General features: G+C 44.6%; 2 protein-coding genes across 5 annotated transcripts in view; one reads left to right on the top strand and one right to left on the bottom strand.

The window, feature by feature from the left end:
* Nucleotides 1-1176: 1176 nt before the first annotated feature.
* On the bottom strand, nucleotides 1177-52829 carry LOC118212882 (AP2-associated protein kinase 1-like). Of its 3 annotated transcripts, XM_035391322.1 has the most exons (21): nucleotides 51630-52828; nucleotides 45235-45353; nucleotides 38892-39000; nucleotides 32585-32727; nucleotides 30313-30434; nucleotides 28672-28753; nucleotides 28093-28225; nucleotides 26950-27053; nucleotides 26430-26509; nucleotides 26031-26188; nucleotides 21174-21379; nucleotides 14379-15386; nucleotides 13926-14050; nucleotides 13502-13692; nucleotides 11695-11811; nucleotides 11131-11220; nucleotides 6356-6460; nucleotides 5326-5418; nucleotides 4663-4815; nucleotides 3549-3656; nucleotides 1177-1779 (listed from the first exon to the last, which is right to left on the bottom strand). In XM_035391322.1, the coding sequence occupies exons 1-21, from the start codon at nucleotides 51796-51798 to the stop codon at nucleotides 1685-1687; spliced, it is 3510 nt and encodes a 1169-aa protein (XP_035247213.1). In that variant the 5' UTR covers nucleotides 51799-52828; the 3' UTR covers nucleotides 1177-1684. The 3 variants fall into 3 exon arrangements, 2 of the variants coding, with proteins under 2 accessions (XP_035247213.1, XP_035247214.1); XM_035391323.1 differs by lacking the exon at nucleotides 4663-4815 and having other exon boundaries at nucleotides 1178-1779; XR_004762328.1 differs by lacking the exons at nucleotides 1177-1779; nucleotides 3549-3656; nucleotides 4663-4815 and adding an exon at nucleotides 10905-10966 and having other exon boundaries at nucleotides 5376-5418; nucleotides 51630-52829.
* A 6600-nt stretch (nucleotides 52830-59429) lies between these two features.
* The window catches only part of anxa4 (annexin A4), a 21191-nt gene continuing 19672 nt past the window's right edge, over nucleotides 59430-60948 (top strand). Inside the window, exon 1 of one of the 2 annotated variants that reach the window (XM_035391744.1) lies at nucleotides 59430-59477. The gene's annotated coding sequence lies outside the window, so the exon portion shown is untranslated. Of the gene's footprint in view, nucleotides 59478-59631; nucleotides 59789-60948 lie in introns of those variants that run through there. The other variant, XM_035391742.1, reaches the window with a different exon arrangement.

The raw sequence follows: 60948 nt of genomic DNA, 5'->3' as shown, positions 1-60948 counted from the left end.
GGAAATTCATGCCATACTTGAATTGCCACACTTCAGATGTTAGCTGGACGGCATTTCTAACAAGTTCTGGGCAATATGGCCTAAAATGTATATCACATTTTCTTTTGCTTAAAAAAAAAACCCTTTTCATGGTAGGAAAAACCCTAGAAGTCCTTAACAACCTGGATGACAACAAGACAACCACTGGGTGATCTGGAACACATTTAATTTTGTAGTTGGACCATGGTAACTTTTTTCTTCCTGTGGAAAAGTTACTGAGAATCTTGAGAGTATACTGAGAGTACAGCACCCAGAGTTTATATAACGTCATTCCAGTGTTATAAAAAATGAAACACATGAGCTCCATTAAATTAACATTTATCACAATTCCGAAAGTACCAGAAACAAAACACTGGATGATCAGAGATGGCAACATCTTGTAAGGGCAACCAAACAGACGCAGTCAGAGGATGACAGGCTGAAAAGCACTATGGGTGTTGTAGGCATGGACCTGTGTGGGAACTGTGCCTTGACTGCAGACTGCAATCAGGAAAAGCGCAATCACTTGGGAAAACAGCCTGTTCTGTGCCTCCACAAAGGACAGAAAAAAGTCAAACAACAGAAAAAATCTCAAACCGAAATGTGCTCACAGGACAGAGGAAGGAGCTCACAGATGAAGGAACTGACAGGGGAAGGAGCTCACAGATGAAGGAGCTGACAGGTGAAAGCTCACAGAGGAAGGAGCTCACAGGGGAAGGAGCTGACAGGTGAAGGAGCTGACAGGTGAAGGAGCTGACAGGTGAAGGAATTCACAGGGGGAGGAGCTCACAGGTGAAGGAGCTCACAGAGGAAGGAGCTGACAGGTGAAGGAGCTCACAGATGAAGGAGCTGACAGGGGAAGGAGCTGACAGGGGAAGGAGCTCACAGGTGAAGGAGCTCACAGAGGAAGGAGCTCACAGGGGAAGGAGCTCAAAGGGGGAGGAGCTCACAGGGGAAGGAGCTCACAGGGGAAGGAGTTCACAGGGGGAGGAGCTGACAGGAGGAGGAGCTGACAGAGGAAGGAGCTCACAGGAGGAGGAGCTGACAGAGGAAGGAGCTCACAGGGGAAGGAGCTCACAGGGGAAGGAGCTCAAAGGGGGAGGAGCTCACAGGGGAAGGAGCTCACAGGGGAAGGAGTTCACAGGGGGAGGAGCTGACAGGGGAAGGAGCTCACAGGGGAAGGAGTTCACAGGGGGAGGAGCTGACAGGGGAAGGAGCTGACAGGGGAAGGAGTTCACAGGGGGAGGAGCTGACAGGGGAAGGAGCTCACAATATAGAGGAAGGAGCTGACGGGAAAGAGCTCATAGGAGGATGAGCTGACAGAGGAAGGAGCTCACAGGAGGAGGAGCTGACAGAGGAAGGAGCTCACAGGGGAAGGAGCTCAAAGGGGGAGGAGCTTACAGGGGAAGGAGCTCACATGGGGAGCTGGAGATGGATAGATGGAGCTTGATGAAAGAGAGAGGATAAAGGGAATGAGAGAGAGATAGTGAAGATGCCATGGTTAAAGACAAGACAAAATACAACATGATGGAATTTTTATAAGCCAATAGGACTTAGGGGAGCTAATGATGTAAAGGTCAGGTGATTGGGAAAGATTGACCACTGGTTAAGAGTCTGAAAGTGGGCCGCCCGGAGAGGGGGAGGGACTGGGGCACAATCCCGCCCCCTACAAATCGATAAGCTGGTCCACCAGGAGGAGAGATCGTGCCAGATTAGGGAGGCTGGAGTCCGAGCTGCCACTGTTACTGCGCGAGTGTCCACCTGTGAACAGAGAGAGAGAAAGGTGGAGAAGGCTGCCAATCCTTTATGGTGTTGGGCACTAGATTGCAAAAAGCAAGCAGGGTTTTGCATGTTCCCATCATAAATGCCCACCCACTCTTTTTATTTGTGTGTTTTTATTTCTCAAATGGCTGATTTAAGACAATAAATGACCACTGAATATTGAAAGGGACATATCCACGTGTAAAACCAAGATTGTATATTTATTCCATATTTAGTCACAGATATTGATAGTAGAATGACGTAAATGGTAAATGGACTGCATTTATATAGCGCTTTTATCCAAAGCGCTTTACAATTGATGCCTCTCATTCGCCAGAGCAGTTAGAGGTTAGGGGTTAGGTGTCTTGCTCAAGGACACTTCGACATGCCCAGGGTGGGGTTTGAACCGGCAACCCTCCGACTGCCAGACAATCGGTCTTACCTCCTGAGCTATATCGCCCCTTGTGTGTTATAATTCCACATAAATCCCCCTTTTTTATTTCACAATTCAGTGAGCAGCGTATTTTCACTGCTGTATTGGCATACCTTTGGACCGTTGTTGGTTTTATCTAGTTGCTATGACACAATATGAATTTTTGTTGGTTAAATAACATTTTCATGAACTCCCAAATAGATGCTATTGTCCAATTTGTCATGCTTGGGGGGGTACAGTTGCAGATGAGACTGAAGGAAGGGGGTGCTTGTTAAATGGACAAACTACACATGGTGGCACTAAGTTATAAACCCTATGTTTGGGATAGTTTTTGTTTAGTAGATGATAAATGAGGATTGATGATGTAACTGCAGGTAGCACCAGCAGAACGAATGTACAGAAACATCTAATTCTAATCCCCAAACCCATTGGACGGCACTTCATCTGACAGTAAGACAATGGTTAGAAAAATACTGCTAAAGCAACAAAGGAATTTTGACTGGCTAAGTTATTCACCAAAATTGAGTTAAATATGCTGAAGAGAAAACTTAAGGCAACTAGCCCCTGAAACAAGCAAGAGCTGAAGATGGCTGCAGTACAGGCCTGGCAGAGCATCACCAGAAAAGATACTCAGCACCTGGTGATGTCTATGGGTCACCGACTTCAAGCAGTCACTGCATGCAAAGAATATGCAACATGACTACTGTCCCTTACATATTAATATGTCCCAAATATTATGGTGCCCTGAAATGGGGGCTTTATATAAAAAGTGCTGTACTTTCTAAATGGTGAAACAAAAATTAAAAAAAAAATACCCTTTAATAAAAGCTGAAAATCTGCACTTTAACCACATGCAAATTGTATGATTACAAATTTAAGGAGTGGAGTAGAGCATAACGGAAAATCAAGAAAAAATATGTATTTGTTCCAAAGATTATAAGGGCACTGTATCGCTGGGTCTACAGCTTCCTGGCATCTCTTGCTGGCTCCGCTAGCTGTTTTTCATTACACAGCAATTCTGAATCAAATCGACTAGAGCGTAGACAGTGTCATGTTTCAGAGACCACATGGTATAAAAGAACCAATCCCAGCCAAGATTACAAGATGAAGATGATCACTCACTAAATCACGCACACGCGCTTCGATCGGTCTGTTTGTACGTGTCATATCAAACATGGCTGCGTTCACGTGGAAGATCATTCTGACTGAATTTGACATTTTACAAGGGCGTTTTAGCGCCAGAACAAAACAACATAATACATTTTCGGCAAAATAATTTAATTTGGTTAAAAGCAAAGACTTTAATCACTGAGTTTCAGAGTCAGTGAGGCCTCACCTTGTGCTGGGCCTCTGGAGCTGAGCACAGGGATGGGGTCAAACTCATCCTCTGCACCCGTCCCCAAGCTCTCCGGCGGGTCCAGCTCCGACAGGAGGAGGGAGCAGTCTGAGGCGCAGTGAAGGAGAGACGGAGGACGGAGGGAGGAAGAGGAAGAGAGGTAATGAGAGGGGGAGGGAGAATACAGCACAAAGGAGGAGGAACAAACAGGAATGAGAGTGGAGGATGGGTTGGGTGAAAGGAGAGAGAAAGTTAGTGAAGTCTAGCCCAGAGCAGATCAGATAAATGGAGGTGAATAGCACACCATTCCAATGCAGATGAGCTGTGGGTGTGTCTGCTTTATACCACAACCAGAAATAACCACACTCCTGTACCTGAGCTGACTGCCATGAACAAATCAAACAATGGCTCTGCCATCTTGGGGAAAAGTGTGCAACTCTAAAACTTCATCAACCATCATGTGCAGTAACACAGGTGTGGATTACAGACCATGTGACACTGGTAATACTGGTCTGTGAAGATGTGACAGGGGTACATGAATCTGACCATGTGACAGGGGTGCATGACTCTGACCATGTGACAGCGGTGCATGACTCTGACTGTTTGACAGGGGTGCATGACTCTGACCATGTGACAGGGGTGCATGACTCTGACCATGTGACAGGTGTGCATGACTCTGACCATTTGACAGGGGTGCATGACTCTGACCATGTGACAGGGGTGCATGACTCTGACCATGTGACAGCGGTGCATGACTCTGACCATGTGACAGGGGTGCATGACTCTGACCATTTGACAGGGGTGCATGACCCTGACCATGTGACAGGTGTGCATGACTCTGACCATTTGACAGGGGTGCATGACTCTGACCATGTGACAGGGGTGCATGACTCTGACCATGTGACAGGTGTGCATGACTCTGACCATTTGACAGGGGTGCATGACTCTGACCATGTGACAGGGGTGCATGACTCTGACCATGTGACAGGGGTGCATGACTCTGACCATGTGACAAGGGTGCATGACTCTGACCGTTTGACAGGGGTGCATGACTCTGACCATGTGACATGGACATGTATGATGTGATGCAGGTGTGTGGCAGCGGTGGCCTTACCTGTGAGGGGCTGTGCGGGGGCAAACTCATCCAGAAAGGAGGCAGAGACCGCAGACGCAGAGGAGGGAGGGGAGGAGAGGGAGGACACGGGCGGGGTGGGGGGGTTAGAGAGCAGGGAGCAGCCCAGCAGAGTGTCACCCCCAGCCAGGGCGTCTGCAGGAGCCGGACAACCCGTGGGGAGGGCAGAGGGTAAGGGGTCAAAGGTTAAGAGGTAGAAAGGAGAAAAAACATTGAAAAGGGCAGTAAGCTGAAGTAAGCCGAGAAAGGAGCTGGAGATTTAACACTCGGGCAATGCACAGCGTTTAGAGAGAGAGGGGAAAAAAAAAAAAAAAAAAAAAAAAATTTTTTGGTTCAGACTATCTTGTTTCTCCTTAATGTATGCTACCATAGTAAAGGCTTTTTATCTGCATTTTGTTCAATGGACTTAAGTGGACTTGATCCTGAGTTTGGTTACACTGTTGTAAGTCGCTCTGGATAAGAGCGTCAGCTAAATGCCTATAATGTAATGTAATGTAATGGGAAGTCTGAGGAGCTCTTTTCTCGTTAGGCACCCAGGGCATCCAGCTAGTTGGCTGCCTCCAAAATCACATACTACATCTTAAATAGTATGTGAAATAGAATGCAGAGCAGTGTTTGGGGGGAGAGGGGAGGGCAGTCACTGACCTAGCAACCGAGCAGAGCTGGGTTCGGGAGGGGTCACATGCTGTTGAGGATGGGGGGCGTCTAACCCAGGGAGCAAGGAGTCCACGAAGACCACTACACAGAGACAAAGAGCTTCCATTTAGAGCACATAGCCTTCAGAGCACAGACAGCAGGGCTGTCCCCTACAGCACACACAGCTGAGGCTGAACCTGCAGACAAGCACAGCTGAGCCAGACTGAAAATGAGCACAGGTTTGGCTTCCTCTATGCAAAACACTGAATAACATCTGCAGTGGCTTTACAGGAAGCCTTCTTGGTCTTCCTTTCACTACGTCACAGGTACTCAGACCAACACAAAACCATTAGAGTGCGACACCATGCAGCAGACAGACAGACAGGCAGGCAGGCAGGCAGACAGGCAGGCAGACAGACAGACAGACAGACAGACAGACAGACGAGACAGACAGGCAGGCAGACAGAGAGACAGTCACCATTGCTGGAGCCAGCTGTAGACAGACAGACAGGCAGGCAGGCAGGCAGGCAGACAGGCAGACAGACAGACAGACAGACAGGCAGGCAGGCAGACAGACAGACAGACAGACAGATGGGACAGGCAGGCAGGCAGGCAGACAGACAGACAGGCAGAGAGACAGACGAGACAGACAGGCAGGCAGGCAGGCAGAGAGGCACACAGACAGACAGACAGACAGGCAGGCAGGCAGAGAGACAGACAGACAGACGGGACAGGCAGGCAGGCAGGCAGGCAGAGAGGCAGACAGACAGACAGACAGACAGGCAGGCAGGCAGAGAGACAGACAGACAGACAGACAGACAGGCAGGCAGGCAGGCAGGCAGAGAGGCAGACAGACAGACAGACAGACAGGCAGGCAGGCAGAGAGACAGACAGACAGACGGGACAGGCAGGCAGGCAGGCAGGCAGAGAGGCAGGCAGACAGACAGACAGACAGACAGGCAGGCAGGCAGAGAGACAGACAGACAGACAGACAGACAGACAGGCAGGCAGGCAGGCAGGCAGGCAGAGAGACAGTCACCATTGCTGGAGCCAGCTGTAGAGCCACCAAAGGGGTCGGCCAGGGATAACAGATCAGGGAGCAGGAGGGATGTCTCTGGAGACTTCAGACCCTCAATTAGTTTCTCTGTCAAAGGGAGAGAGGAAAGGAGGGAGACAGGGAGAGAGACAGAGGGAGAGGGAGGGAGGGAGACAGAGAGATAGAGAGGGAGGGAGAGAGAGACAGAGAGGGAGGGGGGAGAGAGAGGGAGAGAGGGAGAGGGAAAGAGAGGACAGGGAGGGAGGGGGAGAGAGGGAAAGAGAGAGAGAGAGAGGGACCAAAACCTCTCTTAAGACTTAAAATCGCAATAGGCAAAAACTTCTAGAGAACGCAGATTGTGCAGTCATTTCCTGATGCGGTAGACTGACAGATAGAAACATACAAATTCATTACACACTACAAGTACATTTCTCCCATCAATAACATGGACGGGACATTACATTGTCTGGTTGGGACCACAAATAATGTACAAATTATTTGAAAACCGGACATTCTGGTCGAAAACCGGACACCTGGAAACCCTATTACCCCCATCAATTGTAATTAAAACATGCATTTCAAAATGTTCAATTCCATTGCAATGGAAATGGTACATATTCTAGCAAATATCTCATACCTAATACCACTTACCATGGAATGTGTCTTTCTAGTAACCACATTACCTTATATTAAAATTCTGTTCGGTTTTAAGTCAAAATGGTCTCACACAAAATGTTTGTTATCACAGATAGTTAGCTAGTGAACTACTGAATTATATTCAAAACAGAGGCTGAACTATAACGTAGTCAAGCTGTCACTAGACTATCTCCCCTCTATTCAGTCATTCACGGACATCAAGCTGACCCTCGCAAGTATGATATTGTATTTGGCTTGCTTGCTCTTACAAATTTACATTTAATTTATCAAGTCATTAATGCAACGTGCATTAATTTGGAACGGTGATTGAACTTTTGCAGGTGCTACTTCATAGCATATATTGAAAAATAATGCACAAGTCCCAGTCAATCAGAATTGAGAATTCAGCCTAGCCATTGTATATTGGTTTTGTGGATGTGCAACATTTGTGAGTTGAGAATAAAATTTAAAAATAATGTTAGCTGGAAAAACAGGATGGCCAGGTTACAGTTTATAAAGAAGTATCTAAAAGAGCCTTCTGAGTTCTGTAAGAAGGTCTTGTGGACAGATGAGACCAAGATTCACTTTAGAGCGATGGCAAGAGCAAAGTGTGAAGGCCAAAAGGAACTACCCTAGATCCGAAGCTCCAACTCTCAGCTGAAAAACATGGTGGGGGTGTTACAGTTTGGGCATGCATGGCTGCCACAGGTACTGGCTCACTTGTCTTCATTGATGGTGTAACTGCTCATAGCAGCAGTAGAATGAATAATGAAGTGTACAGAAGCACTTTATCAGCTCAAGTTCAACCAAATTCTGATCTGAGATCAATTGAATGTGCGTTTCATACGCTGAATAGAAAACTTACGACAACTAGCTCCCGAAACAAGCAGGAGCTGAAGATGGCTGCTGTACAGGCCTGGAAGACCATCACCAGAGAAGATACTCAGCACCTGGTGATGTCTATAGGTCACAGACTTCAAGCAGTCATTGCATGCAAAGGATATGCGAAAAAAGTACTAAACAGGACTACAGCATTAATTTGTCCCAAACATTATGGTGCCCTGAAATGGGGGCAATGTATAAAACGTGCTGCAATTCCTACATGGCGAAGCCAAAATGTATAGAAATACCCTTTAATAAAAGTTCAGAATATGCACTTTAACCCCACATGAATTCCTTGACTACTACTCTAAAATTATGGAAAACAGAGGCAACTTGAGAGAGAGAGAGATTGGATTTTGAAATCTGACACACTGAATGCCTGGAATATGTTGCAAAATCCCCTAAATTTGGGGCTTTCAGATATGTGCATTATCTCCTTCTTCTTTTTCCTTCCCATTGGAGATTTAGCTACACCAGCCAATCAAAACATTACATAAACACAGTTTCTACTGTTTACCAATTTTTTAAATATAGGCTACTGTAGCTAAAGTCACTTACAAACGCCTCGTTAGCAAGTCATTCTCAACCGACATATAAACAATTACTACATCTGCCGTGCCTACAACACCCCATTAAAAACACTCCAATTTAAAAACATGACAAACACTTTAATATCTAGTAGTAGTCTACGTGAAAGAAGCACCTGTGCGCACAAGTTATTAAATTGAAGTTCAAACGCTTGTTTATATTCAGAAGTCTTTCGGTACCGTGTGTTATATTTCGTTCAATTAGTAATCCCGGTCACTGGTAAGAGTGCTTACTTTGTACAATAGCCTGTGATCATATCAAACTTAATATACATGCCCATTCTGTAGAAAACATATTGTTTAAACTATTCCATTTAATTCCATTTAATTAAATTTGTGGTCATTTCTTTGGTACTACTTTTATTTTCTGATATGCAAAGACTGCTGGGAAATATGTACAGTGTACACCGTAAGATCAGCCAGCTAGCTGAGGAAGACAGCAAAGAGGAGTCATTGCTGCAACTAAAGGGTATGCCTTATAAACCTCATAAACACAAAACGTGGATATCAGAACACGGAGCAGAAGAAAAGGCTACCCAAGTTGCGAGCTCGGGAGCTGAAATCGAAGGACATTGCTGATAATTCTGTAAATGAAGGGTTGTTGGTTGCCTGTCGAACCAGTGAGTGTATACAGTGCTTTCCCCAGGAGATTTCCGTTTGGTTCCTGATGGTGCCGGCCTGTTATACTTTCAAATGTGCCATTGTGCCGTTTGTCTCAGCAATTGTTTTGTACAGTATATGTAGCATAGTGCCAGTGCCAAACGGTAGACGTTGATCAGATTGCCAAAGTTCACATAAACATAACTGTAATCCACAAGCATTTCTAAAAGGGTTAGTTCAGAATTTTACACCCGGGTCCGCTACGCTTCTCGTCACAAATTCTGTGATTAAGTTGGCCCCCCAAAATCTCTGTCTGCCCTCCAATCACAGCAGTCTACATCCGGGACTGCCTACGATGTATAACGTTCGCATGCATGTGCATGCACACCTCTCAAACTCTACATTTATATGCATTACTGTTCTCAGTATCTCTTAACAAGTGCAAAAAGAAATAATATTTTCAACGGACAAAAATGCCAAGTTACTCACACATACGAAGCACTATAACTCATTAAGACTTGCAAAATCTGCCATTAAAAGTACTGATATCAAAATTAGGCCAAGTTACAATACACAATATTGCCTCTTACCTAACACTAATTACACATGCTGTATTCCAAAGTCATGCTGCTACCCAGTGTTTCCTAAATTATTTCAACTAACTTGGCCCTGTGCTTTGTATGTGTGAGTAACTTGGCATTTTTGTACGTTGAAAACATGTTTTTTTACAGATCTGACGTGACAACGAAAGAATCAGGTTTTCTGTTTAATGAATTTTCTGGCTATGGTCATGCTTTTACTGAAATCATTCCTTTATGTCTCTTTCAGCAAAAACATTTTTTTGATTATAAGCTCTTTGCATAACGACTCTACTGAGTATGAAAACAAGTAAAAAATGGACAAATTCACAAGCCAAGAGAAAATCACAAAAATATTCAATTGCAAGTATGTCAAATCAATGACCTGCTGGGTGCAGACAGAGCGTGAACCAGAGAGAAAGCAAGGCTGAATCAATGAGCAGTTCAATCAGGTGAGTCTGTCCATGAAGTTAGTCAGCTTTCTGCAAACACACTGGGACTTCACTTGCTTTAGAATGCTATAGTGTTTTAATTAACCATTTGCAGTGCATGCAGTCTGTAGGTATTCTATGACCCACACCATTTAATGAGTCAGACTCGGAACCCAAAGACAGACAGCTGTATCTTAATGTCTGAAGTTTTCCACAGTGCATTCTGCTGATCGGCCACCAGGTGTCTCCACGGCCTGCGCATTTGGTAGCAATTAAACACTACCGTGCAACTGCCCAAGTTATTAATAATGAATCTGACACCCTGACCCTCGAGCTGTGATTAGGTAACCTAAAAACAGACACACTCTGTTAAGATAAGGAGGCTAAGGGGTGTCTTACCTGATACTAGATAGGTGTACCAAATGTTCACTATTTTTTGTTAGTGAATTTCTTTCACACAAATTCATGTGTTCCATTCATTTAAAGAGATACTTCAGAATCTAGTTAATCACATTATTAGAATCAAAAAGCAAGTCAAGTTTTCTTGATCAGCACCATGCAGGTGGAGGACGAAAGAGCAGAAAAAAATAGACAAAAATCTGGCACACCCTGCACACACTTCCTGTTCCAGATTAGGTTAATAATTTAGTCAATACTATGTCCTAAACATTAAACTGCATGTGCGAACATGGCCTCACACATGCACACTCACACCTTGATGTTATACCAGGGATGAACCCGCAACCAGAGAACCTGAACACTCTAAACAGCATGAGTTGCTCCAGGCCAGGCGTATGCGTGCGGGCATCCTAAACGCAGTCTCTCCACCCATACTTACAGTCCAGGTAGCAGGAGGGGCAGTGACCAGACAGCTTGCAGACCTCAGGCATCTCCATGCCCCTTTTGTTTTGAGGGGGAAGAAAGGTTAAAGGTCAAATATGAGAAATTAGTCCTGTGTGGAAGCTTTCACCAGCGACTACGCTTCCCCCTACAGTCCGGATGACTACAAGACAATGTGCCAACGTTCACCTTTGCAAGCAGACGACAGATTACTGAAGCGTTACCTGGGGCGCTGGAGAGGCTCAGGGGCTGGAGAGCTCCGGGCACACTGAGCAGAGCACCGTCAGAGTCCAGACTCATGATGTCAGCAGGCCCTTTGGCGAGGCAGGAAGCCCAAGGAGACAGAGAGACAAATAATTTTTGGAAATTCAGGCTCAGTCTTACCTAATTTTTCCCCATTTCCTGTTTTTTCTGTAAAGCGACTGTGACAGTGTCTCTGTAAAAAGTGCTGAACTGAGCTGAACGGCTGAACGGAAACAAAGAGACGGTGAACGGCAGCCATAACCCGAGGGACGCGAGCACTAGAGAGCTTCCACTGAACGCCTGTGGAGATCCCTGTCCTACCGTTCAGCTTCCCCCAGGGGGCTGAAAACCACAGACAGATAAACAGTGGCGGGGGGGGGGGGGGGGGGGTACAGAGAGCGGGAAAAGGACAGAGAAAGAACGGGAAGAGGACAGAGAAAGAGCGGGAAGAGGACAGAGAGAAAGAGCGGGAAGATGACAGAGCAAATGGGGGGCTATAGGATGGATGAAAGGGTAAAGTGACCCTGACCGTAGAATAACTGTACCTGCAATATGGCACGAACCACTGGAAGCTGGGGCGGCTGGAGCAGCTGGGGCAGCCAGAGAAGCCGGAGCAGCTGGGGCAGCCGGGGAAGCCGGAGCAGCTGGGGCAGGCTGGAGACCTGGAACGAGACTCTCAGTGAAACCGTCGTCTGTCCCCTTAGCCTTGCCTGACAGACATAGATTGATGGATGAAGACTGAGGCCACAGAGTGATGCCATCCCTCAAGTACACATTCAGGCTTACTATATCTCATATCCCTCTAGTACAGAATCAGGCTTACTGTGACTCACATCCCTCTAGTACAGAATCAGGCTTACTGAGACTCACATCCCTCTAGTACAGAATCAGACTTACTGTGACTCACATCCCTCTAGTACAGAATCAGGCTTACTGTGACTCACATCCCTCTAGTACAGAATCAGGCTTACTGTGACTCACATCCCTCTAGTACAGAATCAGGCTTACTGTGACTCACATCCCTCTAGTACAGAATCAGGCTTACTGTGACTCACATCCCTCTAGTACAGAATCAGGCTTACTGTGACCCATATTCCTCTAGTACAGAATCAGGCTTACTGTGACTCACATCCCTGTAGTACAGAATCAGGCTTACTGTGACTCACATCCCTCTAGTACAGAATCAGGGTTACTGTGACTCACATCCCTCTAGTACAGAATCAGGCGTACTGTGACTCACATTCCTCTAGTACAGAAGCAGGCTTACGGTGACTCACATTCCTCTAGTACAAAATCAGGCTTACTGTGACCCACATTCCTCTAGTACAGAATCAGGCTTACTGTGACTCACACATCCCTCTAGTACAGAATCAGGCTTACTGTGACTCACATCCCTCTAGTACAGAATCAGGCTTACTGTGACTCACATCCCTCTAGTATAGAATCAGGCTTACTGTGACTCACATCCCTGTAGTACAGAATCAGGCTTACTGTGACTCACATCCCTCTAGTACAGAATCAGGCTTACTGTGACTCACATCCCTCTAGTACAGAATCAGGCTTACTGTGACTCACATTCCTCTAGTACAGAAGCAGGCTTACTGTGACTCACATTCCTCTAGTACAGAATCAGACTTACTGTGACTCATATTACTCTAGTACAGAAGTAGGCTTACTGTGACTCATATCGCTCTAGTACAGAATCAGGCGTACTGTGACTCATATTCCTCTAGTACAGAAGTAGGATTACTGTGACTCATACCCCTCTAGTACAGAATCAGGCTTACTGTGACTCATATTGCTCTAGTACAGAAGCAGGCTTACTGTGACCCACATTCCTCTAGTACAGAAGTAGGATTACTGTGACTCATATCCCTCTAGTACAGAATCAGGCTTACTGTGACTCACACATCCCTCTAGTACAGAATCAGGCTTACTGTGACTCATATCCCTCTAGTACAGAATTAGGCTTACTGTGACTCACACATCCCTCTAGTACAGAATCAGGCTTACTGTGACTGACACATCCCTCTAGTACAGAATCAGGCTTACTGTGACTCGTATTGCTCTAGTCCAGAATCAGGCTTACTGTGACTCACACATCCCTCTAGTACAGAATCAGGCTTACTGTGACTCACACATCCCTCTAGTACAGAATCAGGCTTACTGTGACTCGTATTGCTCTAGTACAGAATCAGGCTTACTGTGACTCATATCCCTCTAGTACAGAATTAGGCTTAATGTGACTCATAATGCTCTAGTACAGAATCAGGCTTACTGTGACTCGTATTGCTCTAGTCCAGAATCAGGCTTACTGTGACTCATATTGCTCTAGTACAGAAGCAGGCTTACTGTCTTCCATTTTGCCAAAGTTCTTGTTGAGCAGCTCTTCAGCACTCAGTGTGGAGAAGTTGTCATCACCAAAAGGGTTTTCATCACCAAAGGGGTTCCAGGTGGACTGTTTGGTGGGGCTGCATGGCCTCGCTGGGGGGGCTGAGGGTGCTGGGGTAATGGTGCTGCTGGTCTTGGCCGGAGGGTGCACACTGTGTGACATGGTGGGGTTGTATACATGTGCACACACACACACACACACACAAGCACACACCACAGAAAGACAAGATTGAGCATCCTTTCCAGAGCTGACCATTTAGATAACAGAGAAAAGCCAAAAAACCAGACTCTTTACTTCTGAACCACACAATACTGACAGCTTAGCCTTGTTTGCATGGAATACATTATGCGCCAATATGTCTGCAACACCCCCCCCCACCCTCACCAAGACATGAGGTGGGTCTCTGCATCCTGGGTAAGTTCACTCAGGCCCCTCTGCTGGGCAAAGTCGGGGGAGGAGCCAGGAGTCACAGACTCCGCCCCCTGAGATCCCTCGTCAGAGGACATGGACTGAGAGAGAGAGATTTTAAAATATTACTTTTTTAAAAATGCATTTAAAAGCAACTGAAAGAGATAATCAGCAGATGAAAGACTGCAAACAGCTGAGCCTAACAAATTAATGTTTAACCACCACCATCATGGGCTATGGTGCACATCTCTTCCTTTAAATACTTTTGATTAAAACAGATGTGAAAGTGGGCTATCTTTCATTCCAGAGATCTATCCTGATTCACATATTTCATATAAGCATTAAAACCTGAGGATCAGGCACTATCTGATGGACTTAGCAACCAAGCCTCACGGGGCTGATGGGAATTCCCCATCTGCACAGATTTACCGTCTGCACAGGCCCAACTGCAGGGGGCGCCACAGGTATTTCAGCTGAGACAGGGGCAGGGACAGGTACTGCAGGTGCGCCTCCTGCTGCAGGCGTGCAGGCTTCAGGTGGGACGCCAGTAGAAATGGGTACAAGGATAGGCCCCCCCGCCGAGATGGGGGCAGTACCTGCCACAGGTGCTGCGCGAGCTGCAGATGCTGCAGGTGAGGGTTGGGCTGCAGGTTGAGCTGCAGGTGAGGGTTTAGCTGCAGGTGAGGGTTGGGCTGCAGGTGAGGGTAGGGCTGCAGGTGAAGGTTGGGCTGCAGGTGAGGGTTGGGCTGCAGGTTGAGCTGCAGGTGAGGGTAGGGCTGCAGGTGAGGGTTGGGCTGCAGGTGAGGGTTGGGCTGCAGGTGAGGGTAGGGCTGCAGGTGAGGGTTGGGCTGCAGGTGAGGGTAGGGCTGCAGGTGAGGGTCGGGCTGCAGGTGAGGGTCGGGCTCCAGGTGAGGGTAGGGCTGCAGGTGAGGGTAGGGCTGCCGGTTGAGCTGCAGGTGAGGGTTGGGCTGCAGGTGAGGGTTGGGCTGCAGGTGAGGGTAGGGCTGCAGGTGAGGGTAGGGCTGCAGGTGAGGGTCGGGCTGCAGGTGAGGGTTGGGCTGCAGGTGAGGGTAGGGCTGCAGGTGAGGGTAGGGCTGCAGGTGAGGGTTGGGCTGCAGGTGAGGGTAGGGCTGCAGGTGAGGGTAGGGCTGCAGGTGAGGGTTTAGCCGCAGGAGAAGCGAGGCTGGCCTGCCTACGCCGGGAGCTCCTGGCAGGGGCGACGGGTGGGGTCGAGCCTGGCTGAGGTTTCTGAAGGGCCGAAGCTGTCAGGGAGGCAACAGGAGCAGCAGCTGCAACCCGCATGCCTGCGGACCCCGCGGACACTGCCCCGGCTGCTGGCTGCGCTGGCTGCGCTGCTCGTGTGGACACTGTCGGCTGCGCCGGCTGCGCTGCTCGTGTGGACACTGTCGGCTGCACCGGTGGTGGCTTGGCCTGTGGCTGTTGGCACATGGAGAGGGGAGACAGAGAGATTAGAGAGACGGCCATCCAGCACCACGGCAGGGAGGGGGGAGAGAGCTCCCACACAAAGGCCAGTGGGAATCACTCATTCTGGCCAAATGAGCAAAACAAAATCATCAAGAGAACCGCAATAACATGACATACTTCAATTAAGTAGCGCTGCCTGCTTACATAACATTTTTTTAAATGAAAAATAAAGTCCAAATACAACACATAACTTAAATAGAAACGGTCAAACTATCCCATTTTGAAGAGCAAACTCTTAATGAGCTGAAAGGTACCTGCTCTTGCCTGACTGTTCATGTAGTGCTTGTACTTTGGCATGACAGCCCTGTGCTAGGCCCCTTGTTGTTCGTGGTGTATATAAATGACATGAAATGGGCATGTAAATGTAACCTGTTCCTATACGCAGACGACTCAGCTCTGGAGGTTGCTGACAAAAACTTGGTTCAGCTCCAGGAAAGGCTTCGCGAACAGCTGACTAACATCAGTGTATGGCTCTCTGATAATAAACTCTCCTTACACCTTGGGAAAACAGAATCAATTCTGTTTGGCTCCAAACCCAGATTAAACAAAGCTAAGGATTTCAAAATACATTTTAAAGGGAATGACATCTCCGTTAAAACATCCGTCAATTACTTGGGCTGTACACTCGACGGCAATGCAGGGGTTGCAGGTATGGCCCTGAAAGTGATAGGGAAAGTGAACGCCAGAACTAAGTTCTTGGCCAGAAAGTCAGTGTTCCTGGACATGGAAAGTCAGAAACTCGTGGCATCCAGCTTAATCCAATGTGACTTTGATTATGCTAGCACATCCTGGTACTGTAATCTGCCCAAGCTGCGGAAGACAAAACTTCAGGTCTCCCAAAATAAACTGATTAGAGTGGTCTTAGGTCTCGGTCCACGAGAACACATAGGGAGGAACCAGTTCATGCAGCTAAACTGGCTCCCTGTGGAGTCCAGAGCGACACAGTTAAAACTCTGACAGGTTCACAAAATCGTAAATGGTGTAGCCCCAAATTACTTATTAAACTTCTTCCTGCAGGTCAGAGAGGCTCACAGGCACAACACCAGGTCTAGTGTAGCAAATCTGAGGCTGGTAAGGATTAGTAGCCAGATGGGTAAAAGTTCTTTCAGATTCTCGGGTGCCCAGGATTGGAATAAGGTTCCTAATATCATCAAACAGACTACAAACCCAGCCACATTTAAGGCTAAACTGAAACACTGGCTTTTAGATAATGTACCCCTGTAAAGACAGTTGTGTAGGCAGGGTTGTATATAGCTCACTCTATGGACCTTTTTTTAGTATAATAGGAAGTGTGTACTTTAACCTTTTGTCAAAACAAGGCCTGTTAATGCCCAATGTAAATGTTCACTGTATATTGATATTTTTGTGCTTTTATATGCCGCACTCCACCATCTCGTACACGCACACACACACCTCCATGACATCTAGCTACAGCAAGGACCACAATGGAAATCATTTGCATGTTATCCTTGATGCTCTTTTAATCGTGCATGTACATTGGTGTTTGCAACCATGTAATTGTCCTTTTAAAGTGAATCGTCAAATAAATAAACTAAACTAAACTAAAGTAGGGCAGTCCAGATGTGCACTGGCTCACTTCCTTCCACCACACCTTTTGCACAAGCAGCGTCAGAGCTGGGTACTCTGTCATGTGACCCAGTGTAAGTGCTCTGTCAGCGTGCTCTGCACTGTCGGCGACCCCCTATTTCCAGTCCTGTGGCCGTTGTAATGCACCCGTTCCTTAATGGATACAACGCTATCACATGATTGTGTACTTTGAAAGTTTGGCACTCGCGGTAGCCACACTAGCCTGTGAGCCAGTAGCCAAGATTACCTAACTAGCTAGCGGCTAGCAGTTATGTATTACACAGAAAGCAAACATTGCTAAGTCGTCTACCTAAATAGCTAGTAGATGTGTATTACATAGATAGCAAATGTTAGCTAGTAGGTGGATAAATGTATAAACCTAGTGGTTTTTCATGAAACCGCAAAAGCAAGCTAGAACACAAGCTATTAGTTAGCTTGCTATAAAGCTAAAGCCTCATTTGCTATTTCAACATCCATTCAGCTTTAGCTAAGTACTTAGCTTGCAGTGCTATAACTTTAGCCAGCAGGCCAGTAACAGCAATCACCTACGCAATCCTGTGACAGCGTTGTACCCAATAAGGGGTGGACACGACATAAAATGCAAAACTTTCTTCAGTTCAGAAGATAGCCAGGAAACATCTGCTGCTGTAGACATTTCAGTACCAGTATCTGCTGCTGCCATCTGAGGAATCTGAACCTTGCATCTGGGCCTAGTGTTTCTTGGTGTTAGGTGTGTAGCAGTGTTAATTTTGTTAACGAAAATGTTGACGAAAAATATGCGTCAACAACCTTTTTCCCATGACTAAGACGAGACCTTGATGAGACGAAAATGGATCTTTGAAAAATAAAACTGTGACTAAATTTATTTTCATTTTTGTTAACGAGACGAGACGAGACTAAAACGTTAGTGGTGAACTAACGGACATTGAAATTGCATTCATTCTTTTTTACAATCGTGCATGCATCTACCGGTATCTTGCAAGATTTAAACAAAGCAGTGCATCCTTGTCATTGGTTGAATGCTGCCCGGGTACAACCCCTCCCCCACAGATGATACACACATACTCCTTTTCCACCAATGCGAACCTAGTTCTGGTTCTGGGCTGGTGCTAGTGCCGGTTCGCAGTTGGTTCAACTTGCGAACCTTCTAAGAACCGGTTTGCTTTTCCACGGGCTAGCAAGCCCGTGGGTGCTGTTGGATGTTGTCACCCAGGGGGGGAGCATTTATAGTCAGAGTATTTTCCTTACAGAATGCTTAATAGCCAAAAAAAATCACTTTCTATCCCTATTTTTCATAAAATGTTTTCGTTTCGATTTTACGACACACAATTTAGTTTCAAAGAAAGTGTTTCATGCGGCCATTTCATTTCACTACATTTCCCAAAATGGGTTGTTTTAGCCCTAGATGCGGATTTCTTTACCGTGAATTGTCCTAACGTCTGTTTGAAAAAGAAAGTGCTGATATACGTTGGCTAAGTAGATCACGTTTTCTCATAAAATGAAGTCGATAAAATAGTAGCCTTGGCTAGCCTACTTTGAGACATGTTAAAAAAAGTCTTATTTCATTGAAATTCCATACTGTACCCACTCTCCTCCCCAGAGACTCCTTGCTCCTTGCATTCGCTACAGCAAGAGGAACGAACAAACGAGTGTTGTGTCGTTCGCGAACAATTCGCGCAAGTGTACTGTTCATTCGCGAACGATGCGGGCAACTGTACTGTTGTGTCGTTTGCGAACAATTCGGGCGTAGTACGTTCACTGAACGAATCACTGAACTGATTCGTTCACGGAGTCTGCGAATGATAGTCAGTCAGTGAACGACCAGTTCACATCCGCAAACGAATCGTTTCACGAAGTGATTCAGTACACTTCGTTCACCCAAAAGATTCGTTCTTTTGAATGCTACTTGCCATATGATTAGTCTGATCGTTGGCACGCATGATAATAAAGGAAAATTAATGAAAACAGACTCGAGGTGGTTAATGCTGCTACTGATGTCATACTGTATCTGTTACTTGCTTTGAGACTGTGCCCCTTCTGATTGTTAAAGCACTCTATCACTTTTTGTTTTTCATTTACACTATGACCTCACTCATGGTCGTCAAAATAGAGCAAGGCTCATTTTAGAGAGAAGCACTTTCCTCAAATGTATTATGGAGATCAGTAGTAGCCTAATTCTGTCTACTTGAGGTGGTTAATGCCGCTGCTGCTGATATCATACTGTATCTGTTGCTGAGACTTTGATTGTTAAAGCACCACTTTTTGTTTTTCATTTACACAGTAACTTAAACCAAATCAACACAGTGTAAATCAAACTTGAAAATCTGTTAAAATTGATCAAATCTGTTAAAAGTGATAGTTAAAGACATTGGCGACATAGCTCAGGAGGTAAGACCGATTGTCTGGCAGTCGGAGGGTTGCCGGTTCAAACCCCGCCCTGGGCGTGTCGAAGTGTCCTTGAGCAATACACCTAACCCCTAACTGCTCTGGTGAATGAGAGGCATCAATTGTAAAGCGCTTTGGATAAAAGCGCTATATAAATGCAGTCCATTTACATTGTATATTGTATAGCAAGTGTCTGGAAAAACACTACCTAAGTTGGTTTTTACTATGAGAGAGAAATACATATCTCTTTTGGACCCAAGTTGATTTTCTTATGAGAGAGAAATACATACCTCTTTTGGTTTTATGTGAAGTTTCAGAAAATAAATATAACCACAATAGTCATAGAAAGAATGTTTTGTTTCTTGACTTCGAGTAAAGCAACATTCCACACTTCTATCTGTGCAATATCCTTAGCTTAGTAGTAGCGAGGACAGCACAGCAGCATCACATCAATGGGAGAGAGAGGCTAGGGTACAGATATCCAGCTAAGGTAAGGATATTACACAAATAAATGTCTTTCCCAAAGTCACTTTAGTCACTGCTCCTATTGAAACACTAGCCAGTTGGGCAGTCTTAGTGACTGAAGCTCTTGCCATCCATTCCCCAGCAATGAACCCTCTTTAAAAATCACTTGATCTTTTCCTCTTGCCATCTTGATCGAAAATAGAGGTCAACTGGGCCTGCTCAGCATTTTTATACATACCACTGAGCATGATAGGATGTTAATTGCTTAATTGTATCATGCATTGCACCTGCATTTGTTATGTATCTCTACTTATTTGTTCAGGTTTTTCCTTTAATTTGTCACCTATCTGTATTTTATAGGCTGGATAAGTTCTAGGCTAACTGTTGATATGCCTGTGTTCGATATTCAGAGTGCCAAACGTTAAACGAGGGTGTTAGCAATTAAAACAGCTGGATTCAAAACGTAAACATATGAGAGAAGGTATTAATCTTAAGCAATCTGCCCAATGGGGAGCATGTTGTTTGAAGTACAGTAGACATACAGTAAACAGGGCTGCAGCACAGTCAGGCATCTCCACTGCAGCACAGTCAGTTAGGCATCTTCGATTGCCATTCACAGAAACTTTTCTCCCCAAATTTCATTTTGCTGATTGTACATTAATGCAAATTATGTGAGTATCAGGAATGACTTTGCTCATTTGATTATGCATTAGAGTATGTGTAGTTTCTGGCTAAAAGCGCGTTATTGGTTTATATTTATGCTTATTCGATATCAATACGCAATTTTCCTATCCCAATTTTTTTTGCTAGTTTCGTACTGCCAGAATTTCTCTTGTAATAGAGAATCACTTTGGTGTAATTTCAATGGCATTTATGCATCATTGTCATTATCGCAATGCGTACACATGAAAGATTATTCCGATGCTCGCCATTACATTTGTGTTGTCTTTAAATGCTGTATTTAAAGCACTCCTGCTATGTCCGCATCTGTAAACGCCTTCCTAAGAAGTCAAACTCAATCTCATATGTCACCGTCAATTTCTCAGCAGAAGTCCATCGATCTGTAAGTTTCTGTCATCTTTTCTGCAAAGCAGTGTTATTCTTTCTGCGGTTACTGCCATTTGAGAATGTGCCACTGATGTTAGCATGCATGCTTTTAAAACAGAGTTGCAAATTACGTTTTAAAGTAGAGCACACACACCCACATGCGCGCACACACACCCACACGCGCGCGCACACGCACACACACGTGCACACATGTGCACACACACGCACAGCAAACAGCCCTTGAAGCGTCCTTACCTGCTGCTTCAGGAAATCCTGTGTGGGCATGGCCTGAGCTGAAGGGGGAGGGGCCTGTGTGGGCGGAGCCTGAGATTGTACCACTGTAGTTTTATGTTGGGAAGCTGGAGACCGAGCAGCCTGCAGCTTCTGCGATTGGACGGTGGTGGCCAGGGCCTTCTGTGATTGGATGGTGGCAGCCAGCTGTGCAGTGCCTAAGCTCACACCTGTGGTGAAATCATCATTTAATCAGCGGCATCATTTATGAACCCCTTGCAGAAACAAATGACCCTAAACCATGTCAAAGAGCCAAATGACTCTAAACCATGTCAAAGAGCCAAATGACTCTAAATCATGTCAAAGAGCCAAATGACTCTAAACCATGTCAAAGAGCCAAATGACTCTAAACCATATCAAAGAGCCAAATGACCCTAAACCATGTCAAAGAGCCAAATGACTCTAAACCATATCAAAGAGCCAAATGACCCTAAACCATATCAAAGAGCCAAATGACCCTAAACCATGTCAAAGAGCCAAATGACTCTAAACCATATCAAAGAGCCAAATGACTCTAAACCATGTCAAAGAGCCAAATGACTCTAAACCATGTCAAAGAGCCAAATGACCCTAAACCATATCAAAGAGCCAAATGACCCTAAACCATATCAAAGAGCCAAATGACTCTAAACCATATCAAAGAGCCAAATGACTCTAAACCATATCAAAGAGCCAAATGACCCTAAACCATGTCAAAGAGCCAAATGACTCTAAACCATGTCAAAGAGCTAAATGACTCTAAACCATGTCAAAGAGCCAAATGACTCTAAACCATATCAAAGAGCCAAATGACCCTAAACCATGTCAAAGAGCCAAATGACCCTAAACCATATCAAAGAGCCAAATGACCCTAAACCATGTCAAAGAGCCAAATGACCCTAAACCATGTCAAAGAGCCAAATGACTCTAAACCATATCAAAGAGCCAAATGACTCTAAACCATGTCAAAGAGCCAAATGACTCTAAACCATGTCAAAGAGCCAAATGACTCTAAACCATGTCAAAGAGCCAAATGACCCTAAACCATGTCAAAGAGCCAAATGACTCTAAACCATGTCAAAGAGCCAAATGACTCTAAACCATGTCAAAGAGCCAAATGACTCTAAACCATATCAAAGAGCCAAATGACCCTAAACCATGTCAAAGAGCCAAATGACCCTAAACTATGTCAAAGAGCCAAATGACCCTAAACCATGTCAAAGAGCCAAATGACCCTAAACCATATCAAAGAGCCATATTCTGAGGCAGGAATAAAACTGAATAAAAGCGGAAAGGATTACAAGGTAGGTGTGCTAATCCATGGGGACATGTTAAGCGGCTTTGTTTTGGGGGAGATTTAAAGCTTGTGTTTGTCTATAGAGGGTATGCATTGACGTCACTTTCCCACCGGAATACGCCCCCTCAGTCGGGACTGAGTGGCAAAACATGCTGCCACATGGCTGCTTTTAGTAGAGGAAACCGCAAAACCGGGAGTAAAACAAACGATTATCTGCTTAAATTAAAGGCAGTTGGACTCGACAGTGATCCTTACAACTTACCAAAGAACCATGTCAATGGACATTCAACAAGAAATCGGAGCTGTCTTTTCTCAGACTGCAGAAAGCTGCTCAGTGGGTCTGGACGGTTTCGTGCTTGTTTTCTCTCCATATTTCCCAACCTCATAATGGCTTCCTTGACTTTCATTGGCACAACTCTCGTCCTTATGTAGAGGGTATGCACATGACGTCACAGTAAGTGGAAGTCACTGCGGTTACACCTACTTCCTTTAATTTAAGCAGATAATCGTTGGTTTTACTCCCAGTTTTGCAGTTTCCTCTACTAAAGACAGCCATGTGGCAGCATGTTTTGCCACACAGTCCCAACTGAGGGGGTGTATTCCGGTGGGAAAGTGACGTCAATACATACCCTCTATAGGAAAACAGCAGGTCTGAGATCAGTGTTCTTTACCCTCATTGTGCGTAGAATGACATTCAACGCTTCCAACTATCACAAGCTAAAGTTACCTAGCAAACCACCATTTCTTATTTAGTAGGCTAACTGACCTCGTTATAAACTGCGTTATCACTTCACTCGTCGGTAAGTACATTCTTTTTACATTAACTTAAGCAGTGTGTAGGTAACGTTAAACTATTAGCGTGAATGTTCGATACATTGTAACATTACATGACTTATTAATTGGCATCAAAATAACAACTTCACTTGTTTATTAATAACGTTAGCTTGATGACATTGATGTGCACGACAATGTGGTCATTCCGCTAACTTAGCTAGCTAGCCAAACAGTCAGTAACACAGATACTTCCTTTGTGACAATTATGGATAATGTCAAAGAGGAAAGATAAAAGCCGAAAAACCTTAGACAGTTTTTTCAGATGGCCAAATAGCCTACCGGAGGTGATGGCGATGAGGAAGAGACTACTAACGTTCGCGGCTCCACCGAGTCAACAACATTACAAGTTTTTCGTAGAGTGCAAAAACTTTGATATTATTTATTTTAATTTCTTTTGTTTTTGTTGAAATGTGCCCAGCATCCCAAGGCTGTAAGAATCAGTAGCCAATCAGGACTTTTTTCAAGTTTTTTGTAGAGTGCAAACTTTGATATTATTTATTTTAATTTAATTTAATTTATTTTGTTGTTGAAAACATTACATTACAGGCATTTAGCAGACGCTCTTATCCAGAGCGACTTACACAACATTTTACATAGCATTTTTACATTGTATCCATTTATACAGCTGGATATATACTGAAGCAATTTCGGTTAAGTACCTTGCTCAAGGGTACAACGGCAGTGTCCTACCCGGGAACTGAACCTGCGACCTTTCGGTTACAAGCCCAGTTCCTTAACCACTGTGCTACACTCCGTTCCGCACAGCATTCCAAGACTGTACATTGTTGTCAGATTCTTTGTAAGACTCTGCTATGCTGTAAATAGCTGTTGATTTTTTAAAATGTGTGTTGAATAAATGACTTATTTATAACAACATTCACATTACGTAGTCATATTTTCAAATCTCTAGTCAGCTTTTAGCACTGTCTTTTTTAAATTCTCAATTCCGCGATTCCGTCCGTGATTCTGTTATCACAGAAACTATAGGGCCCTACCTTAATCCTGCCACAGTCTGTCACTGGTCCACGCCAGGCCCCCGTCAAAAAAGACACTCGGCCACCGGGCCGCCGGCCCCCGTCGAAAGATACTTGCCCCCGGGCCTAACAACTTTTCTGGGGGAAACCCTGAATTGTGCTAGCTATTTTACATGAACCTTGTACGGCGATCAATAAAGGCTAACAGCACAGTAACACTTACATCTTGTCACGTGTACCACCACTGTAATGAACTAAAAATGCCTACAAACTACCTTTTCTATGAGAAATGTGTTGTCGAGCTCACGCGCATACACTGCTGGCGACATTCTAAAGCTCCGTTTTGCCCTCCGTACTATATAGCTAGCTAGCTATGGCACATCCTCACCTCTGTAACGTTATTTGTTGTCCTCTGTGTGTCCATACATCTGTATCGGTGGCTATAGCTGTGTGTCCTTAGCTCCTACTCATGCGTGCAGGATAGCATTCGTACGCACTAACTAGGTTAACTAAAGTAGGCAAAATGCGAACATGTTAGAGTTAGCTAAAGTAACATTAGGCGATAAAGCTACTCTTAAAAATGTCGTGCCCTACCACCTGCGCATGCGTCCTACTAAAGGAAGCACCACCTGCGCATGCGTCCCACCAAATCTCCCTCAAAGGTTGTCCGTGAGCGAGTGAGTGAGTGAGTAGGTGAGTGAACACAATTTGCCACGCTTAGCCCATGGCGCCAGTTCCTGCACGCCATGGGAAAAAATACTCTCAGAGACGTAGGCCAAATCATAGGCTTGCCAAAATCAACTGTATGGAACATCATTAAGAATAAAAAGAGCACAGGTCAGCTCAGTAATCACAACGGGCCTGGTAGGCTAAGGAACAATTTGATAGTTTATGACTTAAATCTTTGAATTTAAACCCAAACGAACATGCTGTTCACTTGCTCAAATCCGAAACCCAGCAAACGCATAGCAACTGAAAGAGACAGTGCTAAAAGCTGGGCAGAGCATCTCAAAGCATCACACCATGATCCTAGGGATGTCCATGAGTCGCAGACTGCAGTCATAAAGGGTATGAAACTAAACATTTACTCTACCTTGCAAGTCATTAAATTAGTCAAATCTTACTGTGTCTCAATACTTACGTTGACTTCTAATGGGGAGACCTGACTTTTTGAATGGCATAGTTGTAATATTGTTCACCATATGCTAAACAAAAGTAATGAGATTATGAGTAATGAGACACATTCTGAATCTAGCCTCATAGTCATTGTTTGATTTGAAATACAAATATGATTAGTACAGAGGAAAACGTGCATGCGTGGGAAGTGAGTTGGCAGTCCACACCTGCAGACAAATGCACCTGGGCTGCTCAGCAGGTACGTACCTATGGGCGGGGCAGCACCAGCAGGTACATACCTATGGGCGGGGCAGCACCAGCAGGTACGTACCTATGGGCGGGGCAGCACCAGGGGGGACAGGTGCTCAGCAGGTACGTACCTATGGGCAGGGCAGCACCAGCAGGTACGTACCTATGGGCAGGGCAGCACCAGCAGGTACGTACATATGGGCGGGGCAGCACCAGGGGGGACAGGTGCTCAGCAGGTACGTACCTATGGGCGGGGCAGCACCAGCAGGTACGTACCTATGGGCGGGGCAGCACCAGCAGGTACGTACCTATGGTTGGGGCAGCACCAGCAGGTACATACCTATGGGCAGGGCAGCACCAGCAGGTACATACCTATGGGCGGGGCAGCACCAGGGGGGATGTTGGCCCTCTTTCGGGGGGTGAGGGCTGGCTGGATGGGCAGCATGCCCGAGCTGGGCTGAGGGTGTCCGGCTTTGGGGCGCTGTCGGGGGGTGATGGACGTCTCTGTGGTCGGAATGGGGTCTGTGAGCCTGGGGGAGTATTATGAGAAATTACACTCAATTCATAACAAAATCATACAAACCTGCACATACTCAGCAATCACAGATGATACTTGAGGAAAATTGCCTGGGTAATAGACATTAATCATAGTGTAATATGTCATTAAATGAACAGTGTTCATGGTTAATTGAACACTATGGGGTCTAAATGAGGGTTTATGAAGGAGAAATGAGGGGAGAATAACATGACAGCGCTGAACAGAAGGCCTACCTGGGTTTGTTATGACTCTTCTTGGCCACTGCCTCACTGGCTCTCACTGGCTCCGGAAGTTTCTCTGGGATGGTGGAATTCTAGGAATTGACATGTGAGAAAGGTTAGGGATGGACCAGACGCATTTGGTTTTAAAAATTCAGGCCAGCGAGAAACCAGACGGAATGAGAACAGCTCAATGCAAGACCCTGAAATATCTCGGAGAACGGTACTTTTTACCTTCTGTACCGCAAGCACGGCACATGCACACAGACGGTCTCAGGGGAAACCTGTCAGGTACGGCCTGAGGGCAGCTCACCTGTGTGTTCCTCAGGTACTGCCTGAGGGGAGCTCACCTGTGTGTTCCTCAGGTACTGCCTGAGGGGAGCTCACCTGTGTGTTCCTCAGGTACTGCCTGAGGGGAGCTCACCTGTGTGTTCCTCAGGTATTGCCTGAGGGGAGCTCACCTGTGTGTTTCTCAGGTACTGCCTGAGGGGAGCTCACCTGTGTGTTCCTCAGGTACTGCCTGAGGGGAGCTCACCTGTGTGTTCTGCACCGGGCAGTCTCGTCGAGCTAACATGAAGGCGAAGTGGGACACCTGGTAAATGTCAGGCCTCTGGTCAGGGTCTGGCTCCAGCATGTACCCTGAAAAACAGCCACGATAAGAGAGGGGCACCGAGAGGTAGAAACAGAGAGAGGGAGGAGTGATGGAAGGAAAGAACAATAAAGACATGCAGTAGCGTGCGTAAATCAGGAGGAGCACCGTGCGTTCCACACAGGGCTCACAGCGGCGTTGCAAGCAGGAAGACTTTAGTACAAACACACAGACCAGAAGACCACAGCAAATTTACACAGATGCACAGGAGAGGCACAACGAATCCGGCCAGAGAGGTGGAGTCGCACAGACTGACAGGCAAGGCCTGAGAGAGAAGCAGGGGAACAGCAGCACAAAGCCAGAGAGGTGGAGTCGCACAGACTGACAGGCAAGGCCTGAGAGAGAAGCAGGGGAACAGCAGCACAAAGCCAGAGAGGTGGAGTCGCACAGACTGACAGGCAAGGCCTGAGAGAGAAGCAGGGGAACAGCAGCACAAAGCCAGAGAGATGGGTTAGAATCAGAGAGAACAAGACACTGGATACAGACAGGCACTGGGACCCGACACAACCAGAAAGAAGATCAGAAGCATGCAAGCACCCAGACACACTGCCTTACAGACAGACCAGAAGGCCACAGACTGAGACACAGAAAATAGATTGGGAGATGCTTAGAGTACACAGCGAGTAACGGTCGCACAAAAACACACCAACAGACACTGTCTATAGCACAACAGCAAACAATGTCAGACTAAAATGCAGCAGCAAACACTGTCAGACAGGCTAAAACACAACAATACTATCAGACAGACTAAAAGACAACAGCAGACACTGTCAGACAGACTAAAACATAACAGCAGACACTGTCAGACAGACTAAAACACAACAACACTGTCAGACAGACTAAAACACATCAGCGCACACTGTCAGACAGACTAAAACACAACAACACTGTAAGACAGACTAAAAGATAGAGGCTCAGACAGTAAGACAGCATGACAGAGAAAGACAGAGTGAGGAGAGACTGGGGCAGATGAACACAGGCATACAGAAGTGTGGCAGGACAGATGGAAACAGAGGCTGAGAAACTCACGAATGAGGCAGTGCATATCTTGAGAGTATCGGGACGTGTCCGGGATAGTGAAGCTACCATCACAGATGGCCACCTGGCTCTCTCCAAACGGGTGTGTGAAGTAACACAGCTTGTACAGCAAGCAACCCAGGGCCTGCAGGGACACACAGCTTACTGTATACTGTACACAAACTGAGAGCTTGCTCATATACACACATGCGTGCACATACGCGCACACACATGCGTGCACATAAGCGCACACATACTGAGAGCTTGCTCATATACACACATGCATGCACATACGCGCACACACACGCACACACATGCACGTACATACACGCACACACATGCGCGCACATACATGCACATACACACACATACGTGCACATACATGCACGCGCACACACATGCGTGCACATACATGCACACACACGCACACACATGCGCGCACATACGCGCACACACACGCACACACACGCACACATGCGCGCACACATACTGAGAGCTTGCTCATACGCGCGCACACACACACCTCACACTGAACATCAGACATTGGGACTTTATGAAGTTTACTGCAGTCAGAGCTCAGATGAAACTCACCCAGATATCGGCCTTGGTGGTGATGATTTTTCCACTGTAGAGGTTGACCATTTCAGGAGCGCGGTACGACAGTGTGGTGTACCTGCAACGAGGGAAAGGGATGCCCATCAGCGATCAATAACACACACACGCACGCACACGCACACACACATACATACACACACAAACATACAGCAGCCTGTGGTGTGATCACCACACATACACACACACAGCAGCCTGAGGTGTGATCACCACACACACACACACACACACACATACAGCAGCCTGAGGTATGATAAACACACACACACACACACGCACAGAGCAGCCTGAGCTGTGATCACCACACACACACACACATACAGCAGCGTGAAGTGTGTCTGTCGCCCTGCCTGTCCCCTGCCTGACAGCGCCACCCGCTGGCTGAATCGTGTCGTTATGAATAGAGTCATCCTTGCCCGGCTTCAAGTACATATTGTCATTGACATCTATGTACTGCCGGTTTCCTGTTTATTATACGTGTATTATGTAATCAGCCTTTTTCCAGTTAACCGGTGCTAGCCAGTGGCAAATGGGCTTCCCCTCTGAGTCAGGTTCTGCTCAAGGTTTCTTCCTGTTACCAGCCTGAGAGATTTACTAGCCACTGTTGCCCCCGGCCTGCTCTGGGGGGTTCAGGCCAAAATCTCTGTGAACTTGCTTTGTGATGATGCTCTTTGTAAAAAGAGTTAAATAATTTAATTAAACTGAAATGAATTGCATTACACTTAATTTATTTGGCAGACGCTTTCATCCAAAGCAACGTACAAAAAGTGCAAACCGAAGGAGCACTGGAGCAACTACAAAACACAGGTCCAATAAGGTACAATACTCTTTTTGTACAGTTATTCATAGCCATGAGCACATTAAGTCCACCTCACACTTTAAACATTACTCTGATTTAACCTATCTTTAACCAAAAGATAATAAACATCAAGATGATGAACTGAACTGAAATGAACTGAACTGAATGTAACTGAACTGAACTGAATTGAACTGAACTGATCTGAACTAATTGAACTGAACTGAACTAATTGAACTGAACTGAATTGAACTGATTGAACTGAACTAATTGAATTGAACTGGACTGATTGAATTGAACTGAACTGATTGAACTGAACTGAACTAAATGAACTGAACTAAACTGAACTAAATGAACTGAGTTAACGGAACGGAACGGAACGGAACGGAACGGAACTGAACTGAACTGAACTGAACTAACTGAACTGAACTGATCTAACTGAACTGAACTGAAATAATTGAACTGAACTGATCTAACTGAACTGAAATAACTGAACTGAACTGATCTAACTGAACTGAAATAACTGAATTGAACTGAACTGATCTAAATTAACTGAACTGAACTGAATTGAACTGAACTGAACTAAACTAATTGAACTGAACTGAACTAACTGAACTGAAACAAACTAATTGAACTGAACTGAACTGAACTGATCTAACTGAACTGAACTGAACTAAACTAACTGAACTGAAATGAACTGATCTAAATTAACTGAACGGAACTGAACTAACTGAACTAACTGAACTGAACTGAACTGAACTGAAATAACTGAACTTAACTGAACAGAACTGAACTGAATGCTGGTGACGACAGCAGCGACTCACTTCTTGATCTCGTCCTCCACAGCAGTCGCGCCCTCACTCTGAGGGTTCTGGAACCTGTTTGTGGCACTGCCGAAATCACAGAGCACATAGTGGCCCTGGTCATGGAGCAGGACGTTCTCCACCTACAGAGAGGGGTGGAGTGGGGGGCAGTTTGAGAAACAGTACAGGGAATAAAAAGAGAAATCAACATGGGCAAGGTACTATGCAAGTGTAGGTAAAAGCAAACTTGTGTGCACACACACGCACACAGTGACACACGTGCGTATGCACAGACACATACGCACGCACACACAGACGCACATACACAGAGTCACACATGCACACACATGCACGCAAACACACACACCCACACATGCAGTCACACACGCGCATGCACAGACACAGACACACACACACATCGTCACACACTCGCGCACGTATAGACACACATGCACACACTAAGGCTGTCAAAAGTGCCATGAAATTGAGTTTGAATATTAGCTTTTCTAATTAGTTAGAGTTTGAATATATTGGAATATCAATTGCCTATAATTCACAAAAATAAGCTGCTTATTGTCGGGCGCAATATGCACGTCACGCTCCCTCTAAACTGGCCTGCGCGTTATTTTCCACAAGCGGGCAGTAGAATAGAGGACATCGGTGAACTTTCATACTAGGTTACTTCATTTGGGGCCTCATTTATAAAACGTATTTTAGATCACCTTTGTGGCGCGTACGTAGAAAATCACGTCAAAGTAGTGATTTATAAAATTTCAACATGACTCGATTTGACCATGGAAACGGTTGTGGCTCTACGTCAGGTCTTCACTTCGCGTATGCACGCAAGTTCATTTTATAAATGAGACCCCTGCAGTTTGTATAGCCTCATGCGCAAATGAATAAAGCACTTTCTCGTGGATGTAATTTGCCACAACTCAGCATTTATTAATCACAATAATAGAGAAATGATTGTTTATAGGAAATCCCTGTTTATTTCTTAACACAAAAACTATTCAAACTGCTAACTGTAGCCTAAAACAACATAAATTACTTACTCTGTATAGTTTGTTCAACTTCTTTCATCATCCAATTTTATCAAAATCTTCAGAACAGAAAGGAAACATAGCCTGCCATGGGAACATTATTTAGCCTAAATTGTTAGCTGACCAGATCTGTTGAACGAAGTGAAAAAATAGATGGCTCGCAAGGCTTGCTGACCAGTAAAGTTAGGTGTCAGCTGAAAGTATCACGGCGGTTATTGTCAAGGAAAACCAGACGACCCACTTGCTCTGGATCCAGGGCAGAACGTTTTTTGTTGACAGAGGAAGTAACATTAGCACAGGAAATGAACTTTGCGTGCATGAACATGATTCGCCGCATGAAATTAAGCCTGTATATTCATGTTAATTACAAAACGCGGGATCCAAAACTAATATTCAAATGCTCAAATTTAGGTTCGAACTTAAAAAAAAAAAAAAAGATTTTCGAATAGTTTTCAAACTTCAAATATTTTTTGACAGCCCTAGCACACACATACACACACGCACACAGACACACGTACAAACACACACTCGTGCACGCATACACACGCACGCACACACAGTCGCACATACACACAGGCACGCACACACACACAGTCACACACACCCACACACAGACACACCCACACATGCACAAAGTGACTGCGAGACCACTGGGGGGGGTTTTGGGGGCGTACCTTCAGACCACTGGGGGGGTTTTGGGGGTGTACCTTCAGACCACTGGGGGGGGGAGGGTTTTGGGGGCGTACCTTCAGACCACTGGGGGGGTTCTGGGGGCGTACCTTCAGACCACTGGGGGGGTTCTGGGGGGTGTACCTTCAGACCACTGGGGGGGTTTTGGGGGTGTACCTTCAGACCACTGGGGGGGGAGGGTTTTGGGGGCGTACCTTCAGACCACTGGGGGGGTTCTGGGGGCGTACCTTCAGACCACTGGGGGGGTTTTGGGGGCGTACCTTCAGACCACTGGGGGGGTTTTGGGGGCGTACCTTCAGACCACTGGGGGGGTTCTGGGGGTGTACCTTCAGACTATTGGGGAGGGTTCTGGGGGCGTACCTTCAGACCACTGGGGGGGTTCTGGGAGGGGGACCTTCAGACCACTGGGGAGGGTTCTGGGGGCGTACCTTCAGACCACTGGGGGGGTTCTGGGGGCGTACCTTCAGACTACTGGAGGGGTTTTGGGGGCGTACCGTCAGACCTCTGGGGGGGTTCTGGGGGCGTACCTTCAGACCTCTGGGGGGGTTCAGGGGGCGTACCTTCAGGTCACGGTGTATGATCGGAGGCCTGCACTGGTGCAGCCGTGCCACAGCTTCACAGGTGTCGCAGAAGATGCTGAGAACTTCGGGCTCGGAGAAGCCGCTCTGCAAGCGCTGGTTCATCAGGTTCACCACCTGCCCGCCTGCAGGGTGTGACCCACAACACCTCAGCACACCCGCAAATACTCCCGCACTGCTCCCAAGTCAACATCGGTTTAAACACCCATGGGAACACTCTCACAAACACATGAATGCCCAAATCACCATGAAAAAAACCCCCCATGAACACCACCTAGGGGCGACATAGCTCAGGAGGTAAGACCGATTGTCTGGCAGTCGGAGGGTTGCCGGTTCAAACCCCGCCCTGGGCATGTCGAAGTGTCCTTGAGCAAGACACCTAACCCCTAACCGCTCTGGCGAATGAGAGGCATCAATTGTAAAGCGCTTTGGATAAAAGCGCTATATAAATGCAGTCCATTTACCACCTATATAAATTAGCAGTTACACTGCATTCATAACTACCCAATTAGCAGTTATACTCCATTCCTAACTACCCGAAGAGCATTTGTACTGCATTTATAACTACCCGATTTTCAGTTTTACTACATTTATAACTACCCGATTGACAGAACTAGGCATCCAACACAGCCACAGTACCAGGCAGCAGAACCAGGCACCCGACAGCTACAGAACCAGGCATCCGACACAGTCACAGAACCAGGCATCCGACACAGCTACAGAACCAGGCATCTGACACAGCTACAGAACTAGGCATCCGACACAGTACCAGGCATCCGACACAGACACAGAACTAGCCACAGAACCAGCCAGCACCAAGGCCAAGTGACAGAGAATCACAACTCATATCAGAGCTTTGAAAAAGGGCTTTGGCAGAGACCCGCATCTCCCCGCATCTCCCCACAGGAAGACTAGTGCATCCAGGGAACAAACAGGGACTCAACTGGTAAAAACAGTGGCACTCCTCCAGAACAGGGTGACATACAGGTATCTGGAAGATGCAGGCCGTTGTAATAACGTTTGCATAGTTGGAATCTTGGAAGACTCAGAGATATGGGACATGAACGCCGTTGTATGCACATTACTGACAAAGGGATTAGGCTTGAACAGTGGCTAAGGCTTTAAGATCCAAAGACCGCACAGATGTGGACTGAAACCAAACGAAAAGGCAAGATACACCCGGGATATCCTCGTCAAATTCCTCTGATTCAGTGCCAGAGCTGGGAAGGGAAGGCAGTGTTGAGTGGCAGAAGCACTGTACCTACTTTAGACAAGATGCCACAGAAGCATTGCACCAACTTTAGACAAGATTCTTCTGTGATTCTTCTGCTTCTGTGGCCAGCTTGCCAAGTTAAAATTAACTGTGGAAATTCCTTATGACAATGAATTATTTTCCACCACGTAAGTAATTCAGTTCATGTAAACCTAACGTTGATACACACTCCTCTCTTGAGCGTCTAGCAGCAATTATAGCTAACTATCGAGTTTCTAAGAGATAAAACCTTTTTTGTACTCCACGTAGACCATAAACCCTTGAATATAAAAACGACTCATTGAAATCGGTTGAGAAATGTAAAAGTTATAGTGCTTTTTATCCAGAAAAACTGCAGCTTCCCCGTTTACTTCCATTTGTTTTCAGGCCAGTCTTGCCTGGACCAATATGGCGGCAACGGGAGTGAGCGGCCTGGGCTGTCAATCAAAAGTGAATGCATAAATAATTAGGACAGAACTGACACGCCCAGCCAGTCTTGAGTCTGCTATATTAAGAAATTCAGGTTTTACATCAAAGCAGGTTTTTTATCTTTTCAAAGGATAATAAGTAGAAAAAATACATATACATTGTAATTTAGTAACTAAAGGAACAATTTAAATGTAAGAAAAGGGAGGCTGCACAGGGACTTTAAATTTTATTCTATAAATGCTATGGTTTAGCTGGTACAGTATCAGCTTATACCAATATGAGTGATACTGTAACACAAGATCACCACGATCTACTCAATAAATTATATCAGTTAGGCTTCATTTATTGACATTAAAATGAACCGATGAAACATTATCTGGCGGTCATATTTTTCACATGGTTTTTGTAGCTCAGTACTGACTGGTTTTCATTTATTTACATGTACAATATTCTTCTTGTGAATGCGAAGGGGCAGGGAGATATTATTTAAATTATTCTCAGATACACTATTAACAGGCCATCGCATCAACCACATTCTATTTTACTGGAATCCGAGATTGGAATGCTCTTCCTGACCCCATCAAAACGGCCAGTTCTCTGAATGTACTTAAATATCGTTTAAAGCGCTTTCTCCTTGCCCAGTGACCCTTGTTGACTGTTGCTGTTGATGCTCTGTGTGTGTGTGCGCGTGCGCATGCGTGTCTTTTTACTGTAGACATTTTTAAATGTAGAGATCCAGATTTGTATATTTGTTGTATATTTAGTTATTTTAATAGTCCAGTCTCGGACCCCATTGAAAATGAGCTGGCTTAATGGGTAATCTTTGCACTCAATATTTTACAAATTGTTTCTCATTTTAACATCTCACTTTTTACAACAGTCCACTTTGTATTGTTTTAAGTAAGTGTATTTGTTCTATTTCGTCATTTTTATATGATGACTGCAAATAAATCAAACCAAATCAAATCAAAGGAAGCACAGTAGCACTATTTTATACGGAAGTGAGCATTCTGAAGGGAAGACTAAATGAAAGCATGTGGTACTACAATCTCAACACAACACTTTTCATATCATTTCATTTTTAGTGTTACGGATGGCAAAAATAGCTTAAAATTAATTTTGTATAAAATATCTGTGACAGGCTAACAATGCAGTATTGCACTACTGGCCTATAATGCTACTACTAGTTGCCGAGCACCACGGGGGGTGGGTTTGATTATTGGCTTTAAAGGCTTGCAAGGCTCTCACCCAATCAGTATTCTTAGTTGACTGCATTATTCGCCTAGGTTTATTTCGAGGTGCTGTACCAATTTATTTCATTTTTGGCCATTTGATGTAATCCTGTGAATGACACAAAACAGGCATGGCATTGGACTTCACTAATGTAAACGTTCTGATATGCCATACTATTAGGGTAGCACGTACAACCCAGACAGGGGGTGGAGGGTGTTCAGCAGTCACACACGTAAGTCTGACGGATCTATTATGGCTGGTTGTTGTTTGGAGGTGAGAACAGCAGCAGATCAGTACCGCTTGGGTGGTTTGATGCATCATGTTTTGGCCATTTCAGTTCTCTTTTATATGTTCTTTTTTCTTTCTTTGTTTGCTGTAGCATAGCACATTCCTGTTTATTGAGTTATATGACAGCACAGCACGTAACACTTTTATGCACTGATTATAGTCCAGAGACGGCTGTGTGTTTACCCAAAAGTTGGGTCTTTCATTGGTAGGAAAGGCAAACACTTTAAGGATGATTGCAGTTCCTCAAACTAACTACATAACTTACATGCTGCCTCTGCAGTTTCCTCCTGCCTTTCTTGCTAGATTTAACAGAGCTAGGAATGGCTTCCTGTGGACAGACAAGAAACCCTTTTTAAATAAAAAGAAATCACACGTCAGTTAAAAAGCGTGGTCGGGTTTGTCCAAGAATAGACTGGTGCCATTATGCATTCTCCATCAGCCAGCTATCTAAACTAAACTACAGTTCGGTTTAGTTTAGTTCAGTTTAGTTTAGTGAACTAAACTAACCTAAACTAACCTGAACTGAACTGAACTGAACTAAACTTTCTGGGTAGCAATGGAGATAAGGAACACACACAGCATAGACCCCTATTCTACCAGAGGGTCAACCATATGGTACAATAACACATTGAAAATTCACAAAAAATCTGTTATGTGGGAAATGAGCTGAGAGCAGGAATAATGTTAAAAGATTTCTTGTTTGAGGGCAACATTTGCTGTCTTTTGAACCACTTGAGTCTAAATACAACATACCAAGGGAAGATTTCTGGAAGTTCATTCAACTTGTATTTGAGTTGTATTGAGGAGTTGTATTATGACAAAGGATAGAAAAAAAAGAAAGAAAAAAAACATTGCCCCTGCTACTTGCATTCATGTGATGTGGCGAGCAAGTTGGCAGTTTACAGAGGGGAGGTTTTATAACCTGCTAAGAAAATACCAATCCCCTAACTACGAGGGTATTATGGTCACATGGGAAAAAGGAGCACCTATTCATAGAAAAGAATGGAGGAAGAACGTTCCACCTAGAATGTCTGATGTATCTACATGAAACCTGCATCAATTTGTATGGTCCTCAAAAAGGTATCATAAAGAAAGCTGATACTCCAAAAAACCCGACTGAAGTAAGCCAATAAAAATATAGCAGGGGCTAATCGCAGAAATGTTAATAACTCCCAAACGGTTTGACAAAAAATGATGAAATTGGGCAGTTATATTGGGACTCACAACCCGCGGCCAGTATTGGCCCAATTCAGTCAGATGGTGACGCTATATAACACAATATGTTTTTATTTCATAAATTCATTAAATATACTTTCAGATGTTTAAAACTTGCTGTGTTGATCAATTCGTTCATCTGGAACATATATCTGTACTTTATTTGTTGTTACCATCTTGGATTTTCACCATTTTGAAAATGCTATTCACCATTACTCTCTGTCCCCAGTTTTTGCCGAACCACATGGCTGAGATCAATGAAACTTTGGCACATTAGTAGAGGGTTCGTCCCTATGGCCAATGACGGATTTTGGCACTGACTGGCCACTTTGTGGTGCTATAACTGTCTACTGAATTTCAAATATTGAGTTAGAGACTTGAATCTTGCCTCCTAAGATGGCTCGCCTCATGTACAGCTCATGTTCCGCCATTTCGAATTTGTTGAAAAATCTTTAGAAGACATCTCCTCCTAGACCATTTGACATACAAACATAGAACTTGCATGATTTTGTTCAGTAGACGGTGTTTCTAAAAAGTTACAATAGCGAAAGCTGATACTCCAAACTGCCTTAAAAATGGCTGCAGTAAGGCAATAAAAATGGATGTGGGCGTGGCTTATCACAAAAATGCTAATGGTTTGTCAGAAATTGATTAAATCCAGCAGCTACTTTGGCACTCTACTCTACTTGGTACTGTTCCAAGTGAGTCGCATGGTGAACACTATAGAGCGCAACATTTCTTTTAAAAGACTCTTTCAGTCGCAATTCGCAGAAACAACTGGAATCCAGGCACCGAAACGTGGATTTGCGGTTGTCATTTTGTGTCAGGTAGGCTATGTTGGATTTCTTGTTGAATGTCCACGGACCACTGGTTCTTTGGTAAGTTGTAAGGATCACTGTAGAGTCCAACTGCCTTTAATTTAAGCAGACAAACGGACCACTGGTTCTTTGGTAAGTTGTAAGGATCACTGTCGAGTCCAACTGCCTTTAATTTAAGCAGATAATTGTTTGTTTTTCTCCCGGTTTTGCTGTTTCCTATACTAAAGACAGCCATGTCGCAGCATGTTTTGCCACTCAGTCCCGACTGAGGGGGCGTGTTCCGGTGGGAAAGTGACGTCAATGCATACCCTCTATTAGTGAATTTCCCTGTTTCTAGCTTTTCCCCAGACAGTTCACTGCAGCAAAAGTAAACAAGCAAATGGTGGCACAGGAGGTCTCAGGAGTGCATTTGTTTAATTCTTGCTAATTTTCTGACCAATGATCTGTTGTTAAGACCACTAAAAGCTTAATATTTTGCCATTTTGTGCTTGGCCCATTTTTTTGCCCAGGAGTGTATATCTGCACCTTATCTGTCGTTTCCATCTTGTATTGCAGCCATTTTGGAAATGCTATTAGCCAGATTCCTTCGTCCAATGTTTTGGCCAAACCGCATGAGTGAGACCAATGGTGCACTGGTACATCCCTTTTGTCACTGTGTTATTTTGCCACTGATTGGCTGAGTGGCATAATATTGGCTGGGTGTGCTTGGACCCCGTGTATCGCTGCTTGCAGCTATATTTGATATTTTTTACTGTCTAATCAGAGGTGAAGCTCAAGAACGCTGCAGTGTCGCCAGTTGCAGCTTAACGCACCATGAATATGGTGTGAACTGGCCTATAAACACTCACAATCAATCATCACCATACCCACACCCAGATAAACACCCTTACAAAGTAATCACCTTCACTAGTAACCACAAAGACACCAAGACCAAGAAGAAAAAACAACGAACTTGTGAGAGCATTGAAAGTAACAATGCAAACACATTTACACAACCACGGTGCCTAACTGCCTGGACAAATGGACATAAAAGCAGAGAGACAGACACACTCACCGCGACAGAAGTCCATGAGGATGAGCACCTCCCACACGTCCCCCCCGCCCACTTGCATGACGCTGGAGTCCAGGAATCCCACAATGTTCCTGTGGCCCGCCAGGTCCCTCTGCACAAACGCAGCATAACACACACCACATTAAATACCATACACACACGCCACATTATTTACCTCACACACTCTAACACACCGCATTAAATACCATACACACACCACATTAAATACCATACACACACACTGCATTATATCACACACACTCTAACACACCACATTAAATACCATACACACACGCCACATTATTTACCTCACACACTCTAACATACCGCATTAAATACCATTGTCATGGTTCTGGGGTGTAGTGGCCTTGTGCTGCCACTAGAAGGCACCCGGCCTTTGAGAATTTCTTAATTTGTTCCAGGTGTCTGATTCCCAATTATTTTCACCTGGGGAGGTGCCTTTATAAGCACTGACAGAACAGCCATCAGCGCTTCTGTGTAAAACCGCGTTATCACAAAGCCGGTACGGTATTGGTATAGGTGCTCGTTGGACGGTTTACAGAATTGTGTTTGTGGTTGGTTCTGTGTCCTCTTTTAAGGCGATTCAGTCTCTTAGCGCAGTGAGCGCATTCTGACGCCTTAAGAGTATTTATACTTTTCTTTTGAGCTCGTGTGAGCCGGTGGGTATTGGGACGTTGTCCCTGGTAATGTATTTTGTTTGTGTTTTTCTGAGCTGTGTCTCAGGTTTTTCTTTTCGCTGAGTAAGTTTTGCTACTCAGTTGTCTATTTTCTTTTAAGACCAGTTTTGGGTTTGGTACCAGAGCTTCGCCTCTGTACCACTGGTCCTCTTCTTTTTCGCCCTGGTTTTCACGGGTCGCTTTTGGTTTCGCGAGCCAGTTTTACGGCTGGACAAGGTGGTCCTTCGGAGTGGCTTTTTACTCCGTGTTTTTTGTTGTTGTTTATGATCCTTTGTGTGCGGGAGTTGCTCTCCCAAGGATCTTATTTGTTTTGTGTTTTACTTGCGGGTGTTCCCTTTCCTTTGTCCTTCGGGACTTTGTGGCTAACGCTTCCGGTAACGTTAGCTTTTCGTTCCCCTATATTAGTCGCTTCTGGTTCTCCAACACCCCCACGCCATTATAACCATACACACACCACATTAAATACCATACACACACCACATTAAATACCATACATACACCACATTAAATACCATACACACACGCCACATTATTTACCACACACACTCTAACACACTGCATTATATCACACACACTCTAACACACCGCATTATATTACACACACACACAACATTATTTAGCACACACACTCTAACACACCGGATTAAATACCACACACACACACTGTATTATATCACACACACTCTAACACACCGCATTATATTACATACACACACCACATTAAATACCACACACACACACTGTATTATATCACACACACTCTAACACACCGCATTATATTACATACACACACCACATTAAATACCATACACACACACTGCATTATATCACACACACTCTAACACACCGCATTATATTTCACACACACACCACATTATTTACCACACACACACCACATTATTTACCACACACACTCTAACACACCACATTAAATACCATACACACACACACTGCATTATTTAGCACACACTTTAACACACCACATTATATCACACCCACAGACCGCATTATATCACACTCACACCGCATCACACACACATATGCACGCAAACACACCACGAACACACTGCATTATATCAGACACACACATACGCACGCACACATACACCGCATTATATCACACACACACACACATTATATCACACAAACACACTGCATCACACACACATATGCAAGTAAACACACCACGAACATACTGCATTATATCAGACACACACGCACGCACACACACACCGTATTATATCACACACACACACACTGCATTATATACCACACAATCACCGTGTTATACCACACACACACACACACACACCACATAATACAACACACACACACACACACCGAATTATATCACACATACACCACATTATATCACACACACACACACACACACACACCGCGTTATATACAGTACTGTGCAAAAGTCTTAGGCACCCTAGATTTTTAAATATAATATATAGTATATATTTGGTCTTTTTGTTTTCTGCATTAGTGTGTCAGTAGGAGCAAATCTGAGATTTCCAAACATGAATTTTCCCAAAAATGAAATTTTACAGATACATTTTTGTATTTTGTTAAAGTAATATTTTAAGTAATAGACTACTTTTCAGATAAAAACTTGATCAAGGGTCTCTGGGATTACCTGGAGAGCCAGAATCAAGCGAAACTGTGGCAAGTTCTCCAAAATGCTTGGAACAACCTACCCGCCGATTTCACATTACACTACATTACAGGCATTTAGCAGACGCTCTTATCCAGAGCGACTTACACAACTTTTACATAGCATTTTACATTGTATCCATTTATACAGCTGGATATATACTGAAGCAATTTCGGTTAAGTACCTTGCTCAAAGGTACAACGGCAGTGTCCTACCCGGGAATCAAACCTGCGACCTTTCGGTTACAAGTCCAGTTCCTTACCCACTGTGCTACACCCCGTCCTACCTTCGATTTTCTTATAAAACTGCAGGACAGTGTACCTAAGAGAATTGATGTAGTTTTAAAGGCGAATGGTGGTCACACCAAACATTTATTTTATTTAGTTTTTAACTATTTACTACTCTTTATATTATTTTTTCGATATTTATAACCTTTCATTTAATTATTTTTGAAAGCATCTTAGCTGTATAGCATTTTTTTTTTTTTTTTTTTACAGGTGCCTAAGACCTTTGCACAGTACTGTACCACACACACACACCGCATCATATACCACACTCACACACCACATTATATACCACACACACACACACACACATCCCATTATATATCACAAACACACACACATATTACACACACACACACTGCATTATATACCACACACATACAGACCGCATTATATACCACACACACACACACACATTATATCACACACACACACCGCATTATATCACACACACACACACACCGCATTATATCACACACACACCGCATCACACACACACACACTGCATTATATCACACACACCACCACACACACACACACACCGCATTATATCACACAAACACACACACACACACACCGAATCACACACACACACCGCATTAGATCACACACATAGGCCACAATTGGTCAAATAACAGCTTTTTGAAACAGTGCTGTGCAGAAGGGCATCTCTGAACGCACAATGCATCCAACTTGAAAGTGGATGAGCTACAGCAGCATTTCCACTCCTGCGAGCAGCGAACAGGAAGTGGATGAGCTACAGCAGGCCCTCAGCCTCCCAGAGGGGCGGTTCAGTCTCCCAGAGGGGCGGTTCAGTATCCCAGAGGGGTGGTTCAGTATCCCAGAGGGGCGGTTCAGTATCCCAGAGGGGCGGTTCAGTATCCCAGAGGGGCGGTTCAGTATCCCAGAGGGGCGGTTCAGTATCCCAGAGGGGCAGTTCAGTCTCCCAGAGGGGCAGTTCTGCTTTTTTTGGGGTTTTGTGCAGAACGCACGCACTAACCACTCCCCAGCTCTTCCTTCTCTGGATACTGCAGCGGAACAGACTGCCAGCCAGGCTAGGACCCGGGCACAGTGCCCACCCGTGCTAGGCTAGGGCCCGGGCACAGTGCCCACCCGTGCTAGGCTAGGGCCCGGGCACAGTGCCCAGCCGCGCCAGGCTAGGACCCGGGCCCAGTGCCCACCCGCGCCAGGCTAGGACCCGGGCCCAGTGCCCACCCGTGCTAGGCTAGGGCCCGGGCACAGTGCCCACCCGCGCCAGGCTAGGACCCAGGTCCAGTGCCCACCCGCGCCAGGCTAGGACCCAGGCACAGTGCCCACCCGTGCCAGGCTAGGACCCGGGCCCAGTGCCCACCCGTGCCAGGCTAGGACCCGGGCCCAGTGCCCACCCGTGCCAGGCTAGGACCCGGGCCCAGTGCCCACCCGTGCCAGGCTAGGACCCAAGCACAGTGCCCACCCGTGCCAGGCTAGGACCCGGGCACAGTGCCCACCCGTGCCAGGCTAGGACCCGGGCCCAGTGCCCACCCGTGCCAGGCTAGGACCCGGGCCCAGTGCCCACCCGTGCCAGGCTAGGACCCGGGCCCAGTGCCCACCCGTGCCAGGCTAGGACCCAAGCACAGTGCCCACCCGTGCCAGGCTAGGACCCGGGCACAGTGCCCACCCGTGCCAGGCTAGGACCCGGGCCCAGTGCCCACCCGTGCCAGGCTAGGTCCCGGGCCCAGTGCACACCCGTGCCACTGATTGTCAGTTAATGAAGCGAGATATTCCAGCAGCAAGGGCGAGGAATCAGCTGGCAGAAGAGTAGCTTCATCTGTAGCCTGGTAAGCACACGGAATGGTTTATTTGATTTTAGAAAGCCCCAAACTTTGTCCAGTAAATTTATTTGGACATTTGAAATCACCCTAATGCACTGCAATGTTTATAAAATATGTTCCCAGGGATTCACTGTGCATGACAGGTTTTTTTTTTTTTACACCTCAGTACGACTCAACAAACGAAGATTCATTCAAATTTCACCATTTAAAAATAATTTTAATGGCATTCTTTGTTCACCTTTTTTAAATTACACTGACCAGGTTTCCATACTTTAAGCATTAAAACCTTGCAGACTTCACCTGTTACTCCATAACTGAGCAAAACAATTTTAAAGGTGCAGTATGCAAATTTGTTATAAAACACTTAGGTTCATAGTTGGTTAGATTTCTGTCACATGTCCTTCAATACATTAAAAGGTGTAAGAAGAAAATCAGACTGCCACTTCAAATTTCACTTGAATCTTAACAATCAGCTCGCTGCAAGGAGGCTGCCCTACCTGCCTGTCAGTCCTGCTGAGCACTCACAGCACTTCCAAAGCATGAAGGCTGGAGCTACACAGACAGGAGCAAAGCAGAGGCTAGACTTCCAAACCACGCAAAACGCTGGTGCTTCCTTTTCTTAGCTATATTTTTACTTTGTATTTGACATAGTTAAGTATGCGAAACTCTGGTGCTGTAATCCTATGTTTAAAAGCTTCAAAACTATATTTGTACTCAGTATTTGGCATGAAGAAATTAAGTAAAATCTGTGTAAGTCGCTCTGGATAAGAGCATCTGCTAAAATGCCTGTGATGTTAAAACAGATTATGAAAAACAAGAAATTGTTCTACTAAAATAAGATTAAACCCAAAAATTAAAACAGTCAAAAATTAACATTTTTTGCATACACTTTTATTTTTAAGAAACTGGTCATAGCGACTACCGACTGATTATGAGAGAAGGGGTTATATGTCTTCTCTCTCCAGGACTGTTGGACAGAGCGTGCATATGTGTGAGTGCATGTGTGTGAGTGCGAGTGTGTGTGTGCGTGCGTGCGTGTGCATGTGAGTGCGAGTGTGTGAGCGCGTACATGTGTGTGGAGAGAGGGGCTTTGGAGGGAAAGCTGAGAGAAAGGGGTGGGAAATCTTTTCAAAATCTAGCTCTCTTGCACACACACGCGCGCACACACACTCTCACGCACGCACACACACATGCACACATGCACACACACGCACGCGCACACACACGGCACTGGAAACCTCCCTGAGGGATTTTGGAGCACGCGGACTCAATAGCATCACACAGTTCCTGCGGATCTTTCAGCCACATATTCATACAGCAAACCTCCTGTTCCACCTCATCCCAAAGGTGCTCTATTGGATTGAGATCTGGGGACTGTGCAGGCCGTGGCAGGAAAATCAAGACACATGTCATTTTTGTGGAACCAGCCTGAGATCAGAAGTCAAAAACCAGATGACATTTTTCCAATCTTCAAGTGTTCAGTTTTGGTGAACATATGCCCACTGCAGCCTCATCTTCCAGTGCTTAGCTGACAGGAGTGGAATCGAGCATGGTGTTCTGCTGCTGCAGCCCATTCACTTCAAGGTTCGCTTCTGTACAACACTGTTGCAAACAACTGTTATTTCAGCACACACACTTTGGCTGTGATGGCACTCAAAGAAATTCAGTATGAATTTTGATTTATGCTACTGTATGTGAAGCTCTCGACGGCCAAACATTTTGCGAATAGCAGTGGTATGGAAACGAGTAAATTAGGTTGTGATGGACAGGAATTACCAAACTCATTTCTTAGCTGAAAGTTGCAGGACCGGTCTTTGGTGCATTTTTCAAAATTAAAATATCACAGAGCGCAGCCAGCCTGAAGTTCCCAGAGCTCTGGCCACAGGATCTCACCATGATCTGGATCTCGCGCTTGCAGACCTGCAGGTCGTGCTCATTGTTGACGTACATCCTCTTCAGAGCACAGCGAACACCCTGAGACGTTCTCACAACAAACACTATGGCAAAGCCACCTGAGAGAGAGAGAGAGAGAGAAGGGGGGGGGAGAGAGAAGCAGCGAGGGAGAGGGAGGGTGGGGGAGAGGGGGAGAGAGAGAGAGAGAGAGAGAGAGAGAGGGGCGGAGGGAAAGAGAGAGAGAATGGTCATTATTTCATTAGTTATTGATTGGACTTTCGTAATCTTGGATTGCTGATCCCCTTGCCACGGGAGTTCCCCAGGGCTCAGTTCTCTCTCTCCATATACACTAGATCCCTTGGCCCTGTAATCTCTGCCCATGGTTTATTTTATCACTGCTATGCTGGCAACACGCAACTCTTTCTCTCCTTCTCCCTATCGCACACACAGGTCCCTGCCCGCATCTCCGCTTGCCTGAGGGACATGCAGAGCTGGATGGACAATCACCACCTGAAGCTCAACTCAGGTAAAACGGAGCTAATCTTCATTCCTGCTCTAACCTCTCCCCTCCTTGATTTTTCCATTTCCCTAGGGGACACCTTAATGACGTCATCACCCTGTGCCAAAAATCTCGGAGTAGTGGTGGACAACAGACTGTCCCTCTCCAAGAACATCACAGCGGTAAGCCGGGCGTGCAGATTCTTCCTGTACAACATCCGGAGAATCCGTCCCTTTCTCACCACCTACTCAACCCAGCTCCTGGTCCAAGCAATGGTACTGTCCTGCCTGGACTACTGCAATTTTCTTCTGGCTGGCCTACCGGCATCTGCCATCAGACCCTTGCAACTCATCCAGAATGCTGCAGCTCGTCTGGTTTTCAACCTCCCCAGTCACTCCCACGTCACCCCCCTGCTCACTACCCTCCACTGGCTGCCTGTTATGGCTTGCATCAAATTCAAAACATTGGTCCTAGCATACCAGGCAGTCAAGGGATCAGCCCCAGCATACCTCCATAAGATCATCAAACCCTACATGCCAGCCAGACCCCTCCGTTCCGCTACCTCAGGACGCCTGGCACCTCCCCCTCTTCGCACCTGCGCTTCCCGAATACGTCTCCTGTCTGTTCTGGCTCCACGATGGTGGAATGACCTTCCCATAGAGGTCAGAACAGCGGAGACCCTGATCACCTTCAAGCAACGACTGAAGACTTACCTCTTCAGGCTGCACCTCTCCCCATCCCTCCCTACCTCCCTGTAGTCTTTAATTGACTATGTTAGCTTAGGTTTGTAGCTAGGTAAGCTGTTTACCTTTGTTTATTTTAGTTATTGCACTCATGCCTACTTAACTATTGCTTGTATTATTTGCAGACTGCTTTGTTGCTGCTTTTGGTTGTGTTGATCAGATTAACCTACAGGGTCCTAATTAAGCTATGCGGTCGCTCCCTGCACTTGGAACTATACTTCCCTCTTATCTAGGGTTTTCAACACACTTGTTCCTGGTTATGGTTATACACTTTGCTGTACGTCGCTCTAGATAAGAGTATCTGCCAAATGGCTGTAATGTAATGTTGAAACCTGACACACACATTGAATGGATAGTTATGGGCCTTGATGTTGATTGGTCAGTATAGCATTTCAACCGTGCTAAAATACATAATATAGTAACAACTTTGAAGTGAAACACCGGTTCACTCTACTGTGCACAATATCATTGCATACCTGTAAGGAATTAGATTTAGTCGCAGGGAGGAAAACATGTTTATCTGACTCCATTAACTTCAAATCATGTAAAGTGAAGATGTATGTGAATACGGGTTCGCGTATACGTGCATTGGCTGCTCTGAAAAAACTGTTTATTATGACACAGTATGATCGTTGGAAATAACCAATGATGGAACAGGTGAACACTTTATTTTACAAAGCAAGACAAAAGACCGCTATGAAAAGAATAGACATACAAAGTAACAAACTAGGACAAAGAAAAGGAACACAAAGTGAGTATTGATGAATGCCCTACTATTCTGTACAGCAAAGACTATGGTACCAGGAGAACTGTTAAGCAGATACTCCCCGAATATTTCTTTGGACTTCCCTTAAATCCAATCCTGAGAAAGCCTTCCACACCCCACAGCTGCCTTGGTTTGCCCAAATAAGGTCTGGACACGAATAGGCCGGTAACATCTGCCCCACCAAGAAACCACCCCCCCCCCCACTCCTCCAGGAAGAGAGAAACTGCACTTCCCCTCCTCTGTAGACATAGGAGAAGTATCAAAATCCAGTGACCGTAATAAGATACTTTGTACGATGGCACGTGATCCTATGATTTTACCTATCAATTCTCCGAATTCTTCTCTATGGGAGTCCATAGTGGTGACCCAGACACTTATGTAGGCATACCTAAGTATAAATACTATGCTTTACATAGTTGTGATCATAACCCCATATACCATCTCATACCCGTTCAGTGTGCTTGTCTATGTATGATATTATTCACAGTCCCCGACATTTATCATATCATCCTTAGATATCCGCATGCAAACACATATGATGCATTCTTTCAGTCCATGGTAGTAGTTTTGTCTGACCCAGGAGAGCTTGGGCCATTGTCCATGGATTGCAGAGAAGCAGTTTATGGCCCCCAATTGAAGTTCTTCTTGACCCTCCACCTGGTATGGCCACAGCTCCAAGAGCTGTCATCCAATTCCTCCAACTGATGTGTTAATAGCTCTCTTCCAGGAGGATAAGCCATTTGGGGCCTCAAAAGACAGTCCCATGCAGCTTTCAGCTGCTGTCCCCAACCTGGGGCATTTTATGGCTCCACTCAGCTCCACTCATGTACGGCAGTGGAATATTACAACTCCATCAGTGTGCGCACCATGGAAGAATATGTCCCATTGTGAAGGGACAACAGAGTTGATTGGGAAAATTGAAAATTTACCTTAGTGCCATTTGGAAATATAAAGGCTTATGTGCCATTGGAGACAAAATAACCAAGGAGACAGTAAAGATATGCAAGCTGCAACTAACCATCTAAAGGCTGACACTTTCTTCCCCTCCAGAGGATATCGGCCAGTTCAGATTTGTAAGAAAGGCCATGCCATTGTTGTGCATTAATGATGGATATATGCGCAGGCTGAGCAGACGTTCTCTTTCTTCACTGGACATTTCATCTTCATGGAACAGAAAGTATCCATCCAGGCAGGATTGTTAAATTCCTAAATTGTTTGGTTAAGTTTTGCTTGTTCAATAGACTGTATATAAACAAACAAACAGCCTAGTACAATGCTCATAATGGTGTGTAAATTGTGAAATGTTGGGTATTTAATCCAAATTTATTAATAACAACACTTCAGCTGTTCTATAAAAAACTTGAGCTGTTAGCATGAAAAGTGCAAACAGTTCAAGTTTTGTCATTGATAAATTATTTGTATTAATTACATGACAATTACATGTATTATAATTATAATTAATATTATTCTCATTCTTCTACTTCTTCTTATTTTTATCATCATCATCACCATCAGGAGTGGGCACCGGGGAGAAAAAAGGGTCTATGCAACCAACATCTCCCCACAATAATCACAAAAATTATCAAACGAATGAAGCAGCACCCACAACACACTGATCCGCTGTCAATCCGTGCTGTCCAGAGCAGGAGCCTTTGCACACACAGATTTGCTTTTTCTAAATTAAGCTGCAGCATCACTGACGCCAGCGTATTGAGGAGATAAGCCCTGGACTCTCAGGACAGCAAATTTGCTCTTCACATGACAGCTGGTACGCGTGCGTGCACACACACACACACGCACGCACACACGCACGTGCACACACACACACACTCTCTCTCACACACACACACACGTACACACACGCACGTACACACACGCACACACATCACACACACGTACACACACGTACGCACACGCATACACACATCACACACACATGCACGCACACACGCGCACACACACGCACACACATCACACACACGCATCACACATGCACACGTACACGCACACATCACACGCACACACATCACACACGCACATGCACACGCACACACATGCACAAAATAAAGCACCATTGAAGTGCCTGCTCCCTTTGCGCTTCCTACTCCACATAGGATGTGACAAGAAAGTGGCAAGTGGGGTAGGGTGTCTGTTCCCCTCCCTCTCTTTCTTCCCATGCTCTGAAGAAGCCTATTCTAAGCTCACTGAGGACCAGAGCAGGAGATTCTAAGCCCACTGTGAAGACCAGAGCAGGAGATTCTAAGCCCACTGAGGACCAGGGCAGGAGATTCTAAGGCCACTGAGGACCAGAGCAGGAGATTCTAAGCCCACTGAGGACCAGGGCAGGAGATTCTAAGGCCACTGAGGACCAGAGCAGGAGATTCTAAGGCCACTGAGGACCAGAGCAGGAGATTCTAAGCCCACTGCGAGGACCAGAGCAGGAGATTCTAAGCCCACTGAGGACCAGAGCAGGAGATTCTAAGCCCACTGAGGACCAGAGCAGGAGATTCTAAGCCCACTGTGAGGACCAGAGCAGGAGATTCTAAGGTCACTGTGAGGACCAGAGCAGGAGATTCTAAGCCCACTGAGGACCAGAGCAGGAGATTCTAAGGCCACTGTGAGGATCAGAGCAGGTGATTCTAAGCTCACTGAGGACCAGAGCAGGAATTTCTAAGCCCACTGTGAGGATCAGAGCAGGTGGCTCAATTCTGAAGCCCAACAACGGCTGGCAGCCAAAACATCATCACTTTGCAAAGGCAAGGGGGACAGTGAATTACTCTCTCCTCGCTCGGCAAAATCCTGAATGCCATTTACAGCAAGTAAAAAAGACAAGACAAGAGAGGCCTGTACGTTCTGCAAACCCAGATTCACTGCAGCACACTGATCAGTACACTGGGTGTCTCTTTATGAGAGTCTGTAGTATTACACTGTAGTATTTGTGTGGGAAACCCTGCAAATACTAAGTTCTCAGGGGGTGTATACATACCAGCCATCGAAATAAACATCCTAAAGGACTGACTGATCATACGGAAAAAGCCAGATACACCTCCATGAAATCACTTCTGACAAATGGGATTTCAATAATAATAAAAACACAGTCTAGAGTCCTGGACCAAGTACTATTTATAAAGTTATTTAACACACATACTATTTCTGTCGTCTGATTGCAAAATGACTGGACTGCCCACTGCTGTGCAGCAGTATGATGACCTAGGAAGTAGTCATAACAGTTAACACCGGCTTAAATATGACAGCATGGTGACTTGGACTCAAGTCAGCCATAACGTAGCCATAATTGTTTACCTGTTAACAGTCAGCCTGCACAGTCCTCTATACCAGTGGTTCTTATACTATGGGACAGGTGCAAAAATGGGTCGCGGGAGTGTATGAGGTGGGTCCCAGAATGAGTATGTTGTCCAACATGTATATCGGATGGGAGAAAAGGTGAGCTAAGTGATTTCAGCAAGAGAGCAACGAGATTGAGGCTAAACGCTGATGCTCACTGGCATTAAACCGCAAAATCTGAGGACACAGCAACCGGGTTTACCAGACCACGTGACCTGTTACAGACAACACTGGTTTAAACTCGTTCTGAACTCTAAACCGCAGCTAAACTAATGTCAGAGCAACAGCCCCCTGATGTTCATGTTGTGCTTATTGTGCTATACTGCAAACAATTACATAAAACGATGTAACAAAGTTACTTAACTAATCAAATGAATGACTAAGGTGAATCAACAGGCTCCTTGTGTGTGAACATGCCCACTAAAAGTAACAATTTGGTAGATAATAAAGAATTCAAAGACAAAGCAAATGATAACGAGCTGAACCTGCATTCTGAAGGTTAAGGAAAAAATTTAGAAATAAACCGCAACACGTGTTAAACAACCTAATTAGGAGTCTATCGGTTCACATAATTTGCAATATAGCACAGTAAGCACAATGCGAATACAGGATTTTTATACTTCATGCCATGCATAGCGATTTCATATATAAATACAAGACATAATATGTCTTAAGAGGGCAAATTCCACTAAATATGAAAAACAGGTAATTAACAAAAATTAAGTTTGAAATTCTGGGATTGCAACTCTGGTTCTAATAAAATCAGAGGGGGTCCCCCAGGACCGAGGCTGGGAACCACTGTTCTATAGCTTGGCAGTTCTCAAACGTCAACGATGAGATGCACTGCATCTAGCCATTTTAAATTTTAGTATGCACACAAATTATTGCCAAAACAGCAACCTCCAGGGCCCTGTGTTGTATTGTCACTAATATTAAGCAAAGCAAAACAAAACGGTCCGTGCTACGCTCAAATGGCTCCACAGCCAGTAATAACTTTAAAAATATATTTTAAAAAATTTACAACTGGGACACTTGCTCTCACCTTCAGCCAGCGTTTCCTCCACGGTGACTTGATGCCGACCAATAGTGAACGCCTTCCCAATGAAACTGTTTCCAGCTGAACTGAACCCGCCGCCTCCACCGCCTCCAGAACCAGGCCCAGAGCTCACCAGCTCCCGGCGTGAATCGAAAAACTTCTTCATTGTCTCCATGTGTCCATAAAAGCGAGGAGGAGGGGGTTAACTTTTGAAATGTCAATAAAATGATAAAACAATCATCCGAGGGAAACGGGCTTTGGACCACCACCGCGGTATTCGCACGTCATACAAAGCGGCCCGACCCGGACAGCTTGCAGGCTGAGGCTAAGCAAGAGCAGACGCTGTCGCCCTCAAACAAAATAAGTGACAATTTAATGGTATCAGGTATTTAATAGTGTAAAAATGAAATCGCTTTCCGCAGGTAGTTATCAAGCCAGCTGCCCGACTCTATGGGTTCATTATGTGTCATCACTCAGATTCGTTTAACTAGCTTGCTAAGCAGCGCTTTCATAGTTCCAAATCCAAGAGACAGCTAACCAGCAAGCCAATACAGCTAGCTACCTAGCATGCGAAGTAAAAGCATTCGAGACGAAATACATCATTTAACATTCTTCTTCACTGCTAGTTATCCTAACAACGGCGGGTGCGGCTACAAGCCGTTAATGGTAGCTCGTAATACAAGCTTTGTCAACATTCACGTTCGAAACATGCATTCATTTGTTTTTCATCGTGCCCGTTAGGTATACTTGCAGAAACTGACAGCCGAGTTTGCTGTTAGCTCGACAGCTAACGTTAACTAGTTCGCTGAATATTACTGTGCGAGTTGGATGTTAGATGCTGATTTAGTTGTTTTTTGTTTTTTTTTGTTTTTTTACATTTTTTTAGATCGCATAAGATGGTCAGTTAATAGCTTCATAGCTAGCCAACCTGCCAATGATTTGCTTTAAAATCCTATTTCCAGCGTGGACAGATTATTTTATAATTGGAAACCTCTCCATAAAGCCTCCAGTAGCTAGACAGCTATCTAGAAAATTACATCCTTTGTGCAACGTCTTGATGCATCCCCATGTCAAATGTCACCTTTATTTTCTGTTAACCTTAGCGTCCTCCCTGCCCGATCTAGCAGCTAACGTGTGTTATCTACACTAGGCAGGCTAAGGTTACATCAATGAATGGTTGAAAAAAAAAAACAGATGTGTTTGTTCGTAAACGTCAGCCAGTGGTCGTCCCAGGAAATGCGAAACAGGAAATTTGGAAGCAGTTCTAACCAACTAGCCCCTCTTTTTATGTAACCTAAACCTTTCTGTGCGGTGCAAGGATGTCAGGGTATGCTGCTGTTTCACATATTTATTTTTAGTTATAGGCTAGGTATGGCAGAAATTATAAAACAGTTAATAAAGAACAAAATTTAATCCGAACAATGGCAAGTGTTAGCATTGGGATTGTTGTCTGGTAATTGTAGTCCGCATACAATATCGTGACTGTAATTTGTAGTTCTTTATTTTGGCTACCTATTGCAGGCGAAAAGTTGCTATTGTGTCAGAACTGTGTTAAGAATACTAAAGCGCTGCACGTTAAAATGGGGAGGAATATTTACGAAACTCAATTTCCTCAGCAATGTGGTGTTGTGAGTAGGTGAATCACAGCAAGAATGTTTGAATCCTGGCCGAGGACGTTTTTTTGTGGCGTTTACATGTTGTCCCTGTGTCCACGTAGATGTGTTCCTTTGGGGTACTCCAGTTTCCTCCCACAATCCAAAAACATGCAGGTTAGTCAAGTCAAGTCACTTTTATTTGTATAGCACATTTAAAAACAACAGGAGTTGCGCCAAAGTGCTTTCCAGTCACTACACTACAACACAACAAAACAACAACAAAATTACATCACAATACAATACATGTATTAACAATACAACATAAAAAAAAAAAAATAATAAGGAGTAAAAGGATAAAAGTACAGGATAAAATCAATTTAAGAAAGACTGAATAAGACCAACAACAGATTAAAAACGCAGTGAGAGGATGTTAAAAAAAACTAAATAAATTAAGGGTGGAGAAAACCATAGGGCAACTTCAAACTGCACTAAAAGCAAGAGAAAAAAGGTGGGTCTTTAAATGTGATTTAAAATGATCAATGGTGGGACAGGACTTAATGTGGGACGGGAGATTGTTCCAGAGCCTGGGGGCAGCAACAGAGAAAGCCCGATCCCCTTTAGTTTTAAGACGTGAGTGGGGGACTGAGAGGAGTTGTTTTGCTGATGACCTCAGTGACCTGGGAGCAGAACATGGAGTCAGTAGATCAGTGATGCACTGTGGAGCTAATCCATTTAGGACTTTAAATACAAATAGTAAAATTTTTAAATCAATCCTATATTTCACCGGTAGCCAATGCAAAAGAGCCAGAGGCGGAGTAATATGTTGCCTTTTCATTGTTCCAGTTAAAAGTCTAGCAGCTGCATTCTGGACCATTTGCAATCGAGACAGAGTGGAATGGGTCAACCCCATATATAGGGAATTACAATAATCCAGCCGAGAGGTGATGAAAGCATGGATAACTGTTTCCAGGTCCTTATGAGATAAAAACGGCTTTAATTTGGCTATGGTTTTAAGCTGAAAAAAACTGCCCTTCACAACACTACTGACTTGTCTGTTAAAATTCAAAGACGTGTCCAAGAAAATACCAAGATTTTTAACTACAATTTGCGCATTTTTAGACGGGACCAAGCGCAGTGCTTAGGCTAGTGACAGAGCTAGGAGGGCCAAATACAATTACTTCCGTTTTGTTATCATTCAGTTGAAGGAAGTTTCTCGCCATCCAGCATTTAATGTCATCTAGACAGTTAAAAAGGTTATTTAATGAGCAAGCATAGTCAGGTGTAACTGGCAGGTAAAACTGTGTGTATCTGCATAACAGTGATACACAATATTATGATTCTCAAAAATAGTGTAATTGGAGAGTCTAAATTAATCCTGGCATATGAATGTTGTTTGGGCCCTTCGATTGGTGACCTGTCCAGGGTGTATTCCTACCTTTCGCCCAATGTGTGCTGTAATAGGCTCCAGCCTTCCCAGGACCCTGACCAAGAGTGAGCAGTTTAGAATGTATGGATTATTATTATTATTATTATTATAACAGCAACCACAGCCGGCTGCTGGCATAAATGTTCTATGTAGGTGTTTAGGCCTACAGCCATCCCTAGGCTGCAGAGACATTTAAATTATTCAGTATAAATATTAGTTATGTGTCTACGGCGATTGGCCCCCAGATCCGCGATCGCTTTCAACAAAATGAATGTGTGTGAAAACTAAACAAAAAGAGCAGAAAGTAATTTCATCAAAGGAGGGACAATTCTTCACTGATGAGATTGACACTGAGACACACCCACCTACATATTATATTATATTATATATATTATCCATCCATCCATATCAAAACCCGCTTATCCTGGGCAGGATCGTGGGGGGTGGGGGGTGCCGGAGCCTATCCCAGCATGCATTGGGCAAGAGGCAAGAATACAGCCACCAATCTATCGCAGGGCACACACAGCATTCACTTATCATTCACTCACACATGGGCAATTTAGAGTCTCCAATTAGCCTACCTGCATGTCTTTGGACCCTGGGAGGAAACCCACGTGGACACGATGAGAATATGCAAACTCCACATGGAAAGGCCGAGTCCGGATTTGAACCCAGTGAGGCGACAGTGCTACCCTCACGCGCCACCATGACTACATATATAGTGCTCACCAAAGAATATGGGAACAATAGGGTGAAATTTGTTATTTTTCTAATATACTTAAGGCATTTGGATTTGAGATCAAAAGATGAACATGAGACAAAAGTACAGGTAATCAGCTCTTATTTCATGGTATTTACTTGCATATGGCCTATGTTTAACTACTTCACAGAAACAGCTGTTTTTGTGTTAAGGCTTCCCATTTTAGCTGTGCAAAAGTAAGTTACAGGTTGAACTTAAAATAAATCAAAGCAATAAACCAACTTCAACACAGTATGCACAGTAAACTTACAGTGAGCACCATAATTCATTGGACAGTGACACATTTTTTGTTACTTTGGTTCTGTACTCCAGCACTTTGAGTTTGAAAGGATACAACGACAATGAGGTTGAAGTCTAGACTGTCAGCTTTAATTTGAGGGTATTTTCATCCATATCGGGTGAACCATTTAGATATGACAGCACCTTTCGTACATGGTCCCCTCATTTTAAGGTACTACAAGTATTGAATTGTTGAATTGGCTTCACAGATGTGTTTGTTAGGCAGCTGTATTCAATTGTGCCATTTGTGAATGCAGAAGAGAGCTGTTGACGTCTAGTCTTGATTCTAGACTTTGCAATTGCCTTTGGAGATTGTTGTTGGGGTGCGACAACATGAGGAAGACAGCAGTGTTGATGCAAATTAAGCTGGCTGTCATAAGGCGCAGAAATGAAAATCAATCAATCAGGAACATTGCAAAAACCCTGGGCATGCCCAAGTCAATAGTTTGGTTCATCATTAACAAGAAAAAAATAACTGGTGCACTCAATTATGTCAAAGACCTGGTAGACAGAGGAAGACCACTGTAGTAGATGACCGGAGAATACTCTCCATGGTGAAGAAAACCCCCCTGATAACAGCCCAACAGATAAAAAACACTCTCCTGGATGCAGGTGTAGATGTGTCAAAGTCTACCATACGTAGAAGACTACACCAGCAGGACTACAGAGGGTACACCACAAGATGCAAACCACTGATAAGCCTGAAGAACAGAAAGGCAAGATTACAGTTTGCTAAAAAGCACCTAAAAGAGCCCCAAGAGTTCTGGAACAAAATCTTGTGGACAGATGAGACAAAGATTAACATGTACCAGAGTGATGGAAAGAGGAAAGTGTGGAGAAAAAAAGGAAATGCCCATGATCCAAAGCATACCACCTCATCCGTGAAACATGGTGGAGGGGGTGTTATGGCTTGGGCCTGTATGGCTGCCAGTGGAACGGTCTCACTTGTCTTCATCGATGATGTGACTGCAGACAGAAGTAGAACAATGAATTCTGAAGTCTACAGAAATATTTTATCTGCTCAGATAAAACCAAATGCCTCCAAACTCATTGGACAGCACTTCATCATGCAACAAGACAATGACCCGAAACATACTGCTAGAGCAAGAAGGGGTTTTTGACGGCCAAAAAGTGGAAATTCCTTGACTGGCTGAGTCAATCACCGGATCTGAATCCAATTGAACATGCATTTTACATGCTGAAGAGGAGACAGAAGGCAAAAAGTCCCCAAAACAAGCAGGAACTGAAGATGGCTGCAGTACAGGCCTGGCAAAGCATCCCCAGGGAAGATACCCAGCGTCTGGTGATGTCTATGCGTCGCAGACTTCAATCAGTCATTGCATGCAAAGGATATGCAACCAAATATTTAAAATGATTACCATATTCTACATTATGTTAAACTGTCCAATTTTTTTTGATGCCCAAAAATGGGGGGAACTGTGTACAAAAGGTTCTATAATTTCTAAATGGTTCATCCGATATGTATGAAAATACCCTCAAATTAAAGCTGACAGTCTGCACTTCAACCTCATTGTCATTGTATCCTTTCACACTCAAAGTGCTAGACCAATATAACAAAAAATGTGTCACTGTCCAATGAATTATGGTGCTCACTGTATATCACTTTTTGGCAGAAACTTCTTTAGTAATCTAAAATATCCTTCATCACACATAAAAACTGTTTTAGCCAATCAAAAAAAAAAAAACACAAAACACAAAAACTTAAATGACTAAAGCCCCAGAAAGCGATCTTTTTAGGCCCATCCACCCACCTCACCAGTCAGCAGATAATATAGCCAGGCCTTGAACCTGCAAATACATGGCCCACTCTGAACTCAAAGCAAGCTATTTTATTGATTTTGCCTCTCAGAATCTAAGAAAAGAAAAATAAAACAATTGAATGCCTTTCAGAATGACAGAATAAAATAATTGTCCTTCAACAGGGAAACTTGAAGGGTTAAATATCTCACATCATATTATCATTTATATGTCTAGATATTTAATTAAAAATCAGCAAGCAGCATTACCAGAAAATTGAGGGTTTTTATGTTATATTATGAGTCCAGTTCCTGAATCATAACGCACAGTTGCATTAACAAAAGAAAAAGTACCATTATGATGTAAAGAATTGTATGATTATTTAAATCAGATGGGTGATTGCGTGGAAAATAGAATCAGTAGGCCATGCACAGAAGCACCCATAGAACTTGCCTGAGTTTCTGTCATTTCTGATAATACAAAAAACTCAAGTAATGAATAAAACATTTGACCTCTTTAAGGATTTAGTTGTCTTTTAAATGACAATGACGTTAAAATGAACGTGATTTTACTAGTTGGCGATACAATGCGCCGAGTTATAAAAAAAAAATAGTAGATCAGCACTTTGGAGCTTGAAATTAATTGTTAAAAAAGACGCCGACCCCCATAAAGACAAAATAAGAAATATACTAGCCAGGCTTCTCAACGCCTTTTTCTCCGATTAAGTGAATGAGTCGTTCGGCTGGTGAAAGCCATCGGTTGAGGGAAAACTGGATTCACAAAAATAACCATTTAATACCACGAGAGGGTGCCCTTGTACTTATTAACAGAGATGATGACTGAAGTGTTTTGACAAGAGAATCGTAATCACGTCTGAACACAACTCAGGTCATGGAACAGGGTAGTAGCCCTGGAAGTCGAACCGCGCGGGGAGCCTGTTTAATAAATTGACGTTATATTAGTAGCGCGAGCACAATCCCAGCCAGTTGTAGTAATTGATACCATGGTTCATGATATACCGACTGTGGCGAGGGTATGCATGAAATATTAATCTGAGGGAAAGAGTTCCCCGAGAGGGCTCAACGCACCCGCGCACACTCCAGACAAGGCGGAGTCTCTTTGTACACTGAGGCTCTGAGATTAGTATCAATTCTTCTGTCTATGTAAACATATTCAACTCAATCAAGAGTTCAAATTAGCATCCTTAAGGTGACCTTTAAAATGATATCACCACTTTAATTATTAATTCTGATACTAGTATAATTGAACTAGGCTTATCTGAGATTTAGTATGACGTCGTCAAAGCAGAGCCAAACGCAAGAAATCTGCACTAAGTAGGCTAGGTAACTAGGTAGGTTATTTTGAATGGGCTTCTCTCTACGTCAGTCTGTCCAGACCATAGGCATTTGCAGTATGTGCTGTCAATTAAAATGGAGAAAACAAGGGATTAAACCTTAATCAATCCAATTTGTGTAGCGCTTTTAGCAGAGAACTGTTACAAAGATACTTTACATTGTAGTAAGGCAAGAGACAGAGCAAACAGAGCAAACACCAGGCCCGAACCCCCAAATAGCAGCTACATAAAGTTAAAAACTCCCAGTGAGGGGAAAACCCTAAAACGTCTGCGAGAAAAAAAACTCCCCAATGGGAAGAAATCTCGAGAGGAACCCGGCCCATCTTCCACTGACCAGCCTGGTGTGGAGTAGCAGACAGCAAATAAAATGGGTTAAGCAGGTTACAGCTGAGACGACAGCTAACAGGAATAGGCTAATAGAATATCAAATGGTATAGTTCGGAATAGTGGAGTTCACAGCAGCCGGATGATGGATCTGGGGGTCGAGACATTGTCGAGGCATGGGCAGGGGAGGAACAGGGCTGAGGCAGTCCACGACCGTGGAGCGAAGGACCGGACTGGAGCGATCCCGTAGATTCAGGCCGAGGAAACAGGCTGGAGCGGTCTTTGAACTCAGAGCGAGGTAAGGGGCGGGTGCTATACCAGTAAGATACACAGTGATCCAACAGACGTGCAAACTGAGGTTGGTATAATATGGCTTCTCATTTTGTGAGTTGAAGAAAGGGGTAACCAGGAGAATGCTGGATTAGCTGTTTCTTATTTAATGCGGAATAATGACATGACTGTAGCCTACATAGGCACCAGAAGTTTTCGCAACAACGGTTAACTTTCTGGGAGGAACTGAAATTTGAGACGCTCAGACGATTGCCCACACCCACTGAAGTGGGCGACCCATAAATCCCCAAAGATCACGGTTATGTACCGTCCCAAATTTCTGCTTTCTGCTTCTAGTTTAATACGTTGCCCTTCGGTTTAAACTAGAAGAACCGTCAGGTGAGTCATTCAAATAAAATAGATTATTTAATGTTTAGTCTACACACATTTTACACACGTGACAATGCCTGTCAACTCGGAAAAAAGAACATTTTTGTCTTTGAAAGTGTCCGCGGATAACCTATACGTAGGACATTTTCAATGCGAATGCCATTTTGAAGGTTACTTTGCTTTCAGGTGAGATCTGTGGCATTCCGTTGGCTATGTGGAAGGGCAACGATTGTCCGGCGACAGAAAAAATGATGCGTGATATCTCAAATGGTTAGGCTATTGTTGCAGCTCGTAAAATAACTGATCGCTTGTTTTTCCTGTTCATATATGTTGTTATTACAGTGTGTTTTCCCGTTATATTTACGTTCTAGGAAGTGTCCGTAGAGAATTCAATACTTTAATTCCTGAACCTCTACACTTCCATTCGGTACGATTTTCGCTGACACACGACGGATCGGGGCGCGGCGTGTTAAAGTGGAAACCGACTATAACGGAAGCGAGGTTCTCTAATGGCTTGCTATCCTTGTTCTTATGCCACTAGCCTATATTTGAGAGGTACACTTGACCTGTTTCCGCGTCTCCCTCTTTTTGGTGTTAATTTGTGTTGTGCACTGCTGCGGGAACGTCAAAGAAACTGAATCTGAACCGAGTTTCATCACATCTGGAGCAACCTACTGTAGCCCTTCTCCTACGCTGTCATATGACTGCCTAATAACTGGGTTCATAACAATAGCCTACTTATATTGTACAAAGCCTATTATTAAAAAAATACGAAATTAATAATAATGAGATTAGGTTATAGCCTATAGCAAAATATCGTAGCCCACGATAATGGAAAATTTGGCGCTTTATAGGAATGAAGTAGCCTAGCAACGAAAATTAGTGAACGTTTTTCACTAGCCTATCAGCAAACAGCATTATGACTGCCTACATCCCGATGTCTACCTTTTATTTAAGTCATGTAATAATTGTCAGAAGTGAACAGGCGCGTAGCCTACTTTTGCATGTCCAGCAGTTCAATTGCGTAGCCTACACATGAGTATAAAGCTGAACAATATTTCAGCCGTAGCCTACTCTCTAACATGCAACTTCATGCAAAGGCCAGGGCAAGTTTCGTTTTGTTCTAAACAATGTTGTTGTTGTTGTTGTTGTTGTAATAATAATACTAA

The sequence above is a fragment of the Anguilla anguilla genome, chromosome 14 (assembly GCF_013347855.1).
Source record: "Anguilla anguilla isolate fAngAng1 chromosome 14, fAngAng1.pri, whole genome shotgun sequence".
In the NCBI taxonomy this organism is placed as follows: Eukaryota; Metazoa; Chordata; class Actinopteri; order Anguilliformes; family Anguillidae; genus Anguilla; species Anguilla anguilla.
The sequence above is the reverse complement of the archived record's forward strand: the minus strand, read 5'-3'. Positions and strand labels throughout refer to the sequence as shown.

Coding starts and splice junctions, on each gene's coding strand:
- LOC118212882 (XM_035391322.1), bottom strand. CDS start 51,798: ATGGAGACAATGAAGAAGTTTTTCGATTCACGCCGGGAGCTGGTGAGC. Junction 45,354..51,629: donor GGAGGAAACGCTGGCTGAAG/GTGAGAGCAAGT, acceptor TCTCTCTCTCAG/GTGGCTTTGCCATAGTGTTT. Junction 30,435..32,584: donor TCATACACCGTGACCTGAAG/GTACGCCCCCTG, acceptor CCCTCTCTGTAG/GTGGAGAACGTCCTGCTCCA.